Source organism: Megalopta genalis, chromosome 8, assembly GCF_051020955.1.
Source record: "Megalopta genalis isolate 19385.01 chromosome 8, iyMegGena1_principal, whole genome shotgun sequence".
Lineage (NCBI taxonomy): Eukaryota > Metazoa > Arthropoda > Insecta > Hymenoptera > Halictidae > Megalopta > Megalopta genalis.
The window spans coordinates 20926859-20998947 of NC_135020.1; the positions used below are offsets into that span (position 1 = coordinate 20926859).

The following is a 72089-nucleotide window of genomic DNA, read 5'->3' on the forward strand; positions in this document are numbered from 1 at the left end:
TACTTATATAGATCTCAACTTTCTATCATATGGTCTATCCGAGTGTACAATTATTTAATAACAATCCCCTAAGCCAATACCAAAGGTGTGTACTTTAGTTCATATTCTCAGAATTAATTCCAGAACATTAAACAGTGATTTAATTCTTTCTTTATATTTAGAATGATTTATTTATAGTTATACAATAGAAAACCACATTCTTGTAAACAGTCTAAATCATTTTATACAGGTTAGGCCGGAATTTGTAGCACAACAGAGCAGAGGGTGATCCTACATGAAAAGAAAAGAAAGAAATTTGGTATAACATTTTGGTGAAATGGTTTAAATGAATAATCGATTTTTTCTCTTTCGTTCCTTTATATTTGTTAATAAGAGACATATACGTATATTTTAAACTATACAACATTAACATAATATGCTACATAATTTAGCCTAAACTGTAAAATTACAATTTCACATTTTTAATTTCTTTTTCGTATTCCGAGCATGTTTTGCTGCAACTGTTTTCTCTTCTTGGCTATCTTCTTTTTTTCTTCTTACAATCGTTCTTTTTCGGAAAGGTAATCGGAACAATGAAAAAATTGAAGTACACAATATGAAACAGTGTGTTCTTGTCTCGAAACACCAGTATTCGAATGAACATTTTCCTTTACAGCTCATTGTTACATAATGTTATTTTCGTGAGAGAATTCACAACAAAATGTTCAAAAATATAAGTAGAAGTTTTACATCCACTTTCAAATGTTCTACCAATTTTTTATTGTATTGTTTGCGCTACTGTTCAAGAAGGGGTCAAAATTGAGGCGGGGTTTCATAACAGGTACTGTCACTTTAAACGCGATTCCATTGTATTCTGGCATGAAGGTTCAACTACTTACGAATGCTAGTGTAAACGTGATAAAAAAAAATCTGCCTAGCGCCCCATTTTTTCTAGGACAAAGTTGTCGAAGCGGCGCGATACTATAGCCGAGGTGCATCAAACTTTCGCCTGGGATTATCGTCGTTCCGCAAAACGACCCGTTTGGCCGGGACATCAAGGATTCATTTATTCGGGAAAGTATTGGCCGGGCCGCAATTTCGGGAATTCCCGTTCCCGTTTAAAATGCAGCGACCCGTTTAATTAAGGGCCATCGGCCAGGTTTGGACAAGCGAAATCAGTTCGTCTCCGGACGTTGGATAAATCACTCTCTCTCTCTCTCTCTCTCTCTCTCTCCCTCGCTCTCCCTCTTCTCCTGGAGAGACCATCCCGCGGATGTATTCGCTTGTAAGAGGAAAGAAAAGTCGAGCGGGGTCTGCGGAGGGAGTTTGGCTCGGCTCGCAGGCCCACACCGAAATTACCCCGCAGATGGAAGCCACGGAAATGGTCAGGATTCCTCGAGATTGGATAACGCGGGGAGATGTCGGCCCGTCGAATATATTTCGAGAGATTTGCGAAATTTAGGGACACTCTGATCCCGCGCGTCGCACTGCGCGATGCGGTTCGGGAATAGAGATCGGTACTCATCCAGGAATCTCGAGCCGAGCAGCCTGGAATGCGAGCTTGAAATCGTTCTTTGCTGGGCGGGACTGAAAAAGCGCGGAATGCGCTCCCCGTGCATTCGTCCGACATCCTGGCTCTTCTTTCTCTCAGCTTTGCTAATCACCTGAGCGTGATTTCATTGCATAGCGTGCGACTTTCAACCCGGAGTTCGCAAAGTTCGGCAAAAAATTAATCGACGCCTTAGGATTAAATTACTGCTGTTAATCATTAACCGTAATTAACGAGTGAGATATTAATATAGAGATAGTAGATTTTGGAAATTATTCTATATATTAACACGTTGACTGCCACGCGTATTTACAACAAAATCTCCTACAGGCCACCCGTGCCGCTATAGGAAGCGTGCGCTGTTAATTCATATCTGTTTCTGTTCCTGCATGAACAGTTGGAATCTTTGCCGAGTACCGAATGGTATAACTTAAAATCTCTGCCCTTATATTTTTTCAATAATGAAAAGAGATCGGATTGCCCGGAAGGAGAAGCATAAATAAAATTACACGTCAGATTCTGATTTGGATACTGATAAATATAATCTTAGTGATAATGAATGTTATGAAGATACTATTGACGAGATTTTACGAGAATTGGTCATGGAAGATGTTGGGATTATTGAATGAAAATGAATATGATTCTAATTCTTTGCTTAAAAGGACTTTATTTTATTCCTTTATTGAGAGAAGGTATATGGGCGAAAAACTCTACTAAGCCAAAATCGAGCGACCAAACTCTACTAAGTGTCCGGTAAGAAAAAACGCTTCTTTTATACCCTTCTTGGGTTCGTCTTATCCACCAATCAGAGACGTTTTATTTGTCGCGTTTCACATTGTATACGTGACGCTGGGATCCCCAAACAGTCAGGGCACGATGTATATCTAATGGTACCGGTGATGATGTATCGCGGTATCTACTATATACAGTTTACATCACCGTCATTGCCCGCTGACGGAACCGGCGAAAATGTAAACCGATATCTTAGTATCTTAGTACTAAGTAAACTATAGATTAATTTTTGTTCGAGGCTAAAATTTCAACAGAAGAAGAAAGAAATGTTGATGATACCGAGGAAGCTACAGTTCAAATAAAAGATACGAAATGGACCGATCAGAGGCACGAGCATATCTGAAAAAACAAACAACATTTTGTCCAAGCTGTCCTGATCAACCTCAACTTTGCAGAGAATGTTTGAATGTTATACACTGCGAATAATTTTTTTAATATACCATTTTTATAAGAATTCAATAGTTTCATTACCTCCTGTAGAATATTTGTCGAAATATTTTCGGAAATCCTTTGTAAGTAGTCAAATCAACGTCACCCGAATTACGGGTGACGTGGCCTGGTGAGAACTTTTGCTGTCACCCGAATACGGGTGACGCGGCAGTCAACGTGTTAAAAGAGTTACGTAATCGTACAGATCTGCTTCGCGCCCAGCGAGCGCGTTCTTTTATCCGTACGCGTTACGAGTCACGAAACAGTGACGTAATCGTGTACGATGCTCATCGCGTTCTGCCTCGCGCCCTGCGACCGCGTTCTTTTATCCGTCCGCTGGATGGAACGTTACGAGTCTCCTTTCGCATTCGGCCGCCTCGCTCGAACAGCGTCTAACTCCCGCCGATTGCCCTAGGAACGTCGCAATGTTTATGCGCGACGCTCACGTACGCGCGCACACGTACGTCGCGTATGGTTAACTCACGGGAGGCCGCGAACACCGATCGGTATTGTAATTTCGCAGATCGCGCGCTCCGAAATCGTTAATCTTCGGCTCCTACAGTAATGTTGCTCCATCATTAGTTGTAATTAACGACTGAAATTTTAATGTTAATCGTTAACCGCAGTTAACGATTGAATTTTTTTCAATTGTTAATCGCGATTAGCGATTAAGAATTGAATAGAAAAATCAGTAGAAAAATTTAATACATAAACATTGACAATAATAGAATGATTCAGTTTACTACGTAATTCGCAACAATTAATATTTGTAAATACTATCTTAACGGAGGCAATTTCGGCAGAAGAATAGAAAACAACTAAATCCTTTACAAAGATGCGTGAACTTTAAAGTCGATTTTCTCGAAAACAGAATCCCGAATAGAAAACTGTTAAGAAACAAATTTGGTGTAACAGTTCTTTATTCGGTGCTCCATTTTCGAGAAAATCGACTTTAAAGTTTATTCATCTTTGTAAAAGATTCAGTTCACCTCCTACTCGATTGTAGTACAAATTCCGGTCCGCACTGTATATTCTTTTATTGCAATGTCAAGATCAGGTTTACACAAACTTTGTACGATTTCGATTCTAGTAAGTATACGCCTGGATAAAGGGCTTCAGGGAAAGATTTCTCATTAAAACAGTTTTATAAGTCCAGTAAATGTAATAGAAAAAAATGTGAAGTCAGTCATCTTGACTGGTTTGCTAGTTCAACGGTTAAACTGATCTTTTACGATTTTTGTTAACCTTTAGATTGCCGGCATGCTATCACGCGGAGTCACTAATATTGTACCGTATTTTGTAGAAGTGGCCTCTTATCTGACTCGATTTGCGAGAAAAAGATTTTAATGATAAAAATTATTTATGATGTAGTCTACAGCATCTAACAACATAATAGTTTTCCAAAATATTTCTTTCCACGAATCGAGTCAGATGAAAAAGGACAGTAAAAAGAAGTTAACACCAAAATACGGTACAACATCAGGAGTTCTGCGGAAGTTAATTAGATCGGGCATTACTCAAAATTTCGCTCCAATAAATGGAGTTCCGACGAGCAAAGTTCTACTGTAATTCCATTAAAAAAAAAATCCGACAACTCTGAAATCTCGAAAAATACGAAATCGACAACATTTCTTATCCCATTGCAGTGTTTCAACGAAATAATGTTCTCCACTGACATCTGTTCCTATCAAAAAAAATAAACGAGATATAGATTTATACGTGTATAATGTTCGAATAAAATCGGTTGGCCTCGCATTCTTCTTGTAAGTTACACGAACAACAAGAAGAAATGGAGCAGGACGTAACAGTTCCAAGATCTGACGTCCGTCTTGGTCATCTAACGTCAGGTCAAATCATTCGGAGGCATCTGATTAGAAAAGTCAACCGTGGTCGCGTGACAGTGAGTCTCGGGACTAACCACCGGGGCCTGATAACACAGTGGCCAAACACGTTTCTGTTCACCGACGATTCTTGAGATTGCCGTGACCGTCTCGGCGTGCATCAGTTCGCGAGCGAAACGTCAGCCGGCGCAGCTCGGCGTTAACCGCGAAAGATGTTTCCGGCTTCCCTGAAAAACTTTTCCGGCCGGCGGCTCCCAAGAGAGGTCTGAGGTCTTCCGCTCCGCGAAACGGCTGATTTCAGTCGGTAATTCCAAGAAATGAGAGCCCCGTGGCTCGTCCTGATTCTCGCCGAGATCCTGGTCCTGGAGCTGGCCCTCGGGGACCCAGTGTATCACCGTAATGACACCATCTTAAGCGGTCCGGGTCAAAGGTCACCGGAGACCCTTTCCAGACGCAGGCGGCTGACGTTTCCAAAGGGCAGCGCTTTCGTGGTAAGTGCGCACACGATTCCGGTGTTCATTGTATTCCGGGTGCCCTACGATCGGCTCAAGTGTCTTCAATCTCGATAAGAAACGTCCGCGAATCGTTGGACGCGACTCCTCGTCTTTTGGTAGTGCTCCTCCGAGTGCGTCCACGGAGGACGAGAAGAAGTGCAGCCGGGTCGGTTCGCGAAAATGCATCCGTAGAAATGTGGTTCAGCAAAAGTTTCGATCGCAATGTAGTCGTCCCGGTAAAAAAAAATTTACGCTGCGCGGTGCTTGTCTGTGAGACAAGAATGAAGAGGCCAAGTTTCTTGCCGGCAGTCTTGAACTTTGCAGGCATGTTCGGAAACACTCGGTATGATTAAAGCAAACATTGGGCCGGCTTCGATCGTGTAGCTTGTTACGTAATAGGGAGGTCCATTCTATTGTATGTCGTTTCGTAAATGAATCGAAATGTTTATGTTGTGGACGAGATAAACCGTTACGTTTCCGATGGAACATCTCCGTTCCTTTCCATTTTCTTCGGATTACACTACACTGCAATACGCTATACGATACTATGAGATATTATAGAAAACCACGTATATCGACGGACTCGTGAGATCCATCGATTTAAATATTGTTGAAAACTATCGATGGTTGCTGACTAACGAAGTGTACTTCGAAGGAAAGAAGTTTCAATGTGGTGGAAGAAGAGTAAAAATACTTCAAAACAGACAAGAATTAAAAAACAGCATCGATATTCAAAGCATTATTAATAAGAAATAAAAGTAGTTGTACATTCTGCCAATATACAATAAAAATAAGAATTTCCATTCAGTTTTTATAAAACAATGTTACATGTCTTATAGTTTTATCATGATTGAAAATAGGTGTTTTCATTTTTTGATCAGCCTTATTCTGTTAAATTAAATTATAAATTATAATTTACCGATAAATAACTTCCTATGATGTAAACAATAACGCTTTGTATACAGGAAACACAAATTATATTTCATAACATAAATTGTTATAGTTATATGCAGTGTCTTAAAATTTTCGAAAATACTTCACCGACTTCGCCACAACTTATTTTTAACACTATAGATTGTCGAAGAGAGTCAATTTCACTCATTTACGATTTTATTGCTATATATATATATGTAGTTTATATATAGTTTTATATATAAAAGTTTAAATAACTTTTTTTGTAACATATGTTGGTTTTTATAGAATTATGAATTTTAAATAACCAACATATGTTTAAAAAAAAATTATTTAAGTTTATATATACATATAAAAATCATCGTCAAAGGTTATACAGAACTGGATAAAATAGTCAAATGTAATTCCCTAACCAAATTGATTTTTTTTTAGATCATTTCAAGTCGATACTATCACCATAAGGGTAGTTGCAAGGTTTAAATCAAATTAGTAGATAGTCCTCTAAATCTTTTGATTCGCTGAACTAAAAATTTTGAAAAAAGATTCAAAATGTTGTGCCTCATTAGATAGATTTTTGTGAAAAAATTTACAAATTTTTATTAGACAGATTTTTGTGAAAAAATTCACAAATTTTTATTAGACAGATTTTTGTGAAAAAATTCACAAATTTTTATTAGACAGATTTTTGTGAAAAAATTCACAAATTTTTATTAGACAGATTTTTGTGAAAAAATTCACAAATTTTTATTAGACAGATTTTTGCGAAAAAATTCACAAATTTTTATTGGACAGATTTTTGCGAAAAAATTCACAAATTTTTATTGGACAGATTTTTGTGAAAAAATTCACAAATTTTTATTAGACAGATTTTTGCGAAAAAATTCACAAATTTTTATTAGACAGATTTTTGCGAAAAAATTCACAAATTTTTATTAGACAGATTTTTGTGAAAAAATTCACAAATTTTTATTAGACAGATTTTTGCGAAAAAATTCACAAATTTTTATTAGACAGATTTTTGCGAAAAAATTCACAAATTTTTATTGGACAGATTTTTGTGAAAAAATTCACAAATTTTTATTAGACAGATTTTTGTGAAAAAATTCACAAATTTTTATTAAACAGATTTTTGTGAAAAAATTCACAAATTTTTATTAGATAGATTTTTGTGAAAAAATTCACAAATTTTTCGTTTGTGCCCAACAGAAGAAATATCTGTTAATTCTAAACATCATATCGTCAAAAAATTCAATCCTATCCGCCTATACACTTTCCTGTATGATTCAGATGACAGTGTCGTTGCTACAATCTATTCAACTGCCACTACCCAGCAGCTGGTACTTGGACTTCGAGTTCGACACAATCTTTCCTATACAAACGCAGGACAGCCCGAAGAAGAAACATTTCTTCCGGAAACCGTGGCTGGTCAAACGAAGGCACCGCCGTGAATTGTACGCTAATTTCGAAGCTGCTCTAGACAGGTACTCGTGACGGTGACGTCATTCTGGTGTCGCTGTGCCGTCTGTGTTGTTACTATGGATTCTTGTTTCAGCCAGAATTTGCCGGGACGACAGTGCGTTCTGAGAACAATCTGCGAGGCGAAAACATTATTGAGCCCTCCGGGCGACTCGTTCATCGAGGACGCTATTCGATTGATACTAAGGTAAGGGTCGCGATATTTTCTTTCTACACTAGCATGTGTGTGTGCGTGTATGTGTGTTGAGAAGTTCGCAGAGAAATCGGTTAATTTCACGTTTCAGCAACGTCGAGGACACGGAAAAATCCGATTCCTACGATGCCGCGTACAGGACCAGCACACCATGCCACGTAGCTTACTTCTGTCCCTTTTCCTTGCTAAGACTGTTGTTATACAACTTGTACATTGACAGCTGACCGCAAATTATAATTTCCTGAATAGGGGACTCGTGAAATTAATTAGGGAAAACTCCACGTTTATATTCGACTGCTTCTCTCGGAGATTGTTCACTCCTCCATCGAGTTAAGCTTGAGTTTAAACGAACTACAGTAATTTCTCAGATTGCACAGAAAAATGGACAATTTGGGAAGAGGAGATACGATTATACGAGCCTTGCGGCTCTTTTTTATAGTTAACGATTTCAGAAAAAGTCAGCGAAGATTTTTCGCAGGAAGTAGGGAATTCAAATCGGTCCAATATCTCTGATGTCTTCGAATGAAACCGCGCGAATTCCGAAACAGAAACTACCGGATCAGAAGATAATATATAATTTAAAAAAAAAGAAACATGTAAAATATAATTACAAATTTTTATATTCCGAAAATGTATTAATTTATTTATGTATCCTTATTATACAGCAATAACCCATTAATGAATGAATAAATGAGAATGAATAAATTTTACTATGGAATGTATCAACATTCGGACATTCACGAGAATATTTCGTTTTTCGTCCGAAACACTTCAATTCTCTCAGTTCCCCGCATTGTGAGCCGGTGCAATTGCCCGTTGCTAGGACAGTGCCAACTGCGCTACTGAAACCAAACAATAGTTCCGTCCCTTAAACTGGAGACCGCGCTGATAAAAACGACCAAGGCTCTTCTGTCCTGCTCGCGCGCACAAACCAGCGAAGTGGTATGCAAATCGGAGAAGGAGAATCGCGTAACGTTTCTCTCGAGTAACGTTTCTCCCGGATAACGTGCGGCAGCTCCGAAAAATGTTATCGGTCGAGTCGATCGCGAACAACAAACCCCAGCCAGACGTTAAAATACACCTTTCGGGCGAAGGTACTAGGACGCTGATAGACGCGCCGCGGCTAGTACGAACTGCTCGCGTTATCTTGGTCTCTCATAAATCCCCTCCTTGTCATCGGCAAAGTTCGTCGGCCCCGAGGAAAATCCTGGCTCTGTTCGAAGCCCCGAAGGCGTAAACGTCGCAACAGCTCGAAGAGACCGGCGAATCGGATAAGCGGCTAATATACAATTCGGAACATACAGCCTTACCCGACAAGCATGAGCTGGGTAAGCGGTTGCAACCAGACGGGACGGGACCAGACGAAACCAGACGAAACGAGACGGGACGAAACTAGAGGAGATGCGACTAGACGCGGCTGCCTCTCTGTCCCATGTCTATGACGGCCTGTTGCCTACGAAGCTGCTGCGTGACGAATTAATCGACACGCGTGACTGCGATTATTGCCGCCGTTTACGGACACCGTTTAAACATTTAACCGAACACGAGCCAGTTACTATGGAAAAGCGGCGGAGGCGTACGACAGTCTAACAGCGCGGAATTTGAAGCAGATGATGTGGAACTCTCGAGGCTCACAGGTTCCTCGGATGACGACTTCTAAGTTTCATTAGGTTGACGCGTATGAAATGTCGGATTTTTAAGTGAATACATAAAACTGCATAGATTTTTTCAAAAGCAGTTTATTTAATCAAAATATGCTTCATTTGCTTCAATACACTTTTCTCAGCGAGATTTTAATGCATAAATGACTGTCTCGAAGAAATTCTGATCTTTAGAATGGATAAACTCTAATATGGAATTTTTCAGACTGTCTTCGTTTTCACACTGTTTAGTCCGTAAATACTGTTCTAAATGTTAAAAAAAATGAAAGTCGGTTGGCGAAAGATCCGGCGAATAAGCTAGGTGCTGCAAAATTTCATATTTTAATTCACTTAATCGCGAAGAAGTATTGGGCCATGCCGATTGACAAGTGATGGGCGCATAATTTTTTGAACTTTCATGCGTTTCATCAATGTGCTGGCAGAACTTTTCGGCTGTAATTGTCTCCCCAGTTCGAAGGAATGAGTAGTGAATTACTCCGGTCACATTCGTTTCCACCAATGCTTTCAGAGCATCATTTTTCACAGACGTTTTGGGTCTTCCACACGGTTCACTTTGTAGGGAAAAATCAGCAGACCGAAAATTTTCAAACCAACGCTGCACTTTTCGATCGTTAACAGCGTCCTCCCCAAACGCCTGGTTTATACTGCGTACAGCTTTTGCTTACGGAGTTCAAAACAAATAACAAAATGGAACACTTTTGAGAAAATCTTCTTTGTTGAAATGTGACTCTGGCAATGGACGGTACGACCATAAACGAGGTTACGCCAAAAACAGAAGCATGACGAAAACGGGGAGACAAACGTTCACATGTAAAGAGAATCCGACATTTCATATGCACCAACCTAATATAAGAGAACCCGGTGACGGATACACGCTGATATTTATGAAACTTGGCGCAAGTGTTAATAAACCTGTTGGGATTATGGAATGAAAATGAATATGATTCTAACTCTTTGCTTAAAAGGACTTTATTTTATTCCTTTATTGAGAGAAGGTATATGGGCGAAAACGATCGAGCGACCAAACTCTACTGAGAGTCCGGTAAGAAAAAACGCTTCTTTTATACCCTTCTTGGGTTCGTCTTATCCACCAATCAGAGACGTTTTATTCGTCGCGTTTCACATTGTATACGTGACGCTGGGATCCCCAAACAGTCAGGGCACGATGTGTATCTAATGGTACCGGTGATGATGTATCGCGGTATCTATTATATACAGTTTACATCATCGTCGTTGCCCGCTGACGGAACCGACGAAAATGTAAACCGATATCTTAGTATCTTAGTACTAAGTAAACTATAGATTAATTTTTGTTCGAGGCTAAAATTTCAACAAAACCTATCTAAGATTTAGCTGTACAGTAAATTCTCCCTAATTGTCCTTCGGCTTGTAAACAGAAATGGACAATTTGGGAAGAGGAGATGCGATTATTTGCGATTATTTGCACCACGTTTTTATAATTATTGACAATCGGAAACTCTAAAAATGAGCGCGAGGCTCGAATAATCATATCTTCTCTTACAAAATTATCCATTTTTCTACCCAATCTGAGCATCAATTAGGAAGGATTTACTGTACTCGGCTATCTCATAGGACAGCCAGATAACTTTCGTTTACCCGAGTATCCCATAGGTAGCCTTGGTACCCAGGTATCTTACAAGTCTTAGCTGTATTGCGAGCAGATGAACTGGCCAGCAAAAAATTCTCGGTACAAATTGATTAACGCGAACCGATGCGTCATTTGGTTAATTCTACAGAGTCGTACTAATGATGGGACCAAGCGCCGGTTAATTACCGTACACGGTCTAGCGTGACAATATTGAACGTTCCGATTGAGAGGACCGGTCGATTGGAGATTACCAGGCTGCACTGTCGCTTGTCGGGCCGGGGGCGCTCGTCCGACTTCGTAATTTGTATCGAAAAAGTTAAGAGGGGCTTGGTGGCTCGTATCGCGGACCTGTCGATACGAACACCTCGAGCTGAGCGCTACAGAAAATTGGGTCGTGTCGTTCGGAGCAGCCCGTCGGGACTCGTTCGCCAACTTTCACGAAAACAATGAAAGAGTTTTAAACGCGGGGGGCAAAAGAGAGCGAAAGAGAGAGAGAGAGAGAGAGAGGAGTTGGATGGAAACGGGTGGCGAAACTCGAGAGAAATTAGCGTCCGACGATGACGATACGTCGAGCTTGCGGGATCAGGCTCGCGGAATTCCGTCGAGTCGATAAGCTTCGTGACTGTTGGCTTTTAGACTGTAAACTTCGCCGGATCTCAGTTGTCCCGGTGGTAACAGACAATCGATGCACGCGAATCGACGATGATAATGTCGGCTGAACTTACACGCGGGAAGCGCAATTATGTTGACAACTATTTGGAAAAGCTCGACGGTCCGGGAACTCGCAGCGTAACCATCGGGATCAGAACTTTTGGGAAATTAGGGCTCGCTACGGAACCGCTCCTATCCTGCGAAATCACTACTTCTTTCAGTTGGCGTTTATTTCATTTGAGCGAGCGCACCGTGTGTCGGATTACCAGGGCGAACTGTCACCGAATGAACATTTTCTATGATAAATACAATATTAACCAGTCAGCTGTGGCGCTTCCTTCTCAGAGCGCGCACCTGTTTGTATTATATCACGAGAATCAAGCGATGACGGGTATAATCGTCAAACGCGGAGCAAGTGTCGCTGTTAAAATATTGGATTAAAAGTCATATACTACATACATAATAAACGACGAACGTAGGACAAATCAAATACTTATCAAAGTTAAACATCCAAATTGCTGCTAACAGAGTGGCATTCGGCAAAGCAAGAAACGATACATAATGGCACTTTGCGGGTCGTGTAAGATTGGCCTCGAAATATTCCAAAGATCTTGAAATTTGAGAATATGTCTTTGTTTTCACTAAAATTACAATTTAAGTAGCCAATGATCGCTACTCTTTACGCGCGACGAGTATACTCGTCATGACACAAAATACTGCCATTTCCCCGTGACAAGCATACTCGTCAAACACAGCTAACCGGTTTAAGTACTATCTCTAGTTCGTAATGATATTCGTGCTTCTGTTTTTGCCCGTGCCCGCGTTTCAGCTCTCGATCTCGTGCGAGTCAAGACGATTCAGCCATATTCTCGTTTGCGATTCCCGTCTCTGCGATCCGGAGCTTACGGTGCGCCACGAACGCGAACGCGAACGCGAACGATAGCGGTCGAGGTGATTAACGTTCTCGCGCGATAGCAAGTTCGACCATCGGCACCGCTAATCGTTCGTCAAATAAACCAGAGGAACGTGGGAAGCGTTAATGAACCCAACAATGACCAGGTCCACGCTGAAACTGCGATAATAACGGGCGTTCTACGCGGGCCTCGGCTGTCATTCGTTGAGAAGACTTCGAGGAACTGCCACCTTCAACGGTGAGTATTCTTATTTCCTTACGAGATCGCTTGTATCACGCAACTTTCTGCTATAGAACAACGTGGGTTACAGTGACGTAATAACGTAATAGCGTAATAATTAGTGTAATAGCGTAGAACATAATAACGTTTTTAAAACTCAACTAAATGACTTGAATTTGTTTAGATGATAGAGGGACTAGTGTACTAAACATTGAGTAAAATACTTTTTTTCAATTTGGCTATTACTTGGGATGACAAAAAAAAGATAAGAAACTCTTGATTTTTCATCTGAGCCTATAACAAAAATTTAGAAAATGTCTTTCGTAGATCTCGGTTACTTGTATACGTGCAGAAAATTTGATCGAAATCGGTTGACCCAGAGTCAAGCTACAGGCGTTGAAAGATTTAAAAAAAACTGCAGATTTCTCCCAGTTTTTGATCAATATCGTGATAAAACCTGGATTTTTGTGATCTTTAATTTATTGTAACTCGTAACAACGTCAACTGATTTCGTTAAAATTTTGTCGGTTGAAGTGCTAAATCAAATCTTTACATGATTTGTACAATAATTAGCGTCGCGTAGTTTTTATATTCTAATTTGTAGAGAAGTGATCGACTTTTGTTGGAAAATTTTTTTGCCAGATCATCAGAAATGTCTGATCACGGCCGTTGAAACCTCGGGCTCTTTATTGTTCAAAATCACACGAACTATAAAATGGGAAGAAGAGGAAGAAGTCCCAAGTTTAACATTCTGTAACATTTTTTTTATAAACCTTCTCGAAATTAGAACTGTTATAAACTTTAAATTGTTGCCGAATACATTGGAATTTATTGAACAGGCAATTAAGTAATTGAAATCTATTTAAGCATTAAAGTACCATACGAACCTGTTTTTTGATGTTTTGTAACGAATTATGGAAATAATTAGTTTTATTTTCATTTGCATGCGAAAGGGGTAAGATATTTAGATTCTGAAACTCTAACGAAATACCGTCTTGTAGCAAACACGAATTTCTCTAAATACAGAAGTTCAAAATAGGATTTCTGTCACGAAATACCGCTTTCCAGACCACTGCGCGACGGTGAAAATTCGCGTGAAGAGTTTGTGAGCTTGTCAAAAGCAACGGGAAGTTGGAAATCTGGCAGATATTAGAAGCAAGTCGCGAGCGGCAACGCGACGCCGTATGGGATTCTGTCAAGTGCCATCAGCTCTGGGAAGAATTTGCATCGCGAGCGCAATCAACCGGTATCGTTATCAATTTCGTGCTGTTCCCGCTCCGCGAATTGAATCCGACGAATGAGCAACGGAACGACCGTAATACCATATTTCTTCGGGCAGCCTTTAACGATCGGGCAACGGAACACAGGGAGGAGAGGAAAAAGAAGGGAAGGGAGCATCGAAAGGAATGCGTGATCACGTCGCACAGCGGTAGCTTTTTTCAGAAAGTTGGTTAGAATTCGTAACTTCATACGATTTTTATGTTTTTGAGGTTGCTCAATTTGAATGTGTTGTCAAAAAAAAGAACATTGTTTTTAACTTGTTTTCCCGGAATGTCAGTAATCTCTCGCTATTTGACTATACAGTAATTTCTCCCTAATTCGCGGTCAGATTGTGCACAAAAATGGACGATTTGGGAAGAGGAGGTACGATTATTCGAGCCTTGCGTCTCGGTTTCGAAGTTGTTAACAATTGGTAACTATAAAAACGAGCCGCAAGGCTCAAATAATCGTATCTCCTCTTCGCAAATTGTCCATTTTTGTGCGCGATATGACCGCGAATTAGGGAGAAATTACTGCAATTACGTAACTGGAGTAGAGTAAACTCCCGAAATAAGCAAAAATGGACTAAATGGACTGGATATATCATAATTGACATCTTACTTGAATAAATCTTGTTAGAAAAGATCTTTTACAACTTTGTCTCTACTGATTATATTATAATATGGCAACGATTTAGGACATTTTGAGGAGCAGGGCACAAGACTGAATTCAAAAATATTTCGCGCCCCTTACGTGCGAAGTTCATCTCTATAATATATATATTTTAATGGTAAAATGTTCTACAAGTGGTTTATTTAACACTAATCCTGCCGAGAGTTAAAAGTGACTGTAATGCGTTTTGCCTTATAAAGGTTACACAAGCTGAAATTTACTTACATTTGTTACAATTTTTATATCACATTTCAGTATCTTCATAATTTCAATAATAGTCAGACCGGTCAATTGATCAGAGATGGTAATTCGTGTTAACCCTTAATTGTGGATATCAAAATTTTTGGAAACAATACGGACACATAGTTTGTGAGACTCTCACTAAAATATGTTAGAAATGAAATGTAATTTAATTTCTTTACGTAGAGATTAAATATAGCATGTATTGCAAATTTTTATTGTAAAATATTTCACAGTTGCACATAGAAAACTTAAACTTACAAAGAAAAGGAAAAACATTAATAAGCAACAATGCATGCAGTAGATTCTGTCAGACTCGGTGTCCGCAGTTAAGGTCAGAATAAACTTTACACATCTTTGTTGCCATCTTTAACCCCTTGACAATGACGAGTTGGGGTCGTTATTCATTTCATGTGCCACTGTAAACTTTCACGAGTCTAACTCCTCAAGAACCGTTTTCAGCGGAATTCGTGCAGTATATTAACCCCTTAATGCACAATTTAAAAAAAAAATCGACCAAAAAAAATCAATTTTTTTTATCTAAGAAAATATATATTTGGACCTTAATTTCAATAAATATGTAAAAAAAATGCAAAAATTACTAAAAATTCAATAAAAATAGTGGATAAATAATTATAGTGAATATTGAATCGCATTGCAGATCGAATTTTGTACCCATCGTACTGTTTTTCAATTACCAGTTACTATTTTGAAGGGGAAGGAGGAGACGAAAAAAAAACTGAAAAATATTTAATTTTACCTAAATTTGTAATAATATAATAATAATATTTATTAGCTGAAAAATATATAATAAACTAAAACTATTCAAAATTTTCTTTTGTATGGTAAATTTCAAAACAAGGTGCAGCACATAGCCCAACATTCCTTATTTCAACATTAGAAAACATACCTTTTATACACTAAAAATCCAATTTACTCTCTATAAAAATACACCATAAAACAAAAACGTTTTTATATGTTGACACTAATAATATTTGTAAAAAATAAAAAACAATTGTCTTTGAAGAAATTCACTTTGATAACGTCTACTTTACTTCACGACTTGCTCACGAATAATACACTAAATGTTCATAAGTGCCATCCTAAAAGTGCATATTTTATTCCTGAATAAGCAAAAAATAGAAAGAGATCGGAGATAACTGGAGAGTAATAAATAAATTAGTCATAACAAAACTCACAAAAGTGCCAACGCTAATTAGATACGCAATAATGGATATAGATAGATAGAAACAATTACCAGGTCAGAGATGCTTATAAGCGTCACCCTAAAAGGCCATATTTTATAATCCCAAATAAACAAACTTTACAGCTTACAATACAGAATTACACGATGAATATCAATAAATTGAATGTTTTCCTTGGTTTTTATTAAGTTACTTTTACTGCCCGGATATATTCGAATCTGAACATTTTAGCGACATAAGTTGCGACGCCGACCGTATATATACGGGTCTGCACATTTTGGCCAGTTTTGCACGCCCGTGTTAATACGTTTCTGCGCGTTAAGGGGTTAATAGATTACTCAGTTGCTTCACTCGTGCGTCGATTCCGGTTTGTTTACAATGTTCAAGACGCCCCACCCTCCCACCCTCGCGACAGTACCAATAACAAAGTTACATTCATAAATCAGTAATCCAAATTTCAAAATAAAACATTCTCTTTCTCAGTTTGCGCATAACTGTTCAGTTGAGCCAAATTAAATAATATACAGTGAGCCTTCGACTTTCGCACACAATTGGTTCCTGAAAGTGTGTGCGAATGTTGAATGTTCGAAAGTAGACTACAAAAATATGCACCAAAAACGGTGTTTTAAAGTATTTATTTATTTAGCTTTCGGGTGTTTTCTTTATAAACTTGTCAAGAGTTACTTGAGTACCTCCTTTTTTTTTCATTTCGTGATAAAGATTTCTATAACACGCAGTGTCTTTTTGTATTGCCCTACGTAATTGAGACATACGTTCTCCATTGGGATCGCATTCTTCCATAATAGTTAAAAATTTGTCTAGACGCATAAAGGCTTCATTCATATTTTTAACTGACAAAGTCTAATCCTCTCGATCGGAATAACATTGTAATCTGATGGCTAAAGTCTGAGGTCCCCTGAGAGGGGGCATCCAATTACAATGCACCCTGCTTGACTCACGATGTCCGCTCCGAGGGAACATTCGACAGCTAAGGCTTACAAAGTTGAATTTTTTAAGATGTGTAAAATAGCGAATTGTGCGAAAGTAGAATGTGCGAAAGTCGAGGGCCGCCTGTAGGTCGGACGCATCAACTTCCGTTTTATTTGTATGTCAAGGGGTTAAGATATGTAATACGAAACACGAGAATTCGATAACTTTGGCGATTTGTATCTCTATCTAAAATAACTATGCACGTCGCTTTCAAATTTCAAATGGCATTTTGCTGCTATATACTAAGAAAATTGCATCCTGACGAGAAAATTACAAGTTTTTGAAAAAAAGCTGTCACTGTGCATCGTCGTCATCGTTCGTGGCGGATGACTGGCGCGGCCCGTTCTGAGCCCGCCGTGTTTTCCAGTATCGGCGTCACCTACCGATCATTTCCTCCGCCCACTCTTCCGCGACGGACTAACAATTTCCTGCTTCCTAAAGAGTTTACCGAGCAGAGTTACAAGATACTTCCACCGGAAGAATCGATCTTCTGTTCGCCACGGTAACCTCTGTCCCCCTTGCTGCGAGGTACTTGCGCGCGAAAATTTGTTTCCATCCTCGAGCGGAAGTCGAAATGTTCGACCATTTCATCGAGACAGGTTCTCCTTCAGACACAGCTGACGGAATTTTCTGATCGCTTTACAACTAGTTTTCAATTGCAATGAGGAAGACACGGTTTCACAGTTATTTGACTGTCGGGTGACAGACCATTTTCACAACTTCACATACAATTGATCGGGGACCTCAAATCAGCGTCTATGTCGTATTTACGACTTTCAGAGACATCGCGATTTATACAGGGTGTCCCAAAATTATGGTATTTTCGGGAAGTGAAGCGTTCCTGAGGTCATTCGAAGTAACTTTTTCCTTAGCGAAAACGCAATCCGCGGCTTCATTTACGAGTTATTAACGAAAAGTAGCGACTAATGAGAGGCGAGCTTGGCTGATGCAAAGCGGCCGAGCCAACGAGCGGACGAAGCCCAGTTCCGTTCATTGGCGCGCCCACCTCGCGCCGACTGGTCTCGCCTCTCATTGGTCACTGATTTTTCTTAATAACTCGTAAACGAAGCCGCGGATTGTATTTGCGCTAAGGAAAAAGTTACTTCAAATGGTCTCAGGAACCCCTCATTTCCCGGAAATACCATAATTTTGGGACACTCTGTATAATTATACTGACGAATAATATAGACGATAGAGAAAAATATAAAAATGATGCTTAACAAAAGAATAAACTATTGTATTCATGAAACTCGTTTAAAATACAGAAAAACAATAATACAATCGACTTTTTAGTTATATTTTGTTATTTACGCAGTAACTGATACGTTTACCCAAGCTGCAGGATACCTGGTGCAATACAATTTTAGTAAATTTTCAAGTTCTATATCGTAGAACGTTACGTAAATGTGTCCAATTGTGTTACAAAGAAAATAAATAATGCATAACAAATGTTACAGCTCCAAGGCTTAAACTGATCCGAGATTTATTGTTGCATAACTTTTTCTTACATTGTAAAATCGTAAAAGTATGCGGAGATTTTCTGGATTCATTGTATTATCGACCCGAGAAGCGGTATTATTCAAAGTCAGTTTGAAATTATCGACGTTAGCTGTTGATACGTATAGTTTAGAGTAAATTAGTCGCGGATAATTTTATAGATACTTTGCACACGTCCACCGTCTCGCGTCTCTGAATCTTCGTCGAGCAGGCATCGTTTTCAGTCCACGGCTTGGTTACCGGAGACGTGACTCCGGCGTGAACACAGCGGCCGTATCGATCGTTTCGCCGGGCCGCGACCATATTTCAAGGGCCGAAACAATTTCGGAAATCGTCGGGGCGATCCGTCAAAAAAGCGCGGGAAAGAGAAACGAGCGGCGCGAAATGTCGCTGGGCGACGCAATAAACGCGGCCCTTCCACGGCCGGCCGGACTGTCCGCTCGAAAGGGAGATAATTTTGCGGTCGACGAGGCGTTTTGTCATCTACCCCGACAACGGACATAAAATCCGAGCTCCGATTGAAAAGGTCTAGCTCTATAAGCGCAGCCAATCAGTCTGCGCGCGCCGTGTTTAGTAGCCGCGTTCATGGAAAACTGTCTCGCTGCCTAAAATGCCGTTTTCAAAAGTTTCAGCTCTCCACTCTGTAGAACACTTCTCTTTCATGCTTAATGAGTTACCTAAATTTGGAAAAAGAACGCAGATAACAGAAAAGACACGTTTTAATGACATACAAAATACACTTTGTTCTGTCCCTGATTCTATAAAGATTCCAAATTTGTTCACGATATAACAAAACAGTAAACCGCTTTTTATTATCTGAAATGATGAAAATGACGATAGAGATTGACAAGAGAACTTCTTCAACGCTTGGTAATAGTTAAACCATTCTTTAAGTCAGCATCAACATCGTTCGTTTTATAATTTTGAAGTTAAGAAAAATTAAGTTAAGAAAAATATTTTCTGCAATTTTTTCTCCCAAAGTATGCGATCTAATAATCACAGAAAATAGAATAATCTTTCATATCTAGATTGTATACACGATTGTAATATATCTCAACTGTTCTAAGTGAAAAGTAAGAAAAATTACAGATCGTAATTGTCACATTTTGACCGCAAACTTATTGTCACACATTACGCATCTTGTAAAATGGATTTCTTCAATCGGTATTTGCATGTTTCGTTAATAAAATTATTTTTTTACATCGCACATACAAATAACTATAACAGTAGACGTTGATTTTGTTGTCAGATGCTATATTTGCTTTTCGACTTGAACGAACATCTTACTTTCTAAGCAAAGAAAACAATTTCAATTTTCAAAAGTAGTGTGAAAGCCCCACATTTATCGTATAAAAAAAGATGAAGATCCGAGACTTTAGGGAACATCATTTTAGGAAAAATGCGACACTCCGCAAGAAAATATATTATTCTTTAACTTGAACATTTACTTCTCTCAAAATATTGGATCTCTGAAAGCACAAATTCTATTAAAAAGGGTAATGTAAGTAAACCATATGTGTGCATATATTACTGCAGTTATGTTTCTATTACTGCGAGTCAAATACTGCGGACGTTCCGATTACTGCGCGTCAAGGTTGACATAACCCATTTATTTTTAAATGTATACACATAACTACAATTCCTAGGATCAAGATATTTTCACTGTAGCACTTTAGAAATTAGGTATAGGTACTCTATGATCATGCGTGTTTGCACCGGCTCATCGATAAAGCATCGCAGTAATGTACACACATAGTAAAAAAGTATCCACCAAATACTGTGTTAGTAAATAATATTTGAGGACAGATGATAGTGTCAGTGTACGTCCATTTTTTATCAAAGTAATGATTACTTTATTTAAAAACAACGCTAAAACGAACAGTTTATTATTACTTACTAAAATATTAGGTCTACCGGAAAGTTCTGTTCGATAGTGTCACTTCAAGTTTCAATCCACATGCACATGTTGATTTGAGACATATATGACTATCTCTCTTTATCATTGCATTTACACACATGTACTCTCCTAAATAAACTGAAACAAAGATGTCTCATGTCATTATTAAGTGAGACGCGATCGTGAAAACATGGCTACCGATGATAATGCCAGACCACATGGTGCTTTGGCGACTCGTCAGAAAATCGCAGAGCTAGGCTGGGAAATTCTGTCGCATCCACCATACTCCCCAGACCTAGCACCCTCCGATTATCACTTGTTTCTCTCTTTGCAGAACGTTTTACAGGAAAAAAGATTCAAAACTGAAGCCGATATCAACCAAGCACTGGTTGAGTTCTTCGCCTCTAAAAATAAATCATTTTTTAAAAATGGCATTTACAAGTTGCCATCACGCTGGCAAGAAGTCATGATTAACGATGGAAAGTATATTCTACAATAAATATTATTAAATGTATGAAAATTGTGTTATATTTCAATTCAAAAACGGACAGAACTTTCCGGTAGACCTAATATAAATGCCTTTAGAAACAGCGTTCACTGCTGCCATTACGAGTATTTCGTAAGACTCAACGTTTTCATAAGCTTCCGAATATCAAAAGTCAACAGATGAATTAAAACTGCGATTGCTGTTACTTGTATGTCATAAATTATCAACATTAAACATGTAAAAAATTATGAGATTCGTTTCTAGAAATTTACACACTGTAAAAAAATGTTAGATCTTATTACTTTTATAAAATACCGTAGTATTTGGGGCATCCGCAGTAATACCCACACTTACCCTATTTAAAATGTTGTTGAAGTCGATTGCCTCTGCTTATCCAACTAAACATTTTGCAGGTGACGCGACGTCGCCTCGTCAACAGTCCGCTGCGCGGCGTAGTAGCGACGGGAAGCGGTATGTTAATGTATCGTCAATATTTGTACGTTTTCACCTTCCGGTCGTAAAATATTTTTCGGTAGCCTGCGAATCACGTTTCCGGTGTTTCCGAGCGCGGATGTAACATCGGGGACGAACGAATGAACCAGCCAGCGAACGAGCGAGCGAACGAGCGAGCGAGCGAACGAACGAACGAACGAACGAACGAGGGTGGAAAGCAGTTGAGAAATTTCAATCGTTTGTGTTGACTCGTCTAATAGATTCCGAGGAGATTCCCGGGGAAACGGGAGCGTTGTTCTGATTCGATCAGACTGGAATTTCATTCGATTTGACGTTCGCCACGCTCCTCGTCCAAATTTAAATCACAGCACATGCGATTGGATTCCGTTGTTTAAGTTATCGTACTCCGACGATATTGCTGTTTCGACAGCCCGCTTTCCCCGTGTCGTCACCTCCCACCGCTTCCCCGAACGGAAACTTCCGCTTCATTTCGAGAATTTCGGTGCATCGAACGATTGTCCCCTTTCACATAATTTTCTACATCGATTTACCGTAATTCCGTTGCACCGCTCCCTTTTAATTCTTTCATCGAGCGAATACCACTGCCTAGTCTCTCTCCCCTTTTCTTCGTTCTCGTTCTCTCGTAGCTACGCGTTTTCATCCCCCCTCTCTCTCTCTCTTTCTTTCTCTTTTTCTTTCTCTCCCCTTTTGTTAATTATTTCTAAGCCTGTGCTTCGCTATCTTTGTACAACCACGTTCTCTTTTACCGATACGTATAATTCTCTTAATTACTTCTGCTCTCTTCTCCTCATGCCGGATCTGGATTTTCCTCTAAAATTGAATGATAACCTCGAACAGGGGTCTATGTTGCATTCACGAGTGTCTGTGATGACGGGGTTTAAAATTATACTGTATTTGATATCATTGACTCTCTTGCTGGATTGAAACAATCAATCGATTTCAATGCTCGCTAGAATGAAATAAAGTAGTTAAGAACGGCAACGGATACTACTCCTCCATGAGAAAATGCAAGCCAGCGCTGGAAATCCGGACGAAATTCCAGGGTGCCCAATTGCTCCTCGTATCTCTTCCTTCCGGCGTGCGTGATAAGCTATAGTAAATTTCCGCCTCTCCGCGCGGTGACCAATTGCAGTGCCCTCGGTTTATTTTCGGGCATGATTAACTTTATATTCATCGAATTAGGCATATTAAATTCTTTTTACTCTTTCATTCCGTTTAGTTTTCGATATAAATATTTCGTATGTCACATTCGACAAATGCAAAGTTAACCCCTTTAACGCGCAGAAACGTATTAACACGGGCGTGCAAAACCGGCCAAAATGTGCAGACCCGTATATATACGGTCGGCGTCGCAACTTATGTCGCTAAAATGTTCAGATTCGAATATATCCGGGCAGTAAAAATAACTTAATAAAAACCAAGGAAAACATTCAATTTATTGATATTCATCGTGTAATTCTGTATTGTAAGCTGTAAAGTTTGTTTATTTGGGATTATAAAATATGGCCTTTTAGGGTGACGCTTATAAGCATCTCTGACCTGGTAATTGTTTCTATGTATCTATATCCATTATTGCGTATCTAATTAGCGTTGGCACTTTTGTGAGTTTTGTTATGACTAATTTATTTATTACTCTCCAATTATCTCCGATCTCTTTCTATTTTTTGCTTATTCAGGAATAAAATATGCACTTTTAGGGTGGCACTTATGAACATTTAGTGTATTATTCGTGAGCAAGTCGTGAAGTAAAGTAGACGTTATCAAAGTGAATTTCTTCAAAGACAATTGTTTTTTATTTTTTACAAATATTATTAGTGTCAACATATAAAAACGTTTTTGTTTTATGGTGTATTTTTATAGAGAGTAAATTGGATTTTTAGTGTATAAAAGGTATGTTTTCTAATGTTGAAATAAGGAATGTTGGGCTATGTGCTGCACCTTGTTTTGAAATTTACCATACAAAAGAAAATTTTGAATAGTTTTAGTTTATTATATATTTTTCAGCTAATAAATATTATTATTATATTATTACAAATTTAGGTAAAATTAAATATTTTTCAGTTTTTTTTTCGTCTCCTCCTTCCCCTTCAAAATAGTAACTGGTAATTGAAAAACAGTACGATGGGTACAAAATTCGATCTGCAATGCGATTCAATATTCACTATAATTATTTATCCACTATTTTTATTGAATTTTTAGTAATTTTTGCATTTCTTTTACATATTTATTGAAATTAAGGTCCAAATATGTATTTTCTTAGATAAAAAAAATTGATTTTTTTTGGTCGGTTTTTTTTTTTAAATTGTGCATTAAGAGGTTAATTATGTCCAAAAACGAACCGAAGACACAGCAATTGGCCATCTCGCAGCAACCGGCGCCACTAGCCCTATCCTGCGAAATCCTCGAATCACGTAAATTACCGCTGTTCATGATTTCCACGCTCGACTGCACATCGGTCTCGATACTTGAATAGCGCTTTTAGTAAACAAATGGCTATCTGCTGGCCGACGACAATGGAATCGGCGCGTTTTTCCGATGACCCGTTCGCAATTTTCACTTCGTCGATTTGAAATAAAATACCTGCGGGGAGCAATGAAAACTACACAGCGTTCGTTCCTTTCAATTTCGTAAAATTGCATGAATCACGGTTGCAGGAACGATTTCGGCCGGCAAAACGAACGTGGTTAGAAGAACGAAAAGGAGAAAATACCGAGAAATAATAATGATACGCAGGTAACGGACGAGTCGGCGAGTTTCGCCGGGAAAATTAGTTGGATGCTTGCGATTCGTCACGTGGCGCGGAGTCGAGCGACGAGGACGCGTGCGTCTCGAGCCATTCGAACGCAATTCTTTCGCGCGAGGTAATCACGAGAACGGGAGACGCTCGAACGCTGGAAAAATCGACGGAGAAGACGGAAAGCGTCGACACGAGCTCCCCGAAGGAATTCGACAATATCCTTTTTGCGACGACAAAGCTGGAATTCCTCGAGCCGTTGGGGAAGAACGTGTGGTAGAAGGGTGGGAGGACGGGAGGGACGGAGGGGTGCGCGTCGGAAGGATAATCAAAGAAGAAAAATTATGCTGCTGGCCGACTTTGGGCTGGAACGGAGTACAATCGGAAATATAATTTATTACTAACGTGAGAACGAGATGAAGGCGGCACAATCTATCCGGAGACGTGTTCACATTCGCGAAACCGTCGCACAATGGCGAATTTGCCTGTGGAGAAAATTGTGAACGAAAGTGGAAGGATTCTTTGTTAATTGAAAAAATCGAGGTGTACTTTTTTTTATTGACATGCATTTTTAAGGCTTCCAGAAATATACAGTGGCCCACGAAAGCGTTCGTACACTCTTTAAAAAGCAATAACTATTTTCAAACTGAACCAAACGACCTGAATTTTCTTTTTTAGATGATAGAGGGACTGGTGTACTAAACAATGACTAAAATGCTTTTTTTATTATTTTTGCTATTACTTGGAATGACAAAAAAGATAAGAAACTCTCGTTTTTTAACTTCTTCATCTGAAACTATAACAAAAATTTTTAAAATGCCTTTCGTAAATCTCGGTAACTTATATGCGTGCTGAAAATTTGATCGAGATTGGTTAACCCAGAGTCGAGCTACAAGCGTTGAAGGATTTAAAAAACTGCAGATTTCTCACAATTTTTGGTCAAAATCGTGATAAAACTGCGATTTTTGCGATCTTTAATTTGTTGTAACTCATAAAAACGTGAACCGATTTCGATAAAATGTTCAACATGCATATAAGTCACCAAGATATACGAAAGACATTTGTTAAATTTTCGTTATAGGCTAAGATTAAAAAGTTAAAGAAAACGAGAGTTTTTTATTTTTGTATCACTCCAAGTAAACGCGAAATAAAAGAAAAAAGCATATCAGTCATCGTCTAGTAGACTAGTTGCTCTATCGTCTAAAAAAATTCAAGTCATTCGGTTCAGTTTTAAAGTAGTTATTGCGTTTTAAAAGGTGCGCGAACACTTTTGTAGGTCACTATGTGAATTTGAAGTTGGATGACAACATCGGGTGTCTTAGTCATAATTAAAAATAGATTTATGGTTTTCTTTCGGAGTGTAATGCTTCATTTAGGAATGTTAAAATATTCTGGTAATATCTTCTATATTAATTGTACGCATATCAATAGACACGCAGAGTGCCTGACGCTATAGAACATGTAAACAACGAAAATACGCATGTTGAACTTCGAATCTAAGAATAATATTACAATTTCTGTAAAAGCAAGTGTCAGTAATACAGTAATGTCTCCCTAACTGACGCTCAGATTGTGCACAAAAATGGACAATTTGGGAAGAGGAGATACGATTATTCGAGCCTTGCAGCTCGTTTTTATAGTTGTTGACAATTAGTGACTATAAAAATGAACCGCAAGGATCGAATAATCGTATCTCCTCTTCGTAAATTGTCCATTTTTGTGGACAATCTGGGCGTCAATTAGAGAAAGATTACAGTATACAGGGTAAGCCGCAATTCGTAGTATAACCGAACGGAGAGTGATTCTAGGTGACAAAATAAGAAAAAAATTTGGCACAACTCATCAAGTTTTCAATGTTTTAACGTACACGGACTTTCTAATTTCGAAAATATGCAATATTCAAGGGTACGGGTTCGAAGTTGTTTCATTGAATGATATCACACCGTCGAAATGGAAATATTAATTTTCTCCATGACTTTTGGCAAACTCGCCACAACAAGCGTCTCAAGGAATCGGTGAAACTTCTCTCCGCTACGGCGTCTGAAGCGACGTTTAGGTTGACGACCTTTATAAAGCGTTTTTCGACCTGGTCCCACGAATACGGTCGACGACAGGGGAATCAACCGGAAGATTCCATGGGATCGTTGTAAAACTCAAGCGGGAAACTTCGTTCGTTAAACTCGGCCCAGTTCAATTATAAAATACAGCCGGTGGAAATGTTCTGGTTGGGAGTTCTTTAAGACGCGAATCTTCCGAGCTATCCGGATTTTCCTTATTCTTCGGTGTCAAGCATGAGAGAGAGAGTGAGTAAGAGAGAGAGAGAGAAAGAGAGTCAGAGAGCGAGAGAGAGAGTGAGTAAGAGAGAGAAAGAGTGAATGAGAGAGAGAGAGAGTGAGTAAGAGAGAGAAAGAGTGAATGAGAGAGAGAGAGAGAGAGAGAAAGTGAGCGAGAGTGAATAAGTGAGAGAAAGAGAAAGAAGGAGAAAGAGAGAGAGAGAGAGTGAGTAAGAGAGAGAAAGAGTGAATGAGAGAGAGAGGGGGGGGGGACAAAGCCACCGATGGATGGAGAAAGACGAGTTGACTTGAGCTGCCAAGAAAGAAAGTTCCTCATCAAAATGCGCACTTAAAGGATTAAAAAGAAGAGGGGATGGAACCGAAAGAATACCAAATGAAGATAGAGGAGCACGCGGACGGTGAGAAGAAGATGAAGAAGAGGATTGAAGGCGAAAGAATAGAAGTGAAACGAGCGTCGAGCCGCGTCTCACGGGGAAAGCGGAGGACGAATCGACGTGCAATTACACTGGAACGCGCAATTTCCCTGTTCGCACGCCAGACGAGCGAAAAGACGGCCGACGAAAACGCCGATATCGTCGACCAGCGAGTTCCCCGGCTGATCCAAAGACGGATCGGAACGATTCTGGAGACGAATTAGCGACGATTCCACGGAAAGTCACGCGTACGTGGCTCGCTTCGTCGATGCCGCTCCGGAGAAATCGCGAGTCGTTCGCAAACTATGCAATCTAGCGACGCAATTGCGCGGCATCTTCCGCTCTCCTTCTCGCGCCTCGGATATATCCCACCGATTTTATTTATTTATTGCGAACGGTACGGTCCCCTTTTCTCTACATAAATCGGTTGTAGCGAGCGAAGCCCCTCGCTCTGCGCTTTCTTCCTCCATCGCGTTCGGTGAAGCTATTTCAACATTAATTATGTATTTACCATGGTATGCGAGGAGTACCATATTCTTCGTAACGAACAGAATTGTATGACTTTCAATGTGCGAGGAGTTTAGATCTTTCTTGCGAATATTAGATTTAGCAGATCAAATTGTAATATAGTAGCGCAGATATTCCAGTTCCCGTGCACATGTTCCAATTTCCGTGCACCCGGATTAAAAACGTATAGAAAAAGAAAAGTTTTATATATAAATTGACACCTCTCCCCCTGAATCTTATATGTTGATAGATACACATAGTAAAAAAATATATAGATTGTCAATTTATATATAAAAGCTTACTTTTTCTATACGTTTTTAATCCGGTGCACGGAAATTGGGACAGGCACGGAAACTGGAACATCTACCCTAGTGGACAGTTAATTTTACGTGAACTCAAGTCAAGCATTGAAAGATATACGTAGATATCTGCAAACTATGAAAGAAAGTCATTTTCGCTATCTTTAATTATTTTTAGTTTATAACAACGTTCGCCAATTTCGATGAAATCTTCACCATGCATATAAATCACCGGGACCTATGAACCGCTTTATTGAAATTTTGTAATAGTATACTTGTTACCAGTTACCATTACTTGTTATCATTAAACTATTCGACTCACTTTGTCCAAATAATCTCGCTTTACAATGAACAATTTGGTCACAACTAATTACTAGACTGAGGATTTTATACATTTATGGCAAAGATAGGTGGACAAAATTGTGATCAATGAACAGGTTTAGAGAAACTAAGTATATTGGAGCACTAATTTCGACTAATTAAAATGATTAAAGAAAACGCTCAAATTATACTTGGCCTCCATATTTTACAATCGAGGCAGAAAATTTTTATTTTACGTAAAGATCCGCAGTCTACTAATTACACAACGTTGAAAATGCACTTATATTCACTTTCATTTCTTGAGCTTTAAAAATCCCTATGATGAAATTACTAGTCCAAAAATTTCATAATAGTTTTTATAAATTATTCTAATGAAATATGACACATATTTATGAAATTAAATACAATATTATTAAAAAATTATGAATATACTATTGTATAATATATTATACACTATTACAAAATCAATACTGTTAGATTTTTACGTCATAGTATTACACTTACCTATTGCATACACGAATATAATGTTGTATATAACATATATTTCTAGTTAATTATTTAAAATTGTTTATAAAATGATTCGGCATAAGTCGTTGCCAAAATGGTAGTCTACGACTCGAAAAGATCCATGAAATAGTTAATTTCACAATTGATAGTGCATAACGAACTATCACACGAATTAAATCTATGTTTCGACGATTTTCGCTCACTGCGGAGTTTGCCACGAGCTTTTGCTGGTTCACGATCGGATGCTAAGCCGACAGTTCGCGCTCTTTACCTGGAGTTAATCTCGGTCAGCAAAGACTTAAAGGAATCTGTCCGAAGAAATCGCGATGCTGCGAAGGTGCGACTCTCACCGCGGCGAATATCGTCTTCTGGAATCACCCCCGAGTTCTCGCGAACTTTCCGAACTCGTCGAACAATTCGACCGCGGATTATGCCGAGATATGTTCCGCGGAAAGTCGAGTAAATTTCTTTAGAACTCGCGGCGGCGTCGCGCGTGGGCGAGGTTTTCCATCGGCGAAACAAATAAAACAATCGTACGCCTCGCGTCGCGTCGTCTCGACGACGTCGACTGCCGGGGAAATTGCTCGTTCCCCCGTCGTGGCAGAACTTCAAGCTCGGATTAATGAGATGTCCGTTCGAAGAAAGGCCACTCTCTGGCTCCTCTGGTCAGGAGCCGGCGCTCGGCGCGGCGTGCACCGCCGAAAGGAAACACGTTCTACTCGTTGTGCTCCGAAACGAGTCCGGTTCATTTGATTCTCGTTAAACGACGACGGGAGGAATAACTTTGCAACGACTTGGTAATTGCTCGATTATTCGTCTCGCGGTAATTAGAATGTCGCGGATCGGAGAGACAGACCGCGTCCGCCGAGATTTGCCCCGCAGCCGATTACCGGCTCGGCTCGGCTCGGCCCGGCTGTCTCGAGGCTGCGCCGAACAAAGCATTTCCGTTATTTATGTAACAGGAAAGTTTGAGAAACGCGGACGCGGATCTCCGCTTGATTTGACGACTCTCCCTCTCTCTCTCTATCTCTCTATCTCTTTCCCATTTCAACTCTTCTCTTTTCCTCTATCCACCTTTCCCTCTCTTCCTCTCTGTCTCTCTCTCTCTCTCTCTCTCTCTCTCTTTCTCTGTCTCTCTCTCTCTATTTCGCTCTCCCTCTCTCTCACCCTCTCCCTCTCCCTCTCTGTCTCTCTTGTCTCTGGCTTGTTTGCCCGAGCGACTTCTTTTTCTAGCTTTTGAATGTTAATAAAGTTCCGCAGGGACGAGGATGGGATAGGGTGGGTTGGGTTGGGTTGGGCTGGGGCTGGGGCTGGGCTGAGATGGGCTGAGATGGGATGGGATGGGCTGGGCTGGGCTGGGCTGCGCGCGGCACAAGCGATCCAGGTCACCTCCTTCGAGAAGCCTTTTGAATTTTTCTCGAGGGGATGGTAACTTTTCACCTTTCTTTACAGAACAACCATGAATCGGTACGCAGGTTGCTGCCTCCTCGTTTTAATATCGTGCATCCTTGCTAGCGATCTGCGATCCGGCTCCGATGGCAAATCACTGTCGCGGAGGCGGCGCTACGTTGTCTTTCCAGAGGGCTCGACTTTCTCCGTAAGTAGAGTGAACTCGACCCCGAATAGGACGCGACCCCGAAACGGGAACACCTGTCTGTCGCAGCGGCGCCCGCCGGTTTTACCGAACGCGACGAGCCCCGCGGATCGCCGTATCAGTTTATCGGATCTTTAATATTTCACGCGCGAAACACGATTCAATATGAAACGTTGAATCGGACATGAATTGTTACGATCTAACATTCATGAGGTTCCGTTGCGCATGGTACTTCGCGCGACGTACAAATTGTAAATTATTACCGTCGATGCGTGCCACCGTGATTCACCGTGTGCACACCGGGATCGTTGAACGACTGCGATCTCGATATAGATATAAGTCGGTACACGCTGACTCGCGCCGAGGAATGATTCGCGGTCTGAATTATTCCAACGCCGGTCGCGGATCGCGTGGCGTTGCGGAGAGACCGGGGGCCAAAGTAACATTGTAAATAATCTAAAATCTGTAACGGTTATCAGTGAACATTGTGATACATTTCGCAAGACCACTATTCCAACGTATACATTGTTATTTTAATCATACGCAATTTAGACACATGTATACTAATCGAAACGATTTTTCAATATCCCAGATAAACTTTTACTTAAATGCTTAACATTGTGATTGGTGGGCTGCCGATCTTTATGAATTATGTAGATTTTTGAAATGCAAGAAAACGTCTAAATTAACGAGGTCTAGTAGCAGTTTCATTTTCTCTTTACAATAAAGCATTTATATATATATATATATATATATATATATATATATATATATATATATATATATGTAAATTATATTTATTATTATTATATTGATTGTAAATAATATATATTATAAATAACATAGTGGTGTGCATAATTATATACTCAAAGTGACTTTTACATTGTTACTGACGTCTAAACGAAAACTTAACAAAATATCGTATTTGTATATTTCTATTTTCTATTGTTTCTAATATATAAATATACAAGTACAATATTTTGTTGAGGTTTTTTTAAATATATGGGTGTCTCAGCTAAAAGAGGTCATCTACGGTACTGTGAATAATTATAAATTCAAAGTAATTTCTACATTTTTATACATATATTTAAACAAAACCAAACAGAAGCTATATTTGTATATTTCCATTTTCTATTATTTTTAATATAGAAATGTACAGATATGGTGTTTTGATAAGTTTTTGTAAATGTAACTCTGAGTCTATAATAATTCGCACCACTGTAAACTGTATAAGTACAATACAATGAAGTGAATTATTTGACGAAGAAAAGCTTTCTTGAATTCTAAATTTTGTTCAATGACGTGTGAAAATTAGAATTTGCATGAAAATCCGAAGTCTAGTAATGATACCTTGAAGCTAAGCATTTTTTGTCATACTTATTTCATATATTTATTTCAGATGTGGTTTGTTACATTAAATCGTTTTAGCCCTGGCAGTTTACACTTTATTGACCAACGATAGTCACACACACTTATTGCTTATTTATTTATTTTATTGCGTATTGATAAGATCACAGGACTGCAGATTTTGATAAAAATTTCAATGTTCGCACTAAACATTACAAAAATTAAATTAAAGGAATTATTTCTCTTATTATGATTAAGACATTTCATGTGGTAGAAGCCAAATAAAAGTATTGCGAATTTTTATCACTAATACATTTCAGATATTTGCATATAATACAAATACATAAAGATTGAATCATGATTGAATAGTAGCAAAATCGCAAAACTGTGTTTTAAATTTTAATTATTTAGATTAATTTCTATTTAGTTATAATAATATATCTGTTAACTTTTAAATATCCATTGATAACCGTTTTAAAGGAACTGATTAAAATAAATTTAAAATTTTTTTTAAAACGTTCAAGTTTCGGTTGTAAAATATTAACAATCAGGTACAAGCAAAAATTTTATTTTTAAATTCCGTAAACTGATAGGATTACAATCAAAAACGCAAGTCGATAATTCTCTGATTGCGAGCGAGCGGGTTTCTGGTCAAAGTAGCGGGATCCTCAAAGAATTAATAGCTTCAATAGCATCAAAAACAGTGGCGTTCACGGATTGGCGGAATTTATAGAAATCGTTGACGATAACCTACTATTGTATACAATCCCGACGATTGTTATTCGCAGATTGCGTTGTGCATGACCATGCATACTTTGACCCCGGACGATATTTTCACGGAGGGAGTAAACTGGGGTATCTCGTACGATTTGCCGAACGAGAGTAAGCCGATACTTGAGCCGTTTTTGCAGCTCAAGAAGGATCAAATGAAACCTGCTAATAAGTACGGGAGCTACGGGAGCTACGGGAGCTACGGGAGCAACCAGCTCGACAAAAACGTTGTCTCCTATCCGGGATGGAGCAGCTACGACAAGCATCACTTCAAGCCTGGCAAAAGGAAATATTACAAACCTGATTATTATTATCTGCAGAGAAGGCATCGCAGGGACCTTTATAGCAAACTAGAAACCATCATGAATGCGTAAGTATCATTGTTATTATTATAAACAATGGAAAGGGAATACTCTAAGTTTTTGCAGTATAACTTGGAATGTAATTAATAACAATAAAATTTGGCAAATGATAATTTATATTACAAACAGTATTTAACCAGCGAGTTGTTTTTGACTAGTATGCTTGTCATGAAGAAGTGGCAACATTTTGTGTTACGACGAGCATACTCGTCGGAAACAGCTACCTGGTTAAGTTAAATAAATAAATAAATAAATAAATAAATGTTAGTAATAACATCCAAAAAAGTCATTTAAGTGATAACACGAGGGGGTTCGTTTCTCGTCGGATACGTTCGGGTGGGGGTGCATTTACGTCCGACGCGCGACGGGACGAGTCCATTAACCCGTATTTCAAAATCGTAGCGACGAATAAATTCTGGCGAAGTGCAGCCGGAACGAGGGGCATACCGTGTAATAAAATGTAACGTGCGGTTTTAGCAGTCGCGATCATGATCGAACGATCACGGCCGCCCACATTTATGGAGAACCGTTGAACCGTCTCAGTTCTTCCGTGTCATTCGCGATGACGTATTTCGGTCGCTTTCTAGTAAAATGTCGTTGTCATTAAATCGTGGGCGGTATCCAAGTCGATGGCGATCTAAGTGCATCGAACACCGACAAACAAGGGCTGAAAATTGACTGCCTCTGGATCCAACGCGACTCTGCACACTTATGGCTGCAGACAGGTTAGAGCATTTGGGAATAACAGTAAATTCTTCCCAATTGTCCCTCAGCTTATAAACAAAATTGGACACAATTTAGGAAGAGAAGATACTAATATTCAAACTTCGTAGTCGCCGATTTTCAACAATTATAAAAACGAGGCGCAATTGTATAATTGTTGAAAATCGGCGACTACGAAGTTTGAATATTAGTATCTTCTCTTCCTAAATTGTGTCCAATTTTGTTTATAAGCTGAGGGACAATTGGGGAGAATTTAGTGTATAGATGTCTAATCATGTTTATGTGCATTAGTAGTGAGTCACAAGCAAACTCTTGGAATTGTAACATGTTTTTAAATAACATAGTTAGTATTTGACATCAAATTATACGTTCACGGTTGACAACTTACATCATTTTAGTGCTTTTCTAAACAACATAGTTACTTAGTATTTGACTTTAAATTATATGTTCATAGCTGGCAAAGCACCGTACTACATCAGCGATTTTTTGAGTAACAAAGTGACACAGTACTTGATTTAAAAGTATAATTTGTACCTAGTTGACACAATTGTTATAGTTTTCTTAGTGCTGAAAAATTATGATGAGTCCAAGAAAAAGGAACAATCAATTACATAGTATTTAAATATTTTGTTTGTCAATTTTTGTGAACTCTTTCTATCGATTATCCTCAAACAATTATTGGAAAATGACAATAAATGTCAGAATAAAAAAATTGACAGATGATTCCTATAAACGAGTTGATTGAAACCCAAGTTTCACGTTGAATTGAATCACAATGAATGTAGAAAGTGTGTTAGATACGATTTCCTACGATGGCCTACGTGTTTACTGTATTCACTTTAGGGAAACAAGATTTGAAAGTTTGTAATATGTTGTTAAAAACGTTATTTTGTACATATTTTTATTACACATATTACATATATTACGCTCAGTTTTCGAGATATTCACGGAAAAAGTATCATTGTTCTACTAACCCAGGCGTAGCCCGGTGTTAACTCCCCTTGCAGTGTAACAACTAGTCAGACTCATGATTAAAGATTTCATACATGATCTACTAGATATAAATGTTTTTCTTCAAAATCAAAATAAATTTTGCTTCTTTTGTTATCTACGTCTAGGAATGAAAGTAAATCAAGACTTTAAGAAAACAAAGATTTTCTCCTTCTATCAGGGAAACCATTAAAGACAAAGAAATTGTTGTGCCAGAGGATAACACTGACTTAATCCAGAGTTTTAATATCCGCAAATTTATAATTATAGGAAACGGTTATCATAATGCTATGAACGTCATAAATGAAGGTTAGATTCTGATTTAGTTCCCAGTTAGTAACTAATTAGTTAGTTAGTAACTAATTATTATATTACATAATACAAAATAATATACGAAGTGTCCCAAAATTATGGTACTTCTGGGAAATGTTAGTTTCCTGAGGTTATTTGAAGTTACTTTGTCCTTAGCGAAAATGCAATCCGCGGCTTTGTTTACGAGTTATTAACGAAAAACAGTGACCAATGGGAGGCGAGCTTGGCTGGCACGAGGCGGCCGAGCCAACGAGCGAACGAAGTCCAGTTCCTCTCATTGGCTCGGCCGCCTTGCGCCAGTCAAGCTCGCCTCTCACTGGCCAATGTTTTTCGTTAATAACTCGTTAACGATGCCTCGGGGAAAATTTTTGTAAAGGGAAAAGTTACTTCAAATGACCTCAGGAATCCCTCATTTCCCGGAAGTACCATAATTTTGGAACACCCTGTATAATAGTTAACTTGGAGAACTCTATTCTGAACTTAATCCTCTTTATATGAATGTAAAATCCTATTAAATGAACAAATAATCATAATCACTAGATGAAGATAGGTGGACCAGGTATATCCTATTAATCATGATAATCTGATTATGTGAATCAACCACTTTGTATAAGTGGAGTTTTACCGTAACTGCGAAATTCCTTAACTAGCCTCTCATATTGGAGAGGCGAAAAACGTAACTCGTGTTTATTACACGGAATCAGCGGGAATATAGGATTTACGAGGGACGCTCGAAAAATTCCAGATTATTGGTAAACAGAATTCTATATTTATAATTAATTGATGCGAGCGTAAACTTGTTGAGTCTCGTTTTATCAGGTATTCGCAGTACCGCGCGATACTTGCAATAAAAATGAAGTGTTTAATTCAGTTTTCTATACTTTCGATTGCACTTGTCGATAACATTTGTGAAACTATTAAGTCGACACATCCTGTGTGTGGTCACACAAGTAAATTTTAATAAAACTTATATGAGGGTTTCGTGTGTATGCGTTTCTAATAATATTTAATTATTTGAAATTCCTATGGATATTCAAGCAGTCCTCAATAATTGTTACAATTTTGTTGATATTTACTTTAATTGTTGTATAAAATTATTAATTTAATATTAAATATTATTCATATATAATTATTTATATTTATATAATATTATATATATTATTTGTTATTTTTATATTATATTTATATATATATATGTATAATATATAAATTTAAATAATTTATATATAATTATAATTTAATATTAAACATTTCGTATCAAAATATTACCCTACAAGGGATGACACTGACAAAATTCGTATCAAAATTCATTAAAATTGACATTCTCTCATTTTCTCATAGACCGTTCTCACGAAAAAGCGCCATTTTTTAGTAAATGTATACGATCTCACAATAAATAAATATACTGAGTAATGCTAGACACTTTGGCCAAAGTATGAACCAGCGTTGGTCATTACTCTATATTCCATTCTGAAATAATTATCCTAATGAATTCCATTGAGTCGAACATTTTATAGAAATAACAACTGTTCATTATTTGTAACAAATTATTCCTTCTAATTATTTCAATAATTCCTTCCGCTTCATTCAAATAAATTCATTCAACTGTATTTCTCAAATCTTGCCTCTATCAATAACTTACACACACACAGATCCACATTTGTTCGCATTTTTCGCTCACTTATACCACTCAAAAACTCGTTTTAATTACAGTTTCTGATTCTGAGTATTGTCTACCACGAAACAAAAGAAACATTCGATCTTCTCGCCCGAAAAAGAAAATGTCAACTCGTTCGCGCGTCTTAGACACTCGCAACCAGTATTCGTTTCGCAGCGAGCGCTCGGTCCCGCATGGATTGTTTTGTTCGAGAAGATTCCGCGTGCCATTTGCATGCATCCAATTTTATTTCGGACAATGGGAACAACCCGACAAAAATAATCAAGCCCCTCGACGGAGGATATAAATCTGGTTATGGGCAAAGCGTGCTCGCGTGAAGGCTGCAGGAGGGGGATAGAAACCATTTCCCCATGGTTGCTGCCCCCAGAAACAGATAAATGGTCTGCCAGGCTCGTTCAGAAACAACCCCATCCCCCACCCAGCTCGCTGCTACGGCAACGTTCCGCGCTGGTTGAGGCGCCACCTTCTGATTCATGCCGCCCTTAAGCAGCTCCAACACCGCCGTGAACCAACCCTCGGCAAACCACCGGAACGCTACCAACGTCTAGAATCAATTTCTGGCCAGTGGCGGATGCCGCGCCATTTGTTCGCGGGACCTCCGCTTGTTTATTTATTCAAAGAAACCATAACTCCACCCAGACGCCGGGGTCCCGCCGAAAATCAACATTCCACGGGGCTTTTACAATCGTCGCCAGCTACGGCTAAGAAACCGGGCACGTGTTGCGTCCTTTCTTGAAATCAAGATGCTTGTGGTTCCTTCTTGATTAATTAACGTTCAGGAGCTAATTGGAGACGTTGGATCCTATCATAAATAACATAATTTGTAAATTATATGTTTTGAAATAACATAGTTACTATTTGACTTCAAATTATATGTTCATGGTTGACAATTTACATCATTTTACTGTTTTTCTAAACAACATAGTTACTTAGTATTTGAATTCAAATTATATCCTCGTAGCTGGCAAAGCACTAAATTACATTAGCGATTTTCTAATTAACGAAGTTACTTCGTACTTGACTTAAAAGTATAATTTATATCTCGTACGCGATAGCACGAGTGGATTATAGTCGACGAAGATTATTTTGAAGGGGATCACGTCAATATTATATGGACGAAATAAATGTTTCTTAAAATAAACACAAATAGTACAGTACAGATACAAATTTTCATTTAGAATAAATATTATGCTTTGCATTATTAGTGGCATTATTTTTTACAGCTAATTGTAGACGTTGGGCCGTATCATAAATACGTTCGTTTCTATTCAGCATTTTTCCTTTCTTACCTAAAAGTGGCGTTTTATTATTTTCGCATATTATATTTCGTATTATTTTCATTTTAGTATTTATTATATTCTTCGCAGTTATTGCGATTAGAAATTTTTCGATTGCAATAATTTCTTAGAAGGCAAAGAATATTGATGCTTATTGTGTGTGTCTAAATTTACTTGAATGCTTAAATATTGATGTCAAGAGATTGGAATTTTATTCCAATTTTAAAGAACAGAATAACATCCTGTATTCAATAAGTTATTAGTAGAAATTTTCATGACAAATCGGACTCGTCAATGTATTTGGCAAGGGGTTAAAAGGATTGCAGTAAATTCTCTCCAATCGATTTATTCGACTCCAATTGTTAACAATCAGCGACTATAAAAACGTGCCGCAAGGCTCGAATAATCGTATCTCCTATTCCCAAAATGTCCACTTTTATTTACAAGCTGAGGGACAATTGGAGAGAATTTAGTGTATAGGTGTCTAATCATGTTTATGTGCATTGGTAGTGAGTCACAAGTAAACATTTGGGATTGTGACATGTTTTTAGTACTTATATATGATATAATAGTACAGTATAATATAGAGTATAATAGAATAATAATTAGTATTTGACTTCAAATTATATATTTTCATGATTGACAACTTACATCATTTTACTGCTTTTTTAAACAACATAGTAACTTAGCATTCGACTTCAAATTATATGTTCATAGCTGGCAAAGCACTAAATTACATTAGCGATTGTTTAAATAACAAAGTTACTTAGCACTTAACTCTCAAAAGTATAATTTGTACCTAGTTGACGCAATTATTATAGTTCTCTTAGAGCGTACAAAATTATGACGAGTCCAAGAAAAAGGAAAAAGTAATTACATAGTATTTAAATATTTTATTTGTTAATTTTTGTATATACTCTTCCTATAAATTATCATTAAAAAATTATTGATAAATGACAATGGATGTCAGAAACAAAAATGTAACAAATGGCTCCCAGAAACAAGTTAATTGCAACCCAAGTTTGACGTTAATGAATGTAACAGGTGTGTTAGATGCGATTTCCGTGTCCTACGTGTTGACAGTTTGTAACCTTGTTGAGCTCTACAAGTCTGAAAGTAAGCAGGAGTTTAATGTAACGATGTTTGTATTTTCACTGGCTGTGGCATGTTGATGCTGATACGAGTATACGAATGTCTGAGTTGGTTTAAAGTGGTAATATCTCCGGTGTGTGGAAATCTGTCTACATATTATTCTGGAATTTGTGTATATGACAGCTTAAAAAAGATTCCATTTTTAATTCGAATGCTAAACTTTCACATGAAATTACTGTGGAACGGTAAATTATTTGCAAATGAATGACGTGCCTTTATACCAGGGATCGAACAAATTGTGGAACTTTTAAATAGCTTTTCTTCAGGGAGTAGACCGTAGAACTTTTTCAAAAGTATTACCATGAGAAAAAGATGTTCTTCGTTTGAATAAATGTCCCTATGAAGAAAATTTTACTGTTAAAGACATTTTTATGAATGTTAACCCTTATCGCGACCAACGTGACATTATACATTAGGCATGAATGTCTGACGTCCGATAAGGGTGACTTAACGTTCACAATTTCTCCGACAGACCATTTATAAATGTCCCATTTATAAATATCGGCGATCCTTTCAAAATCATCAGTTTATGAAAGAGAAAATGCACTTTTTAAAAAATCGAAAAATATTATGTCCACGTGTAGAAGCAAGTTTACCCTTTGCACTCGAGATTATTTTAATTCCAAAATGAAGACGGAAGAGACTTCGAATTTCTTCCAACCTACAGTATTTCCATTTGATACGATCGTTTTTATATGATACATGTGAAATTGAACGCGTATGCTTACAAAAAACGTCTCTAATATTTGACAATTTATCGCGCGAATACAGACAAATTTAATAATGTGAGAATTCTTTTGAAGATAGTGCAGCAATTTTTAGTGTCGCCTCAGATACCAGATAATACCATTGTACATGCATTTATAGTCACATAGCTGATCTCTCCAATGTTACCAAATAGAAGTAGAATGATCTCGCATCTTTATTTCGTGTTGGAAACAAGGGTGTCCCTTTCATGACGTCTCTTCCCCATTCGATCGACTAACGTGAAATTGTATTTCGAAGCAACACGTGTCATTAATTTTTAGAACTAGATTTCAGCATTGTCGATAATTGCGGAATAAACTTGCACGTGACACGCAGATGTCCGAGAACTCCTGTTTGCGGCCGTTTAACCGTCCTTGGGCAGTCCCGAACAACACGAATCCGCATGAGGATTCCTAGACAAAGTTTAGTCGCTTTGAATCGATAGAGCTCCGCGACGCGATCAACGGAGACCGTGATACGCAAGATAAAGCGATTCGGAGAGGATACCGACATGGGAACCGAGCTTAGTGTAGCGTTACCTAATTCCATTCAGTTTCTTCGAATCCACTCCCGCGAACCTATATCCACCCTTTCGAACAGCTCCTCTGAATTAATGGCGGACATTTAGCCGGATTGGAGATCGTAGGACTCGACCTTATTGCACAAGATCGTGCGTTCCGCTATGCTCTCCCCCAACCTTACCGTCCCTCCCGAGGTAAACATTATGTATTTCAATAAACGTTGACACTAATGTCGCGCGATATTTCACCGATGTTGCTGGACCGTGTTCGTGTATACCAGTACCAACCCCCTAAAACATTAAGCGGCGAAAATCAATTCGAAAAATTCCTGCAAAATCGAACTAATTTCATTAACGAAACTGAGTTTATACAGTTAAAATTGATCGTAGCGAGTGATATTTTGATTCCTTAGCGCATTCTAAGCATCGTAAAAGAATTCACTTTTTCGAGTTCCTGCTTGTTTATTGCAGCAAACCCTCCAGTACTTTGGTAACTTGTAAATTGTGTCACTAGCAGACCTGTATTTGCGCGATGTTTCCAAATGGAATTAAGTTTAACGAAGTCGCTGGTTGCTTTTATGTACACTTTAATATTATAGTACAGCTATGGTCTTAGCGATGCGTTATTTGCGTTCTATCTGCGTTCTTAGAGTTCTACGAGTTCTGACCGTTCTAACAATTCTGGTGGTTCTAGCAGTTCTGGTGGTTCTAGCAGTTCTGGTGGTTCTAGCAGTTCTGGTGGTTCTAGCAGTTCTGGTGGTTCTAGCAGTTCTGGTGGTTCTAGCAGTTCTGGTGGTTCTAGCAGTTCTGGTGGTTCTAGCAGTTCTGGTGGTTCTAGCAGTTCTGGTGGTTCTAGCAGTTCTGGTGGTTCTAGCAGTTCTGGTGGTTCTAGCAGTTCTGGTGGTTCTAGCAGTTCTGGTGGTTCTGACAATTCTGGTGGTTCTAACAGTTCTGGTGCCCTTCCGTTTGTCACCTCGGTTTTTTTGTTGATTGGTGGATGGTGGGTTTTGGTGAAGGAAATGAAGCGTTTTTGATTGGAGATGGGTGTGTCGGAAGGAACTTGAAATGAGGAGTGGGAAACTGTTCGAAAGTTCGGGTTCTAAATTTTCCGTTTTGGGAAATATGGAATTTATGAGTCGTGTTGTCCGTTTGTCGGGTCGAATTTTCGTTCGGGTGCATTTTTTACTGTCGCAGGTATCGCATAATTGCTCAAGGGATGGCCAGGGACGTTCGACCTTCGGTGTTGCCGTCGCAACAAGACCGCTTCTGCATTTATAATAAAAATTAAGTAAAATCTGCATGACACAATTTCCGACTCGTTAAAATTATTAACCCCTTGGACTATAACGTTGTGTTACACTCATGAAAAAGATTACGGACAAGATCTATTACGTTTAGACGTTGTACATTTATTCTAAATCGAAATAAGATTTCATACGTCTATGATCAATACTTGATCACTACGTGCATTGAAACATACATCTTCCTGCCTTTGTAAGCATTTGTTAACGTCAAAGAAGTTGTAATTAGTGTAGAAATGAAAGGTAAATGTAACAACAGATATTCTTGTTTCTTACGATTCAGTTAAAAAATTTCTGTCGTACGCAAAGATCCGCTAACCACATCGTAAACAAATTCACCTTGTTCGAATATGTTACATAAAAATGAATTTTGGAAACTAGCAAAAATTTAATGTCGCCCATGTGTGACCCACGCAGCATTTAACGTTTTAAACAGACGACAACGAAATTTTTCTAGCATTTGTACCATGCGTTGTACCTTTTAAGACTCTTTGAGAATTGATTTAATTCATCGTAAAACAATTTATTTAATAATGTAATAATCGCTACGTTAAGCAATTAATATACGTTCATCATTAATATACGTTATTGTAATTATTTGGAAATGCATATAATCCTGTATTATCTCATCAAGTGTGCAATGTTTCAACCTAAATTTACTTGCAGTTACTAATTTGAAAATATGTAATAACAATTGAAACAATAACTTATAATAATTGACAGTTTAATTAAGGGTTAAGATGTATGGTACCCAATACTCTTCCATCTTCCTTGTATCTTGCACATCCTAACAATATTCGGTAGACTGAATATATTAGCAACAGAGAACATGTCATCAGGTTATTACAAGTAATCTCCTTTATGAGTCAGACTCGAGAGGAAGTACGGCAAGGGGTTAACTTGTCAAAAGGTCATTCTGTGCGCGCGTCGGCACATCAATTATTTCGAGTTAATCCATTTCCCACACAAGGAAGGATGAAACGTAATGACCTTGTTATCAATTAATTTGTACAGCATCGTGTGAAGTGGACAGCGCATAAAGCTTCTACGCTGTTACCACGCTGATAAATTGCTTCTATTCGATTCTCTTGGGATAAACAAACGAATCAACGCTTTTCAGCTTTCCTCGATGGAGTTGTTCTAACACCATTTTTGCTGATCTTTTAAATGTACAGTAAATTCTCCCTAATTGACGCTCAGATTGTACACAAGAATGGAGAATTTTGGTAGAGGAGATACGATTGTTCGAGCCTTGCGGCTCGTTTTATTGTCGAATAATTAATTATTATACATTGATCATTTATTATCGAACTTCTATTTTAGACATAACTCAGTTATTAAGGTAAATAAAGTGTTCGTTTAGCTTAAATATCTGCACTCTACTGATTCTAGAGATCATATACAGTAAATTCTCCTTTACTGACGCTCAGGTTGCAACTAAGAACAAGAAAAAATCTTCCTTGTTTTTAACTAGAAAAACCAGGAAAAATCTTCTTTGTTTTTAATTAGAAAAACAAGACAAAATCTTCCTCGTTTTTAACTAGAAAACCCAGGAAAAATTATCCTTGTTTTTATCTTAAAAACCCAGGAAAATTCTTCCTGCTATTAACTAGAAAACTCAGGGAAAATCATGCTTGTTTTTAATTAGAAAAACTAGGAAAAATCTTCTGCATTTTTAACTAGAAAACCCGGGAAAAATCTTCTTTGTTTTTAACTAGAAAACCCAGAAAAATCTTCCTTGTTTTTAACTAGAAGACCTGGGAAAAATATTCGTTGTTTTTAACTAGAAAACCTGGGAAAAATACTCGTTGTTTTTAAGTAGAACACCTGGGAAAAATACTTGTTGTTTTTAACTAGAAAAACCAGGAAAAATCTTCTTTATTTTTAACTAGGAAACTCGGGAAAAAGCATCTTTTTTTTTAAACTAGAAGACCCAGAAAAATCTTCCTTGTTTTTAACTAAAAGACCTGGGAAAAATATTCGTTGTTTTTAACTAGAAAAACCAGGAAGAATCTTCTTTATTTTTAACTAGAAAACTCGGGAAAAATCTTCTTTGTTTTTAACTAGAAAACCCGAGAAAAATCTTCTTTGTTTTTAACTAGAAAACCTAGGAAAAATCTTCCTTGTTTTGAAGTAGAAAACCTAGGAAAAATCTTCCTTGTTTTTAAGTAGAAAACCTGGGAAAAATACTTGTTGTTTTTAACTAGAAAACCCAGGGAAAATCTTCTTTATTCTTAACTAGAAAACTCGGGAAAAATCTTCTTTGTTTTTAACTAGAAGACCCAGAAAAATCTTCCTTGTTTTTAACTAAAAGATCTAGGAAAAATATTCGTTGTTTTTAACTAGAAAACCCAGGGAAAATCTTCCTTGTCTTTAACTAGAAAAACCGGGAAAAATGCTCGTTGTTATGAACTAGAAAAACGAGGATAGATGATGAACGTGCGTTGATTTTGACGCTTGTGTGCCCCCAGCCTAAAAGGAACGTCGATCCCGTGACGCGCGCCGTTACGCCCGTTCGACGTACAAGACTTTAAAAGAATCGATCGCAGCCGGCAGGCTTCTGCGCGGCCACTCAAATCAAGGGTGAAATTATTGGAGAGGCGAAACGAATTTTTGAAACGTTCCCTCAAAGAAGACTTTAATCTTCCTGGAAGAAAGGTCGGCCAGATAAGAATACACCATGCCCCCTTTCACATCTAACGAGACGCCTGTTCGACGGCAAAAGGATACATTAATACGCCCTTCTTGGTTATTCCACGTGAAACCTCTTCCGTATCGCTGCGTTTACCGTGCACCAACAAGCACCGGCAACGATGTCTCGCGTGACACAAGTTATTATCATTAATTTATTAGAAGCAGAGCGCGCGGATCTTCCAGCGATCAGAAATTCTGGTTCGGTGATCTAAAAAGTGTCGAGTCAAAGGGAAATTCTTATGCGACTCTGTCGGACGCTCAATAAATTATCAAGTTCGTTGGAATTGTTGTAATTCGCAGGTACGTGGGATTTTAAGATAATTTAAGATTTTCTGTATAATTATGATCATGGAATTCATTGAAAGCATGCGATATGAAGGTAGTAGAATAAGGTGAAATACAAACAGTGGAATAATTTTGAGGGCTCGTAATTTCATAGATGGAAGCGTAGGAGACATTGGAGGTTGTCTGTGCTTCCATATGTGGAATCCCAAACTTTTTAATACCCTGGTAACTGCGGCACGTAATTAACTATAAAAAGAACTACTAACAATAAGGAACTTTTATCTAACAGATATTTCGAAAATATCTCTGCCGGCATTTCAGGTAATTCGTCCTATATATGCAATGAAATATTATAAATAATTGTTGTTATTAATTTACTAAGTGAAGGCAAATTTGTGAAGCATAGATTACATAAAATGCGATGCCAACAATAACTGCGGGACTTTATCAGAAATAAAAGTTATCTACACTAATTTCTAGATCAGGAGTTAAATAACATTGTATTTTTTTCTTAAGAATTTTAATCATTTGAAAATAATATGGTCACGTTCTTATATTCTTCCGGCGATGATACAATTTTCTGTTTCACATATTATCGATTTTCTCGCGAATGTGTAAAGATATATTACATTATATTATATTATATTATATTTTAATATTTTAATTTTAATTTAATATTATGTGTTATATAATATAACACAAAACTATAAAGAATGTAAGGATGTGGTTACATTATTTTCAGGTTGTTACAATTATTGAACGAAAAAACACACTTTCACGTCATGCGTAAGGATCTAAATGTAACTAAAAGAAATCGAGAAACCTTGCGGCTCATTTTTGTAGTTGTTGACAATCGCAAAGCTCGAATAATCGTATCTCCTCTTCCCAGATTCTCCATTTGTACAATCTGAGCATCAATTAGGGAGAATTTACTGTACGTCTTACGGAGTGCTTCCACCGAACGAGCAAATGGCAATTGAACAACAGTCCTTCTTCCGCTTAGTAGCGTCCCCCAATATCCAATTTTCCAAAAGATCCGCTACCCTAATTTCATGCGTTCTTTCAGGATGAACTTCGACGGCAGGGCGTGCGTGCTTCGAGCCCTCTGCGAGGCTTCCCAGCGTCTCGTGCCGAAAGGGAACACTCTGGTCGAGGAGATGATACGGATATCGTTCTCGTAAGACTCCGAAGCAGCAAAAAATGATACCAGTCGTGGCGAAGGGTCCCTCGTCCTCGTTACCGTCCTTACGGTTAAATTTTAGGGTCGGCTTCGGTCGAAAATCAATACGATTTGAGCATAATCTTGTTTCGGCGGAGAAAGTAACCGGCGGAGATAGCAGAAACTTCAATTAAGTGGTGAACACTGTTTGACGGTTGAAAAAAAGAATGTGTTTTCGATATTCCCTTTCGAGAGAGGCTAATTTGTATTTATTCTTTAAATTGCTTCATAATACTTGGAGCTATTAATAGCTTTAGTTTGTATCAAAATGGTCCACGAATCAATGCCAAATGAACTTCAATAGTTGGGAATTACGTAAAAAATTATTCAAAAATGACTGAAATTTCATAGCGAATTCAACAAATTATTTGGATCGATATAAAATGACAACTTGTTTTGACATGTAGCTCTGTGATTGAATAGTCTATTTATAGGTTTCCGATAATTAAAGTGTTGGAAGTACGAAAAAACAGACTAGAGGACTATAGTGGAATAGTATCGTGGCATAGAATAATGCCATTTCTGAAAACTTAATTTCGCAGACCTACGTTTCAGATGGAAAAAGTAAAACATGCACCTGTAGAATTCAAAATGAAACGAACTAAATAAATAATTAACAGTTACGCAATGCGCGTACAACTGGAATGAAAATTCATCGTCTTAATTAGTTAGCTGTGGCGCTTCCTTTTCAGACATATGTGTCGCGAGAAACAAGCGATGACGAGTATACTCGTCAAACGCAGAGCAAGTGTCGCTGTTAAAATATTGGATCAAAAAGACGGTTTTATTCTATAAAATTACCAAATTTATTATTAATATTTACTTATTCACTTAACATTAACACATACTACATACATAATAAAGGAGAAACGCCGGAAAAATAGAATACTTATAAAAATTAAAAATTTAAATTGCTGCCGTAGTGTGGTATTCGGCAAAGCAAGGAACGATAATTCTTTTCTAATTCAATTCTTTTTCAATCTTATTTTTAGAACAATGTAAACACCTTCGTGTAGGATTGACAAAATATTCCAAACATCTTGAAATTCGGGAATATGTTTTTGTTTTTACTAAAATTACAATTTAAATAGGCAATGGTCACTACTTTTTACAAACGACGAGTATACTCGTCACGGCACAAAATACTGCCACACTTCTCCATGACGAGTATAGTCGTCAAACACAGCTACCTGGTTAACAACCGCTACTGTACTTCTCGAAATACGTGATCGTCCAACCTAGAAAGCAACGAAAGCAATCTTACACCAAAGCTACCGAAGCCTCCAAATTTCGAAATTTGTTTATACTATTCTGCGACTCGATGTATTCAAATGCGACGCTGCAAGGTACTAGGTCGAAAGGATTTTTTGAAGCCGCCACAATAGGAAACGCCCCTAAGCGGCCGGGAGTAAAAAGAAACTAGCTCGTAGTCCTTGCTCGGGAGCCGTGTATAATGCTGGATGTTCTATCCTGTCCGAGGCCCTTCGTCCGCGAGTCACTGGAAGTATCCTCGTGGGCCAGCGACACGCGAAACGTTTCAGTGCTCTTTCCCATTGGCCCTAACAGGTTCCCTTTGAAGCGGCTGTTCTCGTCGGAGCCGGAGGAGCACCATACGTACGGATCGGCTCATAAAGCGGGCCACGAGGGCCAAGATTGCGCTGGCATGTTCGCCGAATGCAGTTTCTCCCTCATCGACATGGCCCTCGGGAAATACGACGCGGCACGGACACGGGAACCACGATTTCCGCCCGGATACGCTGCAGCCACCGATGCGGTACGCTCTTCCGGGGAGTGGACGAGGTACAACATGAAATAAGACGACGCATCTGACTGGAAGACGACTTAGGACGACGCGTAGCCCGGGAAATCCAGCCACCGGGCTTTCACCGAAGGTTTCGGGGCTCGTTCACTCGATATCAGCCGGAACTTGTTCGATGACCTCCAGCCGGACAGCCGCGCCGACGCACAGTGGAGTATTCTGCCTCAAAAGCTAGAAAAAGTCTGATCTAGGCCTGATGTAGATTGCTGAAAGTGAAGGACTTTGCGGACGATGTGTAACATATAAAATCTTCACTAACTGCGTTAGGTGAATTCATAGAAAACGATATTCAAATACCTTCTCCGAGTGTCAAATACGTTCTACGTGAAAAAATAAGAAAACAAAATATGGTGTTACATTTTCGTATTCGGGACTCCATTTTCGAAAAAAATAGATTATTCTTCTATCGCAGTTACCTCCGTCCGAGATAGCATTTACAAACATTGACAGCGATGGAAACGTTCCGTTTTTACTGTCCGTTGCGCAGAAGAAGTCCGCATGAGAAAAGTGTAGGACCGATTCCTATCAATCCATTCGTGTCAACGCCCTCGCAGAAATAGGATAAACGCGTTTCCCTTATTGGCAGATTATTGGCCTTTCTATTAGCTCAAAGTGCACGCAACACCGAATTTCCACGAAACGAGGGACTCGAGTCCGGCCGATTAAAAACAAACAACGCCTCCTGACTCCCGTCACGGCTCCCCCCCCCCCCCCCCGTGGTCGCCGTAGCCGCTAGGAGCGCATCAGACGCGGGTGCCTGTGCTTTACGTGACACGGGCGAGCGAGACGCGCGACGGGAATCAGGAGGCGTAGAACAGTCGAGACAAAGTGAAACAGACATAACAATTACAAGATGCAAGAGCGTTGACTTATCCCTAAAGCATCTCTCATCAATTGACCGGTTTGACTATTATTGAAATTATGAAGATACTGAAATGTGATATAGAAATTGTAACAAATGTAAGTAAGTGTCACTTTTAACTCTCGGCAAGATTAGTGTTAAATAAACCACTTGAAGAACATTTTACCATTAAAATGTATATATTATAGAGATGAATTTTGCACGTAAGGGGCGCGAAATATTTTTGAATTCAGTCTTGTGTCCTGCTCCTCAATATGTCCTAAATCGTTGCCATGTTATAATATAATCAGTAGAGACAAAGTTGTAAAAAAGATCTTTTCTAACAAGATTCATTCAAGTAAGATGTCAATTATGATATATCCAGTCCATTTAGTCCATTTTTGCTTATTTCGGGAGTTTACTCTATTCCAGTTACGTAATTGCAGTAATTTCTCCCTAATTCGCGGTCACATCGCGCACAAAAATGGACAATTTGCGAAGAGGAGATACGATTATTTGAGCCTTGCGGCTCGTTTTTATAGTTACCAATTGTTAACAACTTAAAAAACGAGACGCAAGGCTCGAATAATCGTATCTCCACTTCCCAAATCCTCTATTTTTGTGTACAAACCTCAGCGATAATTAAGAAGACTTTACTGTATTTGTAATTACTAATTACTGATTAGCATCGTGATTAATATTGCATTATGCAGTAAACGCGCTCTACTATACAAAATATGTATTTTCTATATTTATGTTGCATCATATAATTTCTTGAAACGGTTATCTAGTATGTTGCAGTTATACAGGGTGTTCCACAATTATTTTAACAGCCGAAAATGAGGGGTAGCTGAGGTCATTTGAAGTAACTTTTTCCTTTGCGAAAATACGATCTGCGTCTTTGTTTACGAGTTATTAACGGAAAACACTGACCAATGAGAGATGACGGCGCGAAGTTCGAGGCTTTGACAGATGGTCGGGACGGACTCGAGCCGCGTTCGAAGTATTGAACAAATCACGAAGCGAGAACTTTCCAGATTTTTTTTACTACGTAACGGTGATATTTTTAAGAAAAACGCTGTTCACCTTTACTTTAGAACGTCAGAAGGTTATGTCACCGTTATGTCACGGTTATGTCAAGGTTATTGATAATATTCTTCATATTTCTCTAACAAACATATCCCTTACATCCTTTAACACGATTATTATTTATTAAAATAGCTTTGCGAATCATTCGTTGAACTGTGTGTTCGAACACGGAATTATTTAGATTAAAATATCATTTACGTACTTTGTTAATCTTCACTGTACACCTCGCTTTAAAATTTCATATGTTGACCTTGACGTAACCTTGACATGACCTTGACATGACCTTGACGTAACCTTGACATGACCTCGACATGACCTAGACTTGACCTTGACATGACCTTGACATATCAATGTCGTGTGACCTTGTCAAGGTCATGTCAAGGTTATGTTAAGGTCAACATATGAAATTTCGCTTTGCGAATCATTCGTTGAACTGTGTTCGGACACGGAATTATTTAGATTAAAATATCATTTACGTACTTTGTTAATCTTCACTGTACACCTCGCTTTGAAATTTCATATGTTGACCTTGACGTATCCTTGACAAGACCTTGACATAACCTTGATATAACCTTGGCATAACCTTGATATAACCTTGGCATGACCTTGACATATCATGATAGTTTTCGTTCAAAAAAGTTGTAGATTACATTGTATAGTATAATTGTCAAGAGAAAACTTCAACCTATGTATGCTAAATAATTGAAATCGCGAAAAATAATTTTTCAAAAACGGTAGAAATATTTGGATCCATTTCCAATGCTTTTTCGAATACAAAGAAACCCTCGGAAAAATAACAATGTAGGGAAAACAGACCGCATGGTTACAAATTTCCATATCAATACCAATAAATTTCTACAAGCCACGCTTCGATCCAGTTTGAAGTCTTTATGGCCAAAAACACCGGCGTACAGTAGTACCGATCATGAGTCTAATATGTCAAATGTTCCAAAACGAACTGTGTTGTATCTACGAAACAAATGTCCATTTCCACTTATAATACGTCAAACATAAAGATGTAAAGATACAAAGTCAAGCGTGATATCAAGTAGCAAAGCATCTGATAGATAAAAATATTTCTCTGAGTGTTCACAGTTTTCGAAAATAAGAATTTTTTATTTTTATATACTATACAATAACTAAAAGATAAAACGATAAAAGAGGAAACGTTAGTATACATGTATCATTCTTCAATAAAGTAATATTAGTAATAGCAACAATAATAATAATAATAATAATAATAATAATAATAATAATAATAATAATAATAATAATAGTGGCATCTTATATAATTTTAGTAAATTTCAGCAATAGTGACATAATATTTAATTACTCGCATATTCTAAGAACGTATTCTCTTGTATACAGGGTGTCCCAAACTTATTGTACTTCGCGCCAGCTGATCTCGCTTCTCATTGGTCACTGTTTTTCGTTAATAACTCGTAAACGAAGCCGCGAATTACATTTTCGCTAAGGAAAAAGTTACTTCAAATGAGTTAAGCTATTATTAATTAGTATTAGAATGTTACTTCAAATTTTTCGCTTGTGCAATAATTTTGAAACACCTTGTATAATAAAGTTTTTATCCTGTATAATATACCTATTAGACAAGTGTTTTTTAGCTATGTATATGTGCCGATAACCCTCATCCACAGCGACGTTCGTTCTACGAATTGGCCCGCCGACAAAGGATTAATTGAACTTGCATGTATCGCCTTGGACTTTTTATAACCGTTGTTAAATGGTAAACGTAAATATCTGTCGAAAAATCCCACGAGTTGGAAAGCAGACCCAAAGTCGCTTTGCAATTTTTACATGGGAACGTGAACAAATTTCCAACCCGAGTGGTTACCCGAGCAACCGATCATTGACACGCGGGTTAAATAAACATCAGTCGTGTAGAAAGCTTGGCTACGTTCTGTCGGGTACTCCAAAGGTTAATAGCGGCACACGACGATAAACGTTCGAAATCCGGATGAGATTTTTTTTTCAAGGGTCATCGTTTTTTCCTTTCTGATCTCTCTGCGCAGGTTTTTCGAACGCATCCAACGTCCACGATTTGCGGCTGGATATCGCGCGTTGTCACGGAGCGTCACCGGCGACGATAAGGAATGAAAAATCATTGCACGTCCCTCGGAAAGGGAGGCGTTGGTCAGGACGCGAGGACGTCGAGTCTGCTTCCGCGGATAGTATACGCGGAACAGTACATTGTGCAAAAAAAAACAGTATCCAAAATTTCTCATTCTAAAGCCTTACGGTGCATATATTGAAACGATTTTTTGTCTTAATATTTACATTTCTAACGAGACTTCTTGTGTCGATTTTTAATTACTCTATGTTCGTGAAACAAATCGTAAGTAGAATTAATGCGGGTATTATTGCGGACGTCCCAAATACTGCGGTATTTTATAAAAGTAATAGAATCTAACATTTTATAATGTGTAATCTTCTAGAAATGAATCTCATAATTTTGTATATGTTTAATATTGAAAATTTATGGCATACAAGTAACAGCAACCGCAGTTTTAATTCATTTATTGTCTGTTGATATTCGGAAGCTTATGAAAACGTCGAGTCTAATGAAATACTCGTAACAGCAGCTATGAACGCTGATTCGAAAGGCATTTATATTTTGGTAATTAATAATAAACTATTCGTTTTAGCGTTATTTTTAGATAAAGTAATCATTACTTTGATAAAAAATGGACGTACACTGACACTATCATCTGTCCTCAAATATTATTTACTAACACAGTATTTGGTGGATACTTTTTTACTATGTGTGTACATTACTGCGATGCTTTATCGAACTGCATACCTTAACCTATACAATGCAGTTCTCGATGAGCCGTTGCAAACACGCTTGATCGTAGAGTACCTATACCTAATTTCTACAGTGCTACAGTGAGAATATCTTGATCCTAGTAATTGCAGTTGTGTGTGTACATTTAAAAGAAAATGGGTTATGTCAACCTTGACACGCAGTAATCGGAACATCCGCTGTATTTGACTCGCAGTAATAGAAATACAACCACAGTAATATATGCACACGTATGATATAACGCTTTTTAATGAAATTTGTGCTTTCAGAGATCCAATATTTTGAGAAAAGTTTCACCGACATTGACTTTATGCCAATGACTATCAATGTCGGTGAAATGAGTGCCGATGAAAACATTGTCGGTGATTTCACCATGTCGGTTACTTAATATGATCAAAGATAGAGTAGGTTATGACAATCACGGTGAAATGATTGTGGGTGATTTGATACAAACCCTTTCGAAGCAACAAAATCAAATTTGATGGATAAGTACATAGTTCGTTTTACTTGCAAATTTCGGATACTTTTTTTATACGTATAACGTAGATAGTACAGTACAACGAGCTGACAAACCATGGTGCGTCGGCTCGAGTTCGTTGTCGTAGAAATTGATTTTGGATTTATTCGGTGACGTCACCGTGCCGAGAGTCCCTCGAGTACGAATGATACTTCTACCGCGTGACGGATGATACACGCTGGACACACAGGCACGAGAAGAGAGAACCCGATACGTCTACGTATAGTACGTATTGCCGTCCGGCTTCCGTTTCCAGATGACATTTGCAACCCCGTCATTTCTATGAAACGAGAGACTCGAGTCTGGGCCGATTAAAAAAACTTAAACGTCGACGCAAGAACACGGCTCGTCTGAAACAACCCTCAACTTTCGCTAACAATACCTCTTCCCATGCTCTCCCCAACATTTCCGCCGTTTTACGATAAGAAGATAATTTTACCGGTGACTATATTATACAGTGACTATATATTACACAGTAATTTCTCCCTAATTCGCGGTCACATCACGCACAAAAATGGACAATTTGCGAAGAGGAGATACGATTATTTGAGCCTTGCGGCTCGTTTTTATAGTTACCAATCGTTAACAACTTCAAAAACGAGACGCAAGGCTCGAATAATCGTATCTCCACTTCCCAAATCCTCTATTTTTGCGTACAAACCTCAGCATTAATTAAGAAGACTTTACCGTATTTGTAATTACTAATTACTGATTAGCATCGTGATTAATATTGCATTATGCAGTAAACGTGCTCTACTATACAAAATATGTATTTTCTATATTTATGTTGCATCATATAATTTCTTGAAACGGTTATCTAGTATGTTGCAGTTATACAGGGTGTTCCACAATTATTTTAACAGCCGAAAATGAGGGGTAGCTGAGGTCATTTGAAGTAACTTTTTCCTTTGCGAAAATGCAATCTGGGGCTTTGTTTGCGAGTTATTAACGAAAAACACTGGCCAATGAGAGGTGACGGTGCGAGGGAGAGGGTCCGCGAGAGAGTCCGCAGCACGAGGCTTTGACAGAAGGTCGGGACGGACTCGAGCCGCGTTCGAAGTATTGAACAAGTCACAAGGCGAGAACTTTCTGGATTTTTTTTACTACATAACAGTGATATTTTTAAGAAAAACGCTATTCACCTTTACTTTAGAACGTCTGAAGAATATTTACTAATTTTTCAGACCCGAAATAATATGAAGTTTAAACGTGACAGCCGTTTTAATTTTCTGGTGGGCATGACACCTCGTGTGTACCATATGAAATTTTTATGCAAGGTGCTGCTGCCATCCTGTATCAACCCCTTCGAGAACGATGCTTTTTAAAGAAATTAAAATGATTGGTCATTGACAGTGATCAATGGTCAACGGTCAGTGGTCGGTTATTAGTGTTCAACGTTCAACGGTCAATGGTCAATGATTAATGGTCAATATTTGAGCCGTTTATTTTGAATGTGGCATAAGTCACTTTACCGTAATGAAAAGTGGTGATTTTTTAATGTTTATACGAAATTATTTATACTGAGAAAAATATCAGTATCCTGAGATAACAAATACAAGTAAATCTTCTCGAAAGTTAGCATCCATATTTTTAAACGTGTTAAAACGCAAACCCTTAAACATATCGACTTAAAAACAAAGTGACTTATGCGACTTTCAAAATAAATGGCTCATATAATATCAGGAATTGTAATTGAAAAAAACCGAAACCACTTCGACTGGTTTGGTAGCTCTAGTGTTAATTGAATCAAAACAACGCATTGTCAAAGATGTATTTACGGTGTTCGAGAGACATTGAGAAGTGATCTACCTTTGGTTTCGATCATTTTCTTCAATTTTCGTTCATTTAATTAATAAATAGAAAGAAAGATACTGGACTCATGCATCGTCAAAGCGTTTCATTTATAATTCCATAATTTAAAGAATAAGATTTTCTAACACAAATAGAGAGAAATGAAAGGTTGTGCAGTATCTAAAAACAGAAAACAGGCGAACTTTCTTGCAAAAAGAAACATAATTTTAGATTAATAATTCTTAGTTCAATTAAGATTGAAAGAAAATGCACGAAAGAAATTGTCAATTTAAAAAACGATACTTGGATTTTTAATTTTATCTCATGAAGCGCCTTATGTAAAAGAACCTACAAGAAATGAGCCGTTTATTTTGAAAGTGGCATAAGTCACTTTACCGTAATGAAAAGTAGTGATTTTTTAATGTTTATACGAAATTATTTATACTGAGAATTTATACTAACTTAGTTAAAACGGTTTTAATACCGGTATTTGACACCTATACCGGTAAAAATACCGAAATAGATACCGGTATAATGCCAGTATTATTGAGAAGAATGTAACCTCCTTAGATTGAATCAGAAGCAGTATTTAACCCTTTGCACTCCGCTGTCCCCTCTTGAGGGACATCGTAATTCTAGCATGTCACTCGAATGTCCCCTCTCGTGGGACATTAAAGTTTATTAGTGATTGCGGGGAATTGAGTTATTTCAGCGCAACTTTTTGAGACATGCATGTTTCCCTGAAGTTTTCTCTTGAAATGGCACAAGAAATCGAATCAAAATATAGTAAAATCACTAAGATATATACAAGAAATGTCAGCGGGTTTTGGCGAGAACGTGAGAGGCGTGCTCGCGACGGTCCGAGCACTTCAAAGGCGCCACTTGAAAAGAGCGATAAGGCAAGTTTGTAGAAGAAAGGTCGGTATGCGAACATAGCACACGCACTGTATAATCATAAATATGATCATAAATAAGCAAGTCTAAATCTGGAGGAAAAGATTTTCAAAGCTGAACTCAGTCTGGTTCGAAGCGTCGAGCGGTATAGATCTAACGAGTGAGAAAATCAGAAAAGTGATTCTTCTCTTGGTAAATAAATTGTTTGGTAAAAGTTTTTTTGGTAAATATCATCTTGTGAGTTAGTAATAACAATTAGAAATTTTCAACCTGTGTATTTATTCATATTTTTTATTAGAACAATGGCGAAACGTTCGAACACGAATGAGTCTCATGACACAAGTAGTAGTGAAGATGATCTCTAGATAGACGTTTATACAGATATGTTATACAGATATGTTATACAGATATGTTAGAAAGAAAATGTAGAATTTCTTCTACAGAAATGTAGAAGATTTTCTTCTACAGTTAGTCTATCGTTTTGATAGCAGCGATAGTGATATCGTCCAAGCAACAAGGCGACGAGAGAAAGAGTTCGCATAGATAGCGATTACAACAACAAAACAAAATTATAAAACAAACAACAACAAAATTATAAAAAATAAAATATTGACTTTTGCAAATTTCTCGATTTCAGCCAATTCATATAAGTCCAATATCATTATAATATGTTAGTTAGTTCCAAAACCATACTAAATAATACGAGGGTATGTAAATGTGTCCGTTTCTGCCGAAAAGTGGCGCTGAGTAACTGGTAGCCAACATCCAGAATGGTTCGGAGTGCTAAGGGTTAAAATTGAAACGTGATTGAATACTTCTATATTCCTAGGACCATGTTTTCTGTACCTTTTAATTTGTGATCCTCTTTACTATTCTATTGTCTACCGGTATTATACCGGAATTATACCTGTTTTGTAATGCCGTTTCAGTATATACGTGTAGTTGGTAAGTTGTGTGCGATTCATGGTTGACCAACGACGTAGAATAAGGACCCCGGGTGTAACACGGTCGCAGAATAGCGTCATACGCGATCGGACACATCGCGCCAGACCTCTGCGGAGCAAATGTCTATAAACGGTAAGCGAAGCGGAATGAAACCCGGTGTACAGTTGGACATGTTACACTAGCATTGCCGCGTAATAAATGCAGCAGCAGGCCCGGTCCTCGAGCATTTAGACCGTGGAACACGGTTTGCGGCACTGCGAACAATTCGCCGAGTGGAATAAGACCCCGCGAGGTCAAAAACGGCCGCAGCGGAATTTGCAAAGCGATCAAGCCTAATAAGACGTCGTCTAGCATTCGTGTATTGTGCATCGATAAAAAAATAGCTGAACAAGGGAACGCGGCTCTGATTGGCTACTAAACCACATCCACATGCAATTTCGTCAGCACTATAATTGGACTGTTCATAAACTCTTTTAACGGATAACAATTTTAAAGGACAGAGTAACAATAAGTTATTACTAAAAATTTTCATGACGAGTCGGACTCGTCAAAGCACGGCGAAGTGTTAATAGACTTTACATTCGTTTTCTCTTCGTTCAAGAGACATTCAAAAGCATCGAAGAGACATTTACAAATGACAAAACATCATACCTAACTATGTACTTGGTGCTAATTGGTTCTTAAACGAAATGAAAGAGAACATAATAACAAGCAGCTGCCCCTTTGCCGTTGTAAACCCCTGGCTTACATTAATACTCTCGACAGCGTTCGGCACCACGGTATACAGAAAACGGAAGCCGAAACAACGAACTACAACTTCGGCATTAATTGGATCGGTTCTGAAGCACGATCTTTACGTGCTATCCGCATATTTAGGAGACCATAATCAAAGTAGCCGAAATATGGAAATGTAGCCAGTGCTATCTTTTAGTCCCAGAGAGCATTAATCTGATCATGTAACAGTAACGGAATGGGCTCGGGCAGATAGTAGAGGGTTACCCTTTTATCCGCGTAACGTCCCGCTGGCCATCTTATCGTCCGCAGAAAGGAGCAAAGTGGTAGCCGATGTTCCGTCCCTCGACGGAATTTTCGTTCTGCGTCCGTCCGACTTTCTCCGGGGCGAATTACTTTTTTGTGCAATTTTTAAAATAGCTTCATTTACGGGGAGTTCCCTCTGGCTTAGCGAGAGAATATTCATAGTCCTTCAACGAACGGCATGCAATTGACAATAAGTCACGTTCGTTAGGTCTTCAATTTCGTAGAGCTATAGCCTTCTGCCTTTCAGTCTCTTTTAGATTTATGATTTCTCAGAGCGGTTTCCTTTCCGACAATAAAGTAATTTCTACACTTTCGAGTACTGCACACCTCATCGGCAGCATATTTTCGATTTCTAGCAGGCTCGCCAGCTCGTACCGCTTCGGTCGCCCGCTCGGGATTTCTCGTTACCTGAGGCACTGCGCGCTACGTCACTTTTTTACTTCCCTTTCCATCGCGTTACTAGCCAATTAGTTTCTAGTTCTCTATTTTCGAAAAGTATAATAACTCGAAAGCAATTCGCCTTCGCTCTATTCTGCTTCAACAATCGGCTATTTTGCTTCAATCAGTCGATCAGACCGCATCAGCCTACATCAATCCGCTTCGATCTATTAGGTTGGTGCGTATGAAATGTCGGATTTTTAAGTGAACATATCAAACTACGTATCTGTTTTCGAAAGCTGTTTATTTAATCAAAATATGCTCCATTCGCTTCAATACACTTTCCCCAACGAGATTTTAATGCATAGATGACTGTCTTAAAGAAATTCTGATCCTTAGGATCGATAAACTCTGATATGAAATTTTTCAGACTGTCTTCATTTTCATATCGTTTAGCCCGTAAAAACTGTTCTAAATGTTTAAGAAAATGAAAGTCGGTTGACGAAAGATCCGACGAATAAGCTGGGTGCTGCAAAATTTCATATTTTAATTCATTTGATTTCGCAATTGTTTTGTACGACGTAGACGGCCGAGTGTTGTCGCGGAGAAGTATTGGGCCATGCCGATTGACAAGTGATGGGCGTATAATTCATGCATTTCATCAATGTACTGACAGTACAGTTCGAAGGAATGAGTAGCGAATTACTCCAGTCGTATTCGTTTCCACCAATTCTTTCAGAGCATCATTTTTCACAGACGTTTTGGGTCTTCCACGCGGTTCATTTTGTAGGGAAAAATCAGCAGAGCGAAAATTTTCAAACCAACGCTGCACTTTTCGATCGTTAACAGTATCCTCCCCAAATGCCTGGTTTATACTGCGTGCAGCTTTTGCTTGCGAAATTCAGACAAATAACAAAATGAAACACTTTCGAGAAAATCTTCTTTCTTGAAATGTGACTCTGATAATTGACAGTAACGGCTATAAACGAGGTTATGCCAAAAATAGAAGTATAATACAGGGTATTTACAGTTCAGATGTAAAGAGAATCCGACATTTCATACGCACCAACCTAATAGTTCTGAATCGCGATTAGCCTGCTTCAGTCAACTTTAGTCGACTTCAGCTCGCACTAGTCTTTCAGTCAACCGTCCGTCATAGTCTTTCAACCTTAGACCATCGAGTTGAGTATAGTTTATAGTGCTCCAAAATTCAGTCTTCAAGGTTAACACTTAGCCGACCGATCGGGTAGATCTACCCATTTCCAAGCTAGTCGGTAGCCGACCGATCGGGTAGATCTACCATTTTGACCCGAGGAACGCTTCTTTCTCTATAGAGCTTCTTATTTCTATAGAGTACAACATATAATAAAATGCACACCAGCACACCAACACCGCACCCATTAGAAATCGAAATGCTACCTCTCACGACTCTCACAACTTTTTCGAATATATAAGACTCCGCTCAACTTGCAAATATTAGTGTAGAAGCTAAGCTCCTTGCTGTGACTCTCAACAAGTGGTGTGAAACGAAGTATAGAAAAAATATCCCTAAAACTGTCCAGGAACATGAGTGACAATTCAAGCGATGAGTTGTTTATGGACATACTATCAGACTGTTCCGAAGACATTGATCTACTGATAAGTGATTGTGAAGTTGACGACAATAATAGCACCATCGTTCCCATATATCGGACTAATCGACGAATCCTTTCGAGTGAATCAGAAGATGATTCCGCCGATGACTCGGAATCAAATGTTATTGTCAATGGCATCGATGATTGGACAGAAGATGATATTAGAGTTGAACTGAAGCATATGGTCGAACTGCATGCATCAACACAATGCCTGAACATCACGATATATTACTGCTTTTTTGTTCCATATTTGAGTTACGTTATTTATCCGTCATCGTTACTGTCCTTCATTTTCTGACTCTATTAACTATACTTTTTGAATAACCATTAAAAAATAATTATTATAAACTTTTAAATTCGAATTTTGTATAAGCAATATGTGAAATCGTTGAACGAAATTGTTACCGTAAGATATAATTGATCGCATAAATAATTTTCGGACATTTGTGATTTCAAATAGCGAATTTCAGTCCGTGCTACCTCAGAAAAATGCGCGATGGACAGCGCAGTTTGGCTTTCCCGAGCGCGGTGGAAACTGTACAGGTCTCTGTGGCGCGTGCGGTCGGCTAAGTGTCAAGACTCACGAAAACAACTGTTTCTCTTTAATTAGTCGAACAGCGGTACCGATCAATTCCGTCGCTTAGCGTCATCGGCCTTAAAACCCGAGAGATTCTTAGAATCGCGGAATTTTGGATGCACACGCGAGACGCCCTACAGCCGACGATCACGTGATTAACGAAAAGTAACGCGGGATGGGGCGTTTAAGTGTTATCCTATTTCCCAGGCGAATAAAATTCAGTAAGAGCGAAGAAATATCGATTCCACGACGGTGACACCGCCCCAGTTCGCGGGCCAAGCCGGGCGTGGTGTAGGCCGCTTATAACAACCCTCTTTTCCACGACACTACCGATTCCGTACGGTTAACCACAATTCCCTCGGGTGAAAGAAGCAAGAGCTACTTCTCTGCCCCCTCACCTTTTCCCGCCCGCCACGCTTTTCAGCGAGACCGGCGTATCAGCGAGGCCGGTCTCTATGCAGAAGATGCTTTTCAATGCGTATTCTCGGAGTTATGGAATTACCGGTTGCTACCGCCACACACGGGACGCACGCGGGATTCGCACAGGATTCCGTAGATCCATAATTTAGACGGCTACAGCCGTCTGCTTCGACATAACCGATCCGATTTTCCCAAGTTCCGATCCCTCTCTGTCTCTTCGCAAGATCAACCGTTCCTTTCCCCGCAGCTAATTGGCAATCCCCCTCGCAACGATGCACCGTGGTTACCTGCAGCACTGTGGTAAAGTTAGCACGGGGCAATATCGTGTCAAGTACCAGTTACATATTCCATTCAATATCAGTTACAAAGTACAGCACAATGGGGTAATGGAGAGCCGGTTACTGCGGGGTGACCATTTGCTGTGGCTCTGGTTTGTTTCCGGGCATAATTAACTTTACACTTATCGAATAAGACATATCAAATCCTCTTTATTCTTTTATTTCGTTTCTTTTCGAATACAGAAGTTTAACACGTCTAAGTCGATTTGCGCGGATGCTTCTGCGTGTAGCGGGCATATTTTAAGGTGTTTTATTATATTACTATATTATTATTATTATTATATATGATTTTTATTATTGTATTATTTATTATTAATATATTTTAATATATTTTAATTTATTGTTTTATATTATTTTTATTTATATTATTACATTATTACTATATATGTATTATTATATTACTATACATAGCAATTATTTTCAGTTCAATTAAAATTACCTTGCTATTTTATTATTTTATTCTGTTCCGTTTACTGGCTATTTTCAATGTAATTACTTACGAAGTAATGTCCCTACTTTGCTTTGTTTCACGTTGCATATGTACATATGTTGTAACACATATTTATAGGTCACTGGTATTCAATGCGCAGTGTGTAAAACCCCATTTAACGAGCAGTCAAGAAAAAACATTTTTACGGACGGTAATGAGTTAACTATGCTCGATAACAAACAAAGCCATAGCAATTGATTACTGCACAGTAACGGGTTAGAACAAATGTTTTAGATTAGAACATCTAGATTAGAACATCTAGCCTAGAACATCTAGCCTAGAACATTTTAGATTGACATCGAAGGTCTCGAAATTAAGTTACTTCGTTCAAACGTTGCACATTTAAATGATTAACTTGGGGAGGAATATTCCAGACGCTTACTTCGAGAGAGTATGATATCGTCCCCTGTCTATCAGTTATCTGCGGACCTTTACCCGACCCATTACTCACCAGCGGACCCCAGATAACCAGATATTGCGCGATTTCCCATTTCCCGAGTCCACAGTCTACAGTCTATTTTTGCCTAACTTCTGAATAGTCTTCGAAGAAATATCGAAATCTCCTAAAACTGTATTGTACGTTAGATTGCATAGAATAGTTTACTTAAATATTGCAGGCTATAACTTTGCTAGTTTATTTAGCTATTTCTGACTTTCATGTGTGCTCTTAGAATAGTTTTAGAACAATTTCCATGTGTATATGTATACATCGTATACGTGGACTGTGGATTTTTATGGCATAAGAGTCACTTTTTCAAAAAAATCGAGTTAATGGTAACACTAATTACAATTGAACGGTATCTTTTCATTAAAAAAGAAAAAAGTGACTTATGCCACTTTCAAAATAAACGGCTCAATTGTAAGAAACGCAAGTCTGATAACAATGTCTTCCCTCTTGCAGTAATTTCAATAAGTTACACATAATATAAAGATATTCTGATGTCTTCACAGTTTGGTAATCGATTTGTTAATCTCGTCAAAAATGCATAAAACCCGCGGTCTAGTTGCAAACTATAAACAATGAAACGGAGTAAATATTGCAGTTCTTCACGAATCTCGATTAAAAACTTACGAAATCTAAACTGAGATGAAAAAAACGTCAAAACTCTTGATTTCTATTTATGTTTCTACTTTTTCTTTTATCCCATGCAATTGCTATTCTCACAAAAAGATCAAAGTCCGATAAACTGGTCTCTCTAACATCTCAGAAAAATAAAAATCGTTTGGAGAACTTATTTCATATTGAAAGCCGTTCTAATACTTTTGTCGCTCACTACAACTTACAGAGACGTACAGCACGTATTGTTTAAATTTTCGTTCCGAGTTCAGAGAAAACCATTAACAAACAATAATTTCTCATTCTTCTCGTCATTCCAGCCAATATGATATCGTCATGGAAAATATATAACCGCTGCACAATGTCACTGAAAAAAAATACGAAAATATGTTACAACCAAACAACGATTTTATGTTTTCGTAACGTACGAACTTATATGGGACGATGTAACGATTGCGATTTTCAACCACCAATTTTAGAGCAATTTTATGAGTCTAATTAAATACCATTAGGAGACACTTTCCCACAATTTCTTAATTTAAATGAATCTTGACGCTTTATTTCAATTGTATGCGCTCCCCCCCCCCCCCTCCTTCTCGCTCTCGCTCGCTTTCTCTCTCTCTCTCTCTCTCTCTCTCTCTTTCGCTTGCGCCAAACACTAGGTATGCTCATCACCTTTCAAACCTAATCGTTCTCTCTCTCTTCCTCCCTCACACACACACACACACACACACGCGCGCGCATACCTTACGCCTTCGCTAACGCATATCTATGTACACACCGTACGTTTGGTAACACGCCATCCTTTCGTCTTTATTTCCTACATCCTTACAGTACTAGGTACGCGATCGTCGAATCGTGTCATGTGGCCTCCGAATTGCCTTTGAATCGTGTCAAGTAGCCTCCGAATTGCCTTGGACTCGTGGCAAAAAATCAAAAATAAAAAAGTTAAGTCATCATTTTCATTCTAGCACTACTATGTATTCATATTAATTCGTATTCATATTAATTAATTTATTCGTATTCACATATTAATGTACACCGGCTATTATTATGCTGGCCGCTGCCTATTTTTGCCCGCTGCCTCGAGTTTCTATAAAAACGAGCCGCGGAGTTCGAAGAATCGCGACTTAGTATTCTCAGATCTGCCGATTTCAATTCCGACCTCCGAGCCTTTCTGGGAGAAATTGCTGTACTTAGAAATTCCCGTTTCTAAGTTCGCTGGGTTAAAAACTCCGCATCCCAAAAGTCTTGTCTTCGCAGCTGCTATAGTTTAGCGCCGTATTCCCTCTAATGGATAAGCCAGACCCTGGCTACAAGTTTGCATTGAGCTTGAGACCGTTGGGAGGCGTTGCCTTTGGGAAGCGAAACTGACGCTTGATCGAGAGCCAGAATCAACTTACGCAATGACAAGCTCTCGGGGGACTAACTCTCCCGTCCCGGAAGAACTAGGCTGGATCAACGGATCATATTGCGGATCCGTGGTAAGCCGCGTCGCTATTCTGCTGACGGGAACACCTCGAAATTGAAATGTTCCGTTGATGAAACCCCGCGCGTAAACACCTCTGCGGGGTCTTCTTGTTGTGGCTCGTAATTTACCGAGGAACCGCGCACCGGATACGTTCGAGCATGTTTTAATGATCGGCGTCCTGCTGATCTTCCGAAACGTTTCAACGAACGGATCATGGAGACGAACAGGTCGAAGGGGCACGCGCGCAACGCGAAACGAAGTTGCAACGGTAAATGAGCAGCCCTATCCCCTGAAATTATGGAACTTGAATCGATAGCTGTTTTAATATAAAAAAAGATAGTTCCGTTCGTCTTTCTTGCGACCGATGGCGAAACTTTCCAGCGGTTTTTTCATCGGCCACCAGCTCAAACGAGCACCGTTAAAAAAGTTGCGAGCATAACTGTTTGCCTCGGCGAAAGTTCGAGACGGAAAGTTCAGCCACGTTAAAGTGGTTACCGCATCAGGCTTAGCAGCGCGATGGTCGTGCAACCATCGAGAGTCTTCGTCACGAGACCACTTACAGTTTTGTACACACTCGAATCGAACTCCGTATGTTTCTAGCTACGATGCTGATACACTCTGTAACGCTGCCCGCATCGCTGTTCAATCCGCGGCATTCGCAGGCTTTTTTACGCCGTAGCGAAAAATAAAGACAGAACGATATCGATAATCAAAGGATGTTACATCCCTCGTTAAAACTTTCAGCGAACGTGGGAGAGACCTGGCGCAAGTTTCAGAAAATTCCATGAAAATTGCACGTTTACGTTGTTTTCATGGTACTCGTTAAAGGACGGCGCACACACTCGCGTACCAATGACGAAGAAAAGTGTGGTTTAGGATCAAAGAGGGAAGGAGTGATTTAAGAAAAAAATTTTAGTTGACGTGTGCTAAGCGTTACTTCAATGGTATTATGCGCTATCTCAGGAAGCGAAAACTGCGCGAGATTGGCGCGGCATTATCCCTTTGAAAGTACAGTAAATTCTCCCTAATTAGCGCTCAAATTGCACACAAAAATGGACAATTTGGGAAGAGGAGATACGATTATTCGAGCCTTGCGGCTCGTTTTTATAGTTAGCAATTGTTAACAGCTACAAAAACGAGCCGCAAGGGTTGAATAATCGTATCTCTTCTTCCGAAATTGTTCTTTTTTGTGCGCATATAAGCGACAATTAGGGAAAATTTACTGTATTTCGTGATTTGAATCAACAGAGATTTAAGAACCTATCACTTTATCGTCTTCACTACCATACTCAATGCAATACGTTTCTAGTAGGCCAATATTCGTGGAAATCATAAAAATTAAATGTAAAATGTCTTCGTAAATAATAAGTATTGATGCGACTTAAGTGTTCATTCACTTGACAAGTCGGCCTAGTAGAATAATTTATTTAATCGTTAATTTTACTATTTAAGTTCGCATTAAATGAGAACGATCGACAAAAAATATTCAATGTGAAGAGATTAGGGAGAATTTACTGCAATACGATTTTTCGATTTCCTTTAGTTAGAATCACAGTCGATCCTCCCTAATTGACGCTCAGCTTGTACACAAAAATGGACAATTTGGGAAGAGGAAATACGATTATTCGAGCCTTGCGGCTCGTTTTTATAGTTAGCAATTGTTAACAACTACAAAAACGAGCCGCAAGGGTTGAATAATCGTATCTCTTCTTCCGAAATTGTTCTTTTTTGTGCGCATGTAAGCGACAATTAGGGAAAATTTACTGTATTTCGTGATTTGAATCAACAGAGATTTAAGAACCTATCACTTTATCGTCTTCACTACCATACTCAATGCAATACGTTTCTAGTAGGCCAATATTCGTGGAAATCATAAAAATTAAATGTAAAATGTCTTCGTAAATAATGAGTATTGATGCCACTTAAGTGTTCATTCACTTGACAAGTCGACCTAGTAGAATAATTTATTTAATCGTTAATTTTACTATTTAAGTTCGCATTAAATGAGAACGATCGACAAAAAATATTCAATGTGAAGAGATTAGGGAGAATTTACTGCAATACGATTTTTCGATTTCCTTTAGTTAGAATCACAGTCAATACTCCCTAATTGACGCTCAGCTTGTACACAAAAATGGACAATTTGGGAAGAGGAGGTACGATTATTCCAGTCTTGCATCTCGTTTTTATAGTTGTTGACAATCGGTAATTATAAAAAACGAGCCGCAAGGCTCGAATAATCGTATCTTCTCTTTTCAAATTCCCCATTTTTATTGTACTTCAAACCTTGCATCCCGAAGCTGAATACAGTAAATTCTCTCCAACTATTCTTCAGCTTGTAAACAAAAATGGACAATTTGGGAAGAGAAGATGCTATTATCCAAACTTTGTGGCTCGTTTTGATGGTCGCCGATTGTCGACAACTACAAAAACGAGCCGCAAGACTGGAATAATAGTAACTGCTCTTTCCAAATTGTTCATTTTTGTGCAGAATCCGAGCGTCAATTAGAGAGAATTTACTGTAATTGCTTTGCGGAACCACCGAAAACATTGTCTTCTGTTTCCGTAACAGTACTGAAAACCTTCACTTAGAACTGCTTTCAGTCATTCTGTCACGAACAATTTGTTATTGCTCACAACTCCAAAACGGCGATTTTCCAAGTTGATCTCAGATTTAAGAGAACAGTTTAGTGATTCAAATTTCACATCGTTAATCGCTTCGACTGTCAAACTTCGATACAGCGTCGTGAAAGCCACATTTTCGTCGGACCTTCACGGAAAACAGAAACGTGTGAAAAATAGAAATTATTTATCTTTTAAAAATGCAAAATTTGTCTGTTCCATTTCCGTACAGTATAACCCCGACTGTTTTATCATTTCGTGTCAAACGGCTTAAGATTACGACGGAATATCCAATATGAATATGTAAGTTTCGGCTAAGCGTCAGTTTATTAGTAGACAGTGTAATCTACACTGTAGTTAATTATTGAAATGAACGTTCTAACGAAGTTTCAGCTCTCTGAATCCAATCTTCGCGTCAGAAGTATAGCATAATTTGTCAGCGAGGACGATATTACAAAGCGTTTGAAGCTGCGCGTCGATGCCAAAGGATGGTCGCCCCGAATTCTGGCTGAATATTTTGTTCGAGCGAATTCGTTTCCACGCCGCCGTTAACAGCGAGTTGTTACGTCGATGTTATTTCGCAGCAGCCGGTAATCATTTATCCGAAATTCGGAGATCGTTATACAGATTCAGTAACGCATGCATATTGCCGGGTCGCACTTGCTAATATTCGATCGGTCCGGTTACGCGCAAGAGACAACGTGACCATCATACCGGAACAGAGGAATCGTTTGGAGCATTGAAACGCGGGTGAGGCCGCGAATCGCGTTGCGTGTACCGACAGAATGCAAACAGAACAGGTTACAACACGAACCCGGCTTGTTTTCAGCGGCGCCGTTCCGAAATCCCATTTAATCAGGGAATCGGGCGTCTCGCGGCTGATCAAAATATTGCGATCGGTTTATAGGACACGTTCGGTACCGTGCAAGTAAATCTGAAACTGGTGGAACAATGCCTCAAAAGCATCGACAATTGCGACGTCGAAACCTTCTTGCAATACAAATTTTCATTTCGATTTTTTTTATAACACAATTTTCTGCATCTCGTACGCGTTAAAGATTAATGACAGATGCTCTTCTTTTAAGAGCTGCATTGCCGCTGGATTTTTAGTCAGTAAGGCTTGTATGCGATCTTGTTCTTTTTTTTAATGTAAAATCGTTGCGATCCGCAAAGGTATTGCACACTCGAAATTAATTCGACTTTTGTAAATCCTCCAAATCAAAACCCTTTTGCAGGTTTTATTGATCCTATAGCAATTTAAATTTACCTTCTCGCACAATTAAAATTAACTCTTTCACTGATCGAGATTGGCTGTCTTTTATTCAATAAAAATTAATTATTTGTAATGAAATTTATTTTATTTTATTTTTAAATTATATATATAAAATTATAATAAATATAAAATATAAGAAGATATAAAATATTAAAATAAAATGTTATATATATATTTTTATTTTAATATTTTATATTTTTGTATATTTTTTTATATATTTTATATATTTTATATTTTTTATATTTTTTTATATACATATATAACATTTTATTTTAATATTTTCTATTTATTATAATTTTATATATATAATTTAAAAATAAAATAAAATTAATTTCATTACAAATAATTAATTTTGTTGATCTTCAATGATTGTTTGGTAAAGTGTTATTCAATTTTTATATTCAATCAAATAACTACAAACAAGTGAATTTAATCTGATTAAATTAATTTTAATTCCATTTGCAAAGAAGTGAACAAGATCTACAAAAAGGTGAATATACACAAAAGGATTCCGACGCATTGCATAAAAACGACTATATCATTATCGATCTCTCTTTCTCTTTCTCTGTCTGGCTAATTGTAAGTAATGCACACTAATATGGTAGGTCAACAAAGACCATAATTTGCCATCATCAAATACGCGTGAGACACGGTAACGGCGTGACGGTGACCCGAATGGGGTCGTCCAAACAACGTTGCTACAACATTAAACGCGGCCCTAAAAACAGCATCTTTTCAATAATTTCTGTGATTCCAGTAAAACCCATCCCTCCAGGATTAAAGCCATCCGGACAACGGTTGAAAAATTATTGAAATCCGGCGGGTCGTTACTGTGAGTCAACAGTGCAAACAAACAGATGTCGAACGTCGCACCCAAGGCTAACATTAGTGAAGCGCAGGGTCTGTTTGATTATCAGCTTGCGCGGCGAACAATGGCCATCGGGATGGGAAGTTGAATTGCTTCTGACTGCTCCGCAAAGTGGCGTCGATAATCGATACTTCGCCAGGATTTAAAAGGATTCGCGCGGGAGTATTTACGTCTGATCGGCTGAGACTCGGATTCGAAACAAAAGGCTCCGTGGAAGTTCCGAGAGCCCCCGGTAGCGAGCATGTCCGAGTCCGAGGGTATCATTTGTTGGAAGATGGCTCGCAGGGACCGGTCCACTAGCGGAAGCGATACGCGTCCCGCAGAATTAAGTTAATCGAAAAGAAACAATTCGCCAGGAAAGTACTGCGGCAACGGCGGCGTCCGAATCGATACGGGATACGGGATACGGCAGTCCGCTGCGGAGCCAGCGAGAGCGGCCGTGTCCGAAAAGGCGAATTCAACGCAAGTTAAAAGCGGATTCGAGGCTTTGCCGTCGCTCGAACCGTGAATGAATAATCAAACCGGCCCGGATGATAACGTGCCAACCCTTTTGTCCTCGGCCGAGACAGATTATTAAACCTTTAGGGTCGATTCTCATCTACGGGCCAGGCTCGGGCCGTGCCCCAAGGCCGACCAAGGCCCCGAATCTCAATCTTACATTTGATTCACATTGGAGTGTTCACACCACGCGTGCCGTGTTCGCAGCGTGCCAGGCTAGCCCGGCACCGTCCAAACGTGTTCACACTTGCAGGCAGGCCCCGGACCAGGCTTGCTTCGCCCGCAACACTGTCCGACATAATGAAACTTTTTTTCTGGGTTCCTATAGCCACTATGAAATTCTTATACAGCTTCACTCCCTGAACAAGAATCCGAAAACCAAATTGCTCCATCACCCTCAGTTTTTTAACACATTGCGGACGGCTCACGAGATATCTCGTTTTTAGCAAATTGAACGTCGCGGACGGGTCACGAGATATCTCGTTCTCATGTTTTTTTTATTTAATCGGCAACAAGCAACCAGCCGCAAATATTTCTGTTACGTAACCATGGTAACGAAGCCTCCCGCATTCCTAAGTAATTTTAGCGAAACAAATGAATCATTCCAAGCATGTAGAAATGATCAGTCATTATAGCCACTCTAAATCAATATTCAAATTTGTATAATAAATAATAGTTAAAATGTAAAAAATCTTATATAATAAACAGATATATAAACTATGTATATATAGTATTATTTAAGAATACTAAATGCAAATTAGAAATGTGCGTATCCGCTTCCTGTTACTTGCCAAGCATGTTTTTGGAGCGTTCGAAGATGTGCGGTCTTTGAGGGCGTGTTGAACGCGCAGAGCCCCGTCCGCAATGTGTTAAATAAACAAACTTTTGTAAAAACCTAAAATTTTCGACAAAAAATAGTGGCATGCAATTTATTAATTGTTTTTGGTCCTAAATAGCAATAAATTAATGTCAAAGTTTTTGAAAAAGTGTCGACGCGAGCAGTTTCTGCGCAATATTTTTGTATCTTTACGAAAAGTTTTTTGTTCGGCACGAAAACTCTACCCAGGATCGGATTCTGTAGACATTTCTGAAGAAGAAACGGCCTGATAGAAGTGTCAGAACGATGTACATTTTGAGTAGGTCGAGAAAATGTTCGTCGGCAACATGTACACGATGTTTTGCCGCCATGTGCTTCGCTGCTCGCTTCTCTCTGTCCGACAGGGCCGAGGCTATGGGTAATCAACACCGATGGAGGGATCCAATGGCGCACCCACTTAGCGTATGGGACGTGCCATTGTTTTTAGTACTTCAATGTGCTGTCTTCTTTTACATATTTCTATGGATAATGTCAATCATAAATTAAAAATTATTCTGAATTTGTTCGAATTACAAGTATATCATGTATACAGTTATCATTTAAATTATAACGGTAATTCGATCATGAATAAATAATCATTTTTAAAACGTTAAACTTCTTGAAACATATTGTTAAATATATATTTAAATATTTATTTAATTATATGGCGTAGAAGTCAAAATTATACTAGTGTTAGAATGTGCTTTCGTTACCAACTCCAAATACTCTAGCGTGATTTTTTTTGTGAAATATATCACAGTTTGGTGATTATTATCCACAGAAATATGTAAAAAAAGAACAGAACATTGAAGTACTAAAAAGATTCAAATATTATTTACGAAAAGTGGGTGCCCCATTGGATCCCTCCATCGGCGTTGATTACGCGTAGCTTCGGCCCTGTCGGACAGAGAGAAGCGAGCAGCGAAGCTCATGGCGGCAAAACGTCGTGTACATGTTGCCGTCGAACATTTTCTCGATCTACTCGAAATGTATATCGTTCCGACACTTTTACCGGGCCGTTTCTTCTTCAGAAATGTCTACAGAATCCGATCCTGGGTAGAGTTTTCGTGCCGAACAAAAAACTTTTCGTAAAAATACAAAAATATTGCGCAGAAACTGCTCGCGTCGACACTTTTTTAAACTTTGACATTAATTTATTGCTATTTAGGACCAAAAACAATTAATAAATTGCATGCCACTATATTCGGGAAACTCTCCTCTATCTTTTGAGACTGATCAGAACTTTCTAGCGTTTGTACTTTACAAAAGTTCGTTTATTTAAAAAACTGAGGGGGTGATGGAGCAATTCGGTTTTCGGATTCTTGTTCAGAGAGTGAAGCTCTACAAGAATTTCATAGTGGCTATAGGAACCCAAAAATCGTGTCGGACAGTGTAATCAAAACAAAAAGCGGAACGGAACTACGGAACTGGTACGATGTGGACAGAGTGCGCAATCTTACTATTTCCATATTCGATCGTTCCGCGTGCGCCTTTTAAGGGTGTGGGAAACCAATAGAGTGTCGCTACACAGCAGAAACGCATATACATATACGAAAACAGGCAAGCGTTCCGAAAATCGAACGTTTACTTACACCTTAAGACTTTCACATTGGGCGATAACCCAGCAAAACGTATAGCTGAATACGGTATGTAGTTTCCAAGAATTTGTAGCCGAGTGCGGGAAAGTTCTGTTATTTACAGGTAGAGAGAGTACTCTCTTCGAATAGTTCGTTTCTCAATTTAATAGGAAAATTATAATAGATTTTTATAGGAATTTGAATAAAAATTGAAATTATAGTAAATTTTTATAGGAATTCGAGTAGAAACTTTAAATTGTAGTAGATTTTTGTAAGAGTTTAAATAGAAACTTCAAATTACAGTAGATTTTTGTAGATATTTAAATAGAAACTTTAAATTGCAGTAGATTTTTGTAGGGATTTAAAAAGAAACAATAAATTATAGATTTTTATAGGAATTTAAATAGAAACTTCAAATTACAGTAGATTTTTGTAAGAATTTAAATAGAAACTTTAAATTACAGTAGATTTTTATAGGAATTTAAATAGAAACTTTAAATTGCAGTAGATTTTTGTAGGAATTTAAAAAGAAACAATAAATTATAGATTTTTATATATATAGGAATTTAAATAGAAATTTTAAATTGTAGTAGATTTTTGTATAAGAATTTAAATAGAAACTTTAAATTACAGTAGATTTTTGTAGATATTTAAATAGAAACTTTAAATTGCAGTAGATTTTTGTAGGGATTTATAAATAGAAACAATAAATTATAGATTTATATATATATAGGAATTTAAATAGAAATTTTAAAGTGTAGTAGATTTTTGTATAAGAATTTAAATA

General features: G+C 38.3%; 2 protein-coding genes across 2 annotated transcripts; both read left to right on the top strand.

Annotated features, from left to right (window-relative positions):
* Nucleotides 1-4729: 4729 nt before the first annotated feature.
* On the top strand, nt 4730-8296 carry LOC117227281 (uncharacterized). Its single transcript, XM_033482403.2, has 4 exons — nt 4730-5081; nt 7284-7477; nt 7549-7659; nt 7757-8296. The coding sequence occupies exons 1-4, from the start codon at nt 4908-4910 to the stop codon at nt 7887-7889; spliced, it is 612 nt and encodes a 203-aa protein (XP_033338294.2). The 5' UTR covers nt 4730-4907; the 3' UTR covers nt 7890-8296.
* Nucleotides 8297-12609: 4313 nt separating this feature from the next.
* On the top strand, nt 12610-48376 carry LOC117227342 (uncharacterized). The gene is made up of 5 exons (XM_033482485.2): nt 12610-12737; nt 29969-30113; nt 32246-32598; nt 45336-45446; nt 47055-48376. Exons 2-5 carry the CDS (start codon nt 29976-29978, stop codon nt 47302-47304), a joined length of 852 nt encoding a protein of 283 aa, XP_033338376.1. The 5' UTR covers nt 12610-12737; nt 29969-29975; the 3' UTR covers nt 47305-48376.
* The last annotated feature ends 23713 nt before the right edge of the window (nt 48377-72089 follow it).

Bases quoted from the DNA above. Each gene is read 5' to 3' on its own strand.
- LOC117227342 (XM_033482485.2), top strand. From the start codon at position 29,976: ATGAATCGGTACGCAGGTTGCTGCCTCCTCGTTTTAATATCGTGCATC. The intron at 32,599-45,335 runs GTAAGTATCATT...GCGTTCTTTCAG, and splicing joins CTAGAAACCATCATGAATGC to GATGAACTTCGACGGCAGGG. The intron at 45,447-47,054 runs GTAAGACTCCGA...TGGCCCTAACAG, and splicing joins ATGATACGGATATCGTTCTC to GTTCCCTTTGAAGCGGCTGT.
- LOC117227281 (XM_033482403.2), top strand. From the start codon at position 4,908: ATGAGAGCCCCGTGGCTCGTCCTGATTCTCGCCGAGATCCTGGTCCTG. The intron at 7,478-7,548 runs GTACTCGTGACG...TTCTTGTTTCAG, and splicing joins TTCGAAGCTGCTCTAGACAG to CCAGAATTTGCCGGGACGAC. The intron at 7,660-7,756 runs GTAAGGGTCGCG...TTCACGTTTCAG, and splicing joins GCTATTCGATTGATACTAAG to CAACGTCGAGGACACGGAAA.